The sequence below is a fragment of the Thermobia domestica genome, chromosome 7 (assembly GCF_964235325.1).
Source record: "Thermobia domestica chromosome 7, izTheDome1.hap1.1, whole genome shotgun sequence".
NCBI lineage: Eukaryota > Metazoa > Arthropoda > Insecta > Zygentoma > Lepismatidae > Thermobia > Thermobia domestica.
The window spans coordinates 197,246,462-197,318,550 of NC_137460.1; positions in this window are offsets into that span (position 1 = coordinate 197,246,462).

The window sequence follows — 72,089 nt, forward strand, 5'->3', positions numbered from 1 at the left end:
CAATTCTTAACAGAACATCCACCGTAACTGCTGGAAAACATCCTACTTCATGTGCAGCTTAATATGTGGACGTAATTGGATGGTTGTCCAGCACATGCTGCTCGTATATGAAGAGGTGAATTAAATACTTTATTTCCGCACCATTGGTTAAGAAGAGGGTTCAATACTCCTTTCCCTCCTCGCTCTACGGATCTTACGTTAATGGACTATTATTTCTGGGGTCGACTGAAGGAGCTTCTTTACACGAATAGACCAACTACACCAGAAGATATGAGCAAACGTTTAATGACCGCATTTCGGTTCATAGGAGATGCAGAGCATGAAGCTGTGGGCTATAATTATTATCGCCGTCTGGACCTTTGTCTTGCTGTACATGGACGAGAATTTCGGTAAAACATGACGTAAAACGTATTGTGTGAAGTGCACATCTGTTAAATAACGGACAGGAGCCCTGTCCAATGTAGATATGATATATCCTTTGTACGTTATGCGATGGTAAATTAATTCTTACAGCAACGTTAGACGTTTCAGTATAATATGCTTACCTGTCCACCATAACACTTCCATTTCCATACTGTGTATGCTACCAGTGTTGACTACGAGACGAGACAAGACAACACATTTCAGTAGTTTCAAGAAAGAGGACGGAACAGTCTCTGTAGTATTGTACCCGGAAAACGTATGTTACCAAGGAAATACAGCTGTTCAAAATGTTCAGGATCTTCCCTACAGCACAATCAAACCACTGCTAACTTGGAGGTGGATCCTCCCTGAATATTTCGAACTGCTTACCGTGATATGTTGTACTTTTAAGATAATGAGACACAGTAGTAAGACCCCCGTATATCTAGTAGAATCAGCAAAATTTTTGTGACATCATAGGTCAAAGGTCAATGACCTTTGCCCGGGGTCAATGACCCCGGGGTACTTAAAACCTCCTCCCCTAAATTCTGGCAGGGGTACCATGTCCCACCCTCTAAATTTTGGTTGGGGTACGTAGGAGCACCCCTTTAAATTATGGAAATTGCCAAATTTAAAAATTTGGTGTGGTAACCTAGGACGATAGTATGTACCTCTATTAGCATTGTCGGACAATGTCGTTCCCTTTCATAGTTTAATAATTGCCAAAAATTCAAATTTCCGTGGGTTTTAACCTAATTTCCCCTAATTTCACTTTGAAAAATATGGTTACATTGGTGCACCCCTTTAAAAATTTCGGATGTGTACCTTGGCCCACCCCTTAAATTTTGGAAATTGCCCAATTTAAACATTTGGTATTATAGTACTAAACCCTAATATGTATTATGACAAATTTGGGTGGTAGACTTCGTTCCTTTAAGGGCTACAAATTTGCTAAATTTTAGTGTAACCACGTGTTTTTTTTTTGGACCAAATTTTCCCCCTTTGATGATATCTTATTACCTTTATATGGTTATATGGTCATGTATATTGGTTCATTTCCCACCATAAGACATGGGTATATTGATGCACCCTTATAAATTTTTGGGAGGTGTACCTTGGCCCACCCCTTTAATTTTGGAAATTGTCTAATTTAAGTATTTGGTACCATAGTATAGAACCCTGATATGTATCATGATAAATTTGGGTGGTCCACCTCGTTCCCTTTAAGGGGTACAAATTTGCCAATTTTTAGTGTAACCTCGTGTTTGGTTTTTGGAACAAATTTTTCCCCTTTGTTGAGGTCTTATTATAAAATTTTTGATTGAAAATGTTTTGTTTCGAATTTTTTTTCGTTTTTAATGTTTTGAAGCCTTTTGTTTGATTTTTCCCAAAATTTGTTTATTAAAGTTTTTGTTTCAAATTTTTTTAAGTTTGTGCACTCATTAGTAAGGAACCGTTTCGTAACTCCTTAGAACAAACAAATCTGGCAACATTGTTTATTATGATACAATAGTACACGTCAGAACATGGTGTTGTACTTGAAATGAAAAAACACAAATCAATGAAATGGATCATTTTATTACACTGGACATACATCCATACCAGATGTAGGATCTTGATATTGTCGATACAATGTATTTTTAACTTCTTGCAGTAGTTTGTCTTTAGCATATAATTTTAATTCCAACTAAAGTCTTTTAAGGTCTATTGCAATATCAATAGGTGGAAACTCAATGTCCAATTGAGCACAAATAAACTGTTTATCAATACGCTGTTATACAGTTTACTGATGACGTTCCAATAAAATTATGGTGATGACGTTCCATTATAATTATTAAAATTATAATTCCAAAATTTAAGGAGAGGGGTGTTCCTATGTACTTTTGCCAAAATTTAGGGGGTGGGCCAAGGTACCTCTGCCAAAATTTAGAGGTGGTGGTCCTAAGAACTCCTAGGTCATTGACCCCGGGCCAAGGTCACTGACCTTTGACCTATGACGTCCCAAAAAAATTTGCTGACTGGACCAGATGTTCGGGGGGCTTACTACTGACACTTGTTTTTCAGTTTTTACATCTGGCTGCTCGTTTCAGATTTATAGGGGTTGCTATATTGTTTTCAATGCACATTTTGATGACATTTTGATCCGCCGCCATTTTACATTGGGTGATCGTAGATAATCGGGACTTGTCGTACCTTCTTTCTTTTTACACGTGCTTTCAATCGATATACCACTCGACCCTCTTTCCATTTGACAATTTTGAGTTCGACCCGGTCTGGTACCCTGGGACGAAACTTTTTACTTCTCTGTTGTCCTTTGCAACTAATGGGATACGTGATTTTCATTATGTACATATCTCGGACTGTTTTCAATTTAAAGGTCTGGTACTGACTAACTGAATCATCCGATATATATAATATGATTGATTAAGGATTAAATGATTTATTTCATAAATTTACGAAGCGGGTCTTGAAGGAGGTCGTCGCAATAGTAACGACATCTCGTATCGTTGTTACGTAACACATGCAATATAAATAAAGCTTCAAAACCAGAAGTTACAAGTCCTGCCGTCGGTAAGTCGGTAAGATATCTGCTTCTTGATTGGAGCAACTCGGGTTCAAATCTCAGCTGTTCACTTTGATTTTTCTTTATCTCAAAATACATTTCTATATGTTTGTATGTGTCACTATTAATTGTTTTATTGCTTTTTCTAGATTAATTTAAATAAGTGGAACTTAAATAAAGTCAGGAATGTTAAGATAAATATATGACTTCTTTATACGTGTGTGCAGTCCAGAGATGGAGTGAGTCAGTGAGTCAATTGGGTCAAGATTTGTAAGTGGGTCGTGGGTCAACAGGATGTGACTCACTGTGACAAACAACAAACCGTGACACACTCTAACCCAACAATCGATTTGAACCACGCTGACCCACTGATCCGCTGTGTCTCGCCATCCCATTCTTCTCAGTGCATTGTAGACAGCTTCTTGGGAGCACTGTCTTTACTTTCAAGGCCTCCCTTTTTCTTGTTTCTTCATTTGTTTCTATTGAAGATAGAACTTCAGGCACTCTTGCAGAACTTCAGGCATTTGGCCATATTTGGAATTGTAATAATAGCATTAGGACTTACTTCTTGACTTTTCAAACACATCCTGTGAATTCTTAGGAGAGATAACTACTGTAAAAAAATGGTGAATCACCTATAATGTATGAATTATTATATAAAAAGTTGAATATAACTATGTGTGTGTAGTCATCATGATCATATTGTGAAGTCAACTGAAATGGCATTTGACTTATACATAGGTCCTCAATATCATATTTTAAAACTCTTTTATTGGGGGGTGCATTTTCTATATATAGGGTTGATTTCTAAAAATAATCGAAAACGATCGATATTAGTTCAGAAAGAATTTGAAAGGCAATTATTGAGAAATAAAAACTACAGTGTTCCGCATTTTACATCTACTGCTTTTTATTATAATAATTGCTGAAACTTGTGTTTATATATTTAGCGTTCACAGCATAAGGGTATCACGTCATAAAGTTGTGAGGAAAATGGACATAAAATTTGCACTGTAAGCTTCATTACGTGGAAATTTTAAATTTGTACGGGATGTTGAATTATGTGGCCAATTTTAGACTTCTCTTTACTTTGGTCTGCTTTACCTTGATTTGAGACTTCCAAATTTCATCCTATTTTCCACTGAAAATATCTGTAAGTCAACAAGGAAATAATTATATATGATAATTAAATTTAAATTCATCGCAATATGGCCCATGACGAAAACTCTACCATTGTATATCGTAAAGATCAGATCCACCGGTATTGTAACAGAGCGGTGCTTGAGCGTTGAACCGTAGAAATTCAAACTCCGATTAGTGATAATTTCACAGCCTTGTTCTATTACAATTGCAAACTTTATTTATTTTAGGAAAGAGCCTGGATCATGGGTCTGAGTTGATGACAATGGGTTCTGGTTGGTCGGAGTTGGTCACAAAGATTCAGAGTGAGTCATGGTAGGTGGTGGGTCGCAGTGAGTCACATGCTGTTGACCTAGACCCACTTCGATATCTGGAGTAAACAAGTTCTGCCAGGGGACTTTTTTTTCAAAATATATTTTATGTGTTCATATTTATTATTATTAATTACTTTCTTGCTTTTTTCCTACATTATCTTAGGTTAGTGACCGTGGTTTAGGATAGATTATATAAAGTGAATACGGTTATGTATGTTTACACTTTCGTTTCTTTCTTTCAAAACACTCCTATCTGTTCACGTAGTACAAAATTAGGCCAACACCTCTCCATTGATTAACTATAACATACTAGTTTGAGTTTATTTGCTTCGGCTATTCTGAGCATAAGATGTAAGTAAAACATTTTTATAACAAATAATAAAGAAACTAAGTCTACCTGATTTATAAAAATAAGAAATTATGTAAAATGCAAAGAGCTTGTCAGTACAGTACTGTATACTTATTTTTGAGCCAATCTGCATACTGCAAATAATTTGTTTCTTGCATTTATTAATAACTAGCTGAAATACCCAATTTAACAATGAGTCAGATAATAAATCTATGTAAACAAATTAAACAACGAAACGAAAAGATATCGGTCATTTTCTGCTGCTTTTGCATGTTTCGGTAAACGCTCTCTTCCCTTGAGACCCATGGTTCGAATTAAAAAAAGCGATTCGTCGTGGTCTGGACCCTGGATAAAGGTATCCCTGACCAAACGTTAGTAACTTTAGGTCAACTCGTCTGATTCCAAGGCCGCACATAAACAGACACATAAACAAACTCATATTTCATACACACAACAGATAGAACAACCCAGAGCATTTTTTTTTGTATAGCACAGCGTTCTTTGGCATAGAATGTTGCTATGTTGGATCCAACCAGTTAAACCTTCTACTAAGTGCCTGAGGCATTAGCCTTTTAAACGTAAACACGTCTGTTAAATCTGCCTCTTCTATCGAAGTAATGGTTCGGAGGTACTCCTAGTATTAACTATTATGTTGATGTATTGACCTTGAAAATACAACAGATTGATTTTGATTGACTAACATGTCGCTTTTGTCCGTGAAGTTGATATTCAATAGAAATGACCTATGCATTATTAACCCGGAGTAAAATAGAAAGATTATATTGGTTTTACCTGCACACCCACAAATTTTATATAGCAAAAGGCCTCCCTACAACTGCTTCCAATCAGACATACGTTTCACCACTAACTTTTTGAATTATACACAAGAGTATCATTGATATGTTAGCGTTAATAATATTTATGGAACTAGACAGGTTTTAAACTTCCAAACAATGCCGTGTATAAAAGTCAGAAGTCTTATAGAGTGGTTTCATCTGTATGTTTGTGACAGATACCAGAGCAAAGACAGAAAGCGATCTCGAGAAGTGATTTTATGCCATTAATTCTGTATCCAAAGAATAGGTTTCGTTTCATCCGTTAACTGCATATTCAAGCCAGAAGTGGTTCAAATTAGCTATTTCTAGTGTTGCCACAAGACGAGGCAGAACCATTTGGGATGAACATTTTGAAACAAAAATTTTAATAAACAAATTTTGGGATAAAACCAAACAAAAGGCTTTCAAACTTTAAAAACGAAAAAATTCGAAACAAAATATTTTCCATCAAAAATTTTATAAAAAGACCTCATCAAAGGGGAAAAATTTGGGCCAAAAACCAAACACAAGGTTACACTAAAATTTGGCAAATTTGTACCCCTTAAAGGAAACAAGGTGGACCACCCAAATTTATCATGATGCATATAAGGGTCCTATACTATGGTACCAAATACTTAAATTAGACAATTTCCAAAATTAAAGGGGTGGGCCAAGGTAAACCCCCCAAAAATTTATAGGGGTGCATCAATATAACCATGTCTTATGGTGGGAAATGGACCAATATACATGACCATATAACCATATAAGGTAATAAGATATCATCAAAGGGGGAAAATTTGGGCCAAAAACCAAACACGTGGTTATACTAAAATTTGGCAAATTTGTATCCCTTAAAGGAACGAGGTCTACCACCCAAATTTGTCATAATACATATTAGGGTCCAGTAATATAATACCAAATGTTTAAATTGGGCAATTTCCAAAATTTAAGGGGTGGGCCAAGGAACCCATCCCAAATTTTTAAAAAGGTGCACCAATGTACCCATATCTTTTCAAAGTGAACGGACCCCTGTATGCGTGCATATAAGTATATAAGGTAATAACACCTCATCAAAGGGGATAAATTAGGTTAAATCCCTCGGAAATTTGAATTTTTGGCAATTTTTTACCCATGAAAGGGAACGATATTGACCAACAATGCTAATAGAGGTACATTCTATTGTCCTAGGTTACCACACCAAATTTTTAAATTTGGCAATTTCCAAAATTTAAGGGGGTGCTCTAATGTACCCCTGCCAAAATTTAGAGGGTGGGACATGGTACCCTTGCCAAAATTTAGAGGAGGTGATTTTAAGTACCGCTTGGTCATTACCCCAGGGCAAGGTCATTGACCTTTGACCTATGATGTCACAAAAATTTTGCTCATTCTACTAGATATACGGGCGTCTTACTACTGTGTCTCATTATTTCAAAAGTACAACATATCACGGTAAGCAGTTCGAAATATCCAGGGAGGATCCACCTCCAAATTAGCAGTGGTTTGATTGTGCTTTAGGTAAGATCCTGAACATTTTGAGCAGCTGTATTTTCTTGGTAACATACGTTTTCCGGGTACAATACTACAGAGAATGTTCCGTCCTTTTTCTTGAAACTACTGAAATGTGTTGTCTTGCCTCGTCTCGTAGTCAACACTCATAGCATACACAGTATGAAAATGGAAGTGTTATGGTGGACAGGTAAGCATATTATACTGAAACTTCTTACGTTGCTGTAAGAATTAATTTACCATCGCATAACGTACAAAACATATATCATATCTACCTTGGAGAGGGCTCCTGTCCGTTATGTAACAGATGTGCACTTCACACAACACGTTTTACATCATGTTTTACCGAAATTGTCGTCCATGTACAGCAAGACAAAGGTCCAGACGGCGATAATAATTATAGCCCACAGCTTCATGCTCTGCATCTTCTATGAACCGAAATGCGATCATTAAACGTTTGCTCATATCTTCTGGTGTAGTTGGTCTATTCGTGTAAAGAAGCTCCTTAAAGTCGACCCCAGAAATAATAGTCCATGAACGTAAGATCCGTAGAGCGAGGAGGGAAAGGAGTATTAGACCCTCTTCTTAACCAATGGTGCATAAATAAAGTATATAATTCACCTCTGCATATACGAGCAGCATGTGCTGGACAACCATCCAATTGCATCCTCATATGCTGCACATGAAGTAGGATGTTTTCCAGCAGTTGCAGTGGATATTCTGTCAAGAATTGATGGAACAGAGCCGACGATAAATTACCACAAGTAAACCAAGGGCGAATTACATGTGTTAAAATAATACCACCCCACACATGGATGCTCCAACGTCTTTGTCGGTCGATCTGTAGTGTCCAGTGCTGATTCTCAGCAGCCCAATAATGCGCATTATGTAGGTTGGCATGACCATCACTTGTACACTTGTTTGACTAATTCCGCGATTCCGGGCATTATCTCTTGAGGATGAATTAGGACGTACTCGACAATAGCCAAAACATCAATAACTTCATCGTTATCATCTACATTGGAGCACGTCTATGACTCCCATATGAAGAGGTATGTTGCCTGCTTGTTTCAGATGATTTGCTACCGTCGAAGTACATTATGGGAAATTGTCTGTCGCTGTGGGAACCTTGCGTCATAATTCGGGCTGCAGCTCGAGAGTTTTGCCTACATCCCACTAACACCATTAAGATGTCAAATGCCTCCTAGTTCGTATATGACATTGTTCCAATACGATGCTATCTTTAGCGGACACTGCACTAACACACGATATTAGTATAGTACGTGCCACTTTCTACAATGAAATGGAAGCCTTCTGACAGCACACAACCAACACACAACCCAATTCGTAGCGTGTATTACTTTTGCACAGAACAAGTTCTTCACTACAATTCGTACTGACGACCCTTCAGCAAAGTCTGCTCAACTTACTGTGGAACAAACTGTGTTCCAGCATACCACACGTTCGTGCCTTTCAATTCAAGGTTGTCTGCGACTGTCTCTCTCGAAAGGCGTATGTTTTGTACAGCGGGGGACACTTCTAAATGGTAAACCTTAGTTGTAAATCTCCATATGGCTGTACCATTTAGAAGTGTCCCCCGCTGTACAACAAATATAAACCGGGAATCAAACACAATCCAGTTGCAGTAATGGTTATCAAAGATGCGTATGCTTATTCATTTTGGTATTTCATTTGAACTTATAAAACACGAAGTTTCACGACATAAATGAAGTTTCACATCATTAATGAAGTTCCACGACATTAATGTCTCATGAGTTTCACTTTTACACGTCGCATAGGGAAGAAAAGGGCAGGTAAGGACAGGGCTGGAAGCTTGCGTCAATCCCAATATTCGTCTGTTGGTACTGAGGAATACTGAGCTTAAGATAGGTATACAGACGAACCAGGCTGTGACATTATGGAAACCTAGGTCGGGAATTGGGTGGAAATGCATTCTCGAACGGAAATAACATAATAACGCGGAGAGAGTCGCAACGTGACACTTGGGAATTGGCAAGATTTATATGTCACGGCACACGGAAAGTCCAGAATACAGATCTATTTGTACCGCCGTTTTGGGTCCTGGGCTGAATGAGGGCAAGTGGTGCAAAACAAAATGTCCCACGGGAATATTCCGTATAATTGCTGTACCCTGGATAGTTATGGTGTGCATCATAAAAACAAAACATCGCGTAGTGACACAGCAGAAATATTTCGTCCGTTGCACTAGCCAGTTGGTAAAATACAATGTTTAATATCTTTGATCCCATAGTGTCGGAGATCTGGGAGGGGAGAGGCCACCCTAAGAAGCAACATCACAACTACCGACAAAGTGCTTTCAACCACACATCCTGTGTGGACACCAAGGTCAAGATCTGGGAAGAGCCCCAGACCTCTTACAAAACAGATGAAGTAAACATTGGTAGAGCATGCTTCCCTCCTTCGACATCCCGAAGAATTCTGTGCAAGCAAGTGAAAACAGGAGTTTTATCATTTACTAGTGTCATTTACTCAAAATTTCGGCTGTGTGCACCACGCACCACTCGCTGATGTGTTTTTTTGATGAACACCGCAACTCTGTAGGACTACCGGACACTGTTCAACAATTTTACCGCCAATTCCACTGGAATATGTGTTTTTTCACATTCATTTCAATGCAACGTTTGATGACATTTTGATCCGCAGCTATGTTGCATAGAGTGATCTTAGGGAATCGGGACTTGTTGTAGCTTCTTTCTTCTTACAAACGCTTTCAAGCGATATACCACTTGTCCCCTCTTTCCCTTTGACAATTTTGAGTTGGACCCATTCTGGGACTCTGCGGGGGACCCTGTGATGAAGTTTTTACTTCGCTCTGTTGTTCTTTGCAACTATTGGGATTAGTGTTTTTCAGTTTGTACATATCTCGGACCGTTTTCGATTTAATGGCCTGGTACGGACTAACGGTTTCACCCTATATATATATATATATATATATATATATATATATATATATATATATATATACGTGTCTGTGTGTGTGTGTGTGTGTGTGTGTCTGTGCGTAGTTTCTGTGTGTGTTGGTGCACCGAAGAGATTAATACATAATAGATTAATTTATTCTTCATATTAGTCTCCAGAACAAATGCTTTTAATGAAAGCATTGAGCCTGTTTCCGTAGATGGCTAAAAGCCGTAAATAAAATTCAAGTTCATGTGTAACTAGGTAGCTCACCGACAATAGCTGATTTAAGAAGTTTGATAGCAGCGCGTGTAATGGCTGATTTATAGACGCAGTTTAAAGATCCTGTGTGGGAAGCGGGTACCGTGTATGGCATTCGTTCTAAGGATTCTGTTTTCGAGTTTCAGCCTAGACTGAGTTAGATTTTTTCAAGGAATTAAACACTATAAATAATGTTCTCGTTTGATACTGAAAGAGATTTTTCATATGAAGATTGAAAAACCAAGACAATACAATGGCAGGGGAACAGACGGATACGGTTTATCATTAAATATTAGAATTTAATTTATTCTCATGTCTTTTGCTCTTTCCTTTCCCTCTTTCCTGCTTTTCTCATTTTATTTAGCTTTCCATACTTTTTCGGTCTCTGTACAATGTGCATTATTCTTTTCGTTTTCTTTACATTAATTCCTGTCTCTTTGAACTTAACGTGAAGGGAATTTCTGCAGATTTATCTCGTGGTTGTTTCTATAAGTGATGCTCTCAGATAGTAATACTTTTCCTCGAAGTGGAGGATTATCCTTTCATGTTACGTTTTCAGGCATGTATTTGTTGTCATGTTGGTTGTGCATGTCAGCAAATACATGCCTGACATACAGTGAAACTATGTTGCTAGTGGAAAAAGCTATCATTTCTTATAAATCCAACCTCCACATTCTAATGTTCTTGGCTGTACATGGTTTGATTAATAAACAAAGTATACCAATAGTATATGGTTGTCGGTATATCACATTGAAGCGTGAGTATGTTGTTTAAGTCTCCCGTCTCCTACCGATATAGTATGGAAAACTCACCAGAAAAAGAGTGTTAGGAAAATGTGGTGAACGAGTACGGAACTATTATTTCTGTAGGCTAATCATTCTATTTCGCACGAGGAAAGCAAAGAATGCGACAAAAGTGTGTAAACGAACAAAAGACAAAACGCAAACAGGTATTTTTCCTTGTTTACTCTTACTGTATTACTGCATTACTTTTAAAAATATTTTTTAACCAGATTATTATTATTATTATTATTATTATTATTATTATTATTATTATTATTATTATTATTATTATTATTATTATTATTATTATTATTATTAGTAACAACAACAATAATATCATTGGTTTACAAGGAAAAGTCAAATACTCAATAGTACTTTTAAACGCAGATGACATAAAGCTTTCTAGAATAGTTAATAACGAGTATGATAATTATCTGCTGCAGAAATGTTTTGATAAGGTATATCATTAATGTGAAAATAATTTATTAATGATCAACTCTCCGAAAACTAAAAATATTACATTCACTAGTAAAACTCAACATTTTGTCAGCAAATTTAAAATTAATGGAGTAACAATAGACAAAGTTGAACAAATTAGAGATCTTGGTATTTCGTATGAGGAAAAATTAAAATTTGGTAATCACATAAATGACATAGTACAATCAACAAGAAAAACAATAGGTTTTATATTTTATCAATTGCCTGATTTTGTATATGGTAGTTCTTTTGTGCACCTATTTAAGACACTTGTTAGATTCAAATTTGAATTTGGTTCAGTTGTCTGTAAAAGTCTATCCAACACAGTTGTTAACAAAACCGAAGCTGTATAGAAATGTTTCACAAGGCTGCTGTGTTATAACATGAAAAATGATTATTAATCACATGAATATGGATATTGGTTAAAATTTTGGAGACTTCAAAACCTATCGGAAAGGAAGACAGTTATTGATAAATTAGTTATTCAAATCATTTTGAATAACAAATATAGTGGCGAATATTGCTTAGAAAATGTATTAATAAGAGTACCGACTTACAGTGTTAGGAATCAATCGACTTTGGTTGCATTAAATTCGAAACGTGAAATACTAAGAAGGATGACAATGTCCTATAATGTAAAATGAACATGCGTTAAAAAAAAGATATCAAAGCATCTCTTACAAAAATCAAACTGTTTTAACATTTTGACGCGGGTTCTACCTACTTATTCTAATTTTATTGTTATATTCTTTTTTGAATGTATTCTTATGTTATAATCTTTTATTCAAATAACTAGACGTTTATGCTAAAATATGACAATAAGTGAAGAAGAACTTTGCATGTTCGTTGTGCTAATTGAAGTAAGGCTTTTTATTTATTTGAAATGGTTGTTCAATGAGACAAATTTGCATAGCTGTTTTAATCATATATTATAAATTTGACTTTTTTGTAGTTTGCTTTATATAACAGCTTGAACCTTACAAAGACCTTAACCTGCTCTAAAAGCATTCTATACTACACATTTTCTGGTCTGTTTAAATTATTATATAATTGTTTCAACATAGTTCTGTATTTTTGCTTATAAGCTGTTCACAGCACTTAAATTTATTATTATTATTATTATTATTATTATTATTATTATTATTATTATTATTATTATTATTATTATTAGTGTATAATCAAGTATTTTGGTGTCCAACGGGAAAACAAGACAAATTAAACTTAGATCACTGAAAGATAGCTCGATATATGTGCAAGCTCTTTTGCCAAGGGCAAACCTCTACGACCCTTATCCTAGATCGCATCAATCATCATAACTTCCGGAACAGCGTTCGTGACTTGTAGGACAGCAAAGAAAATGCAAATGAAGAGTGATTAGTGTATGAACTACTATGAATATTGTAATCTCCACGTGTCCTAATAGAAGTAGGAGAAAGTACTATTAATTAACGCATCGTGTAAACATGAATGGAGAGAAGCTTCTAACTTCAAGTTACCTATCACTAATGTATCATGAAATAACAAAGGCTAAATTTGAGTTTCACTTTATTTACAAATTACAAAAGTAAGATACAGATCCAGAAAAAAATATTAGTTGATATTTAGAGCTGATAATGAATTTGGTTAAATATACTCTTATTAAAGTTTAATTTAAAGAACGTGCCTAACCATACATTACATCAACTATTATTTACAATAATCCTGATAATAAGAAGAAAACAGATCTTTCATATTACACATAAATCCAGCTCTTTGAAACCACACCAATATGATTCAATAAAATATCACAACATCTAGAATTTAATAAAGAATATAGCCGTTATATTCAAGCGTATCAAAAGACTGGGTAATAAATATTTAAAATAAAAAGTGTGTTTAAGTACATACCATTTCAAAAATCGAACAATTTGTTTGAAATCTACAATCACAGATTCAACAAATCAGAAAATAATATTCATTTCTTAAATTAGCGAGAAACATTTATATTTCCCTGTTCACTACTAAATATAAATAGTTGGTGTATATTTTCATATTCAAATTTGGATGTCAGTGAGGAACATTATGTTAAACAAAAAATAAATAAATAATAATAATAAAATTTATCTTCAATATGTGGAAACACGAACATAAATTATATATAACTGTGCTGTAAGCAGAGTCAATATACTATATGAATTTTTAAAATATTATAACAATGATATTATTTTGAAATTGATATATGTGTGAAGGGGAAATATATATCAATAAATCATAAACACAAAGTTTAAATTAAATTGATTTTCATAAACACAAATCACCTTCAGAGAAATCTGGTATAATATACTTCATGAGAACAGGCAATATGAAAAGAGTAAAAATGTGTATATAAAGCGAATTCAATCTCACAAGCAAAAATATATATATTAAATTGTTTGTGTATTTTCTTATGAACTTCAAGTACAATGAATTTAATGTCCTCTTTGGTGATGACCACACGTTAGTAACAATTACTTGAGAATGATAAGTTGTTCCTTTCCTCACTTGCTATCAGGAGTGTATACATTATATTTATATATATTATTTTTATTGAAGTTCTGCATTATTGTTCTTTTCTCAGTCGAAAAAAATATATTATACCTATATTTAATTCAGGAAGCATTTTTTGAGGTAAGACGTATCTTCATAATTGGTCACGAAAATCTATATCAAAGATTTATTATTACAACCACCATTCTATTTCAATTATTACAATAATTAGAATAATAGACAAAACTATACAGTTTTCACCTGTTTTCCCCCAGTATCCAATAAGACACTTGTATTACCATAATTTGATTCTTGTATTATATATGATTTGAAACAGAAGGAATAAGTAATTTTATCAAGTTTACTGAATAAATATTTTGTGAAGTTATAACAATGTGTGCCTTATAGATTTCTTATTTTCCGAATTAGAAAAATAACATAATACACAGTGTGTAATAAATTTACCTTTTCAATAGCATAAAAGTAATACTTGAGTGTTACTGGAAATCAAACTATTATGAATATATATATATATATATATATATATATATATATATATATATATATATATATATATATATATATATATATACAGTTTGCAAGAAGTGATTAATGTACCTCTGACGTTATTACACGATTTTAAGGAGAATATCAAACATTCTTGTGTCTTTAATCGGTGTAATTGACTGAAATATGTACGTATTTAGATTTAGAGCATACATTGCCTGTAGGATCATTTTGACTAGTGTCTAAATCTTATGCCTCAATTAGTGACGCTTATTCAGAGTGTACTTGAATAGTGTTTTGCTATTTAATAGGAGTACCATAAGCACTGCAGTGAAAATACTTTTTTCTAACAAACAAGTGAAACTGATTTATAAAAAATTACAACTAGAATCATTAAAGATACTTCCAATACTTATATTAAAGAATATTATAAATGCAGATGATGCCGAAGATGGCCAGTAACACAAACACTTGTGTAACTCACTAGAAATATGACCAAAGGAAAGAATGCATACACTAATAAATGTGGATGCTTCCACAGACTATAAATTCAGGCGCAAATTATTTGTCAATCACGTTCAGTATTTTACAATAAAATAATTTGCAATGTTCGAAATAGAAAAGTTAATATTTTGGATATTATTTTTTCTGTGATCAAATTAACCCCTTTGTACCTCAGGAGGTGGGTAGGAGGTGTATTTGAGAGCAAATATCTGCTCCGTTTTTTTTACTGCAGTTAGGGGTTCTAGAGTGAAAACTAACGAAAATAGTTCGATACTGTTATCTGTTAGTTACATATACTGTAGTAATCAGTGAAAACTAGGTTATCACAGATTCCTTTATTGCGAGCCTCCTGCTTGCATTCAAGAATATATCTCCGATGAGGAGTACCACTCTTTTCTCTTAAACGCGTACTCGTTCGGTATAGTTTGCCTGAAAGATGGCTCTGCATATCATGCAGCCAAATTTTCAGATATGCCGTATGTGTCAGTACAATTACGTGCAGTGTGCCTTGATAATTCGAAAGTTTTTTTATCTTCTTGTTTATTCCTTCATGATTCTATTATTCAATTAAAACAATTTTTTTCTAGTTTTCAAATATTAAAGCAGAAATTTAAGCTTTGAAACAACTGACAAATAATACTCTAAACTTAGTGATTACAAGGGTATACGTTTCGCATTTACTGCTCTGATGTTTTGGTACGATAGTTTATAAACGCGTTTACTGGAAAATATACATTTTAGCATTTATCGAATTAAAAAAAATTCTAATTGTAATTTGTTCCCAATCATTCGACAGGATGAGTCTTCTCATTGTCCTCGCCAATGATAAGCTATCTGAACTCATTTTATTTAACACCCGATATCTTGAAGTCAGAAAGATTTTAATTATATTATTTAAGAAGTATGTTTACCAGTCCCTGGTGTATTTTGCACTATTTTCTATTTTTATGTGTTTTCTCATTTAGGTGGTACATGCACTGTATAGCAAATCAGATATTTTTTACTTATTTTGTTAGTTATTTTATTTCATCTGCTTGGTTTCCAGTTCCTCTTCTTTTAAATACTTTCGCTCAGTTAAGGTTATTTCATTTTGCTAAATTTCGGACTGTCATTTAAATTCTATTGTCACTACATGCTATAGATTATTCACATGGAGAAGAGAAAATTAAAGTTATTTCGATTTATTGACAATCTGACAGAACCTTATGTCACCAGAATTCTTTCAATGGTGTTTTCGGAAATATAAAGTTTATGGGCAGTTGTAGAACATGGTGAAAACACGATGGAGAAAATCCCTCAGAATTACTGCAGGCATATATAATTTGTGTGTAACTGTTCGAACCGCGGGTGAATAAAGATATTGATGTTGGAAGCATTTAATAGGAAAACTCACTTGAACAGAAAGGTAAGGGGGTAAGGAAACGTGCTAAAATAGTCACCGTTAAATTGCAATTACTTATAGAAAAAATATATATCGAGTGTTCACAGTGGCCATGAAAGTCAAGGAAAATAGGGAAAAACAAAATGAGTTAGGAAAGTTAGGAAAACGCTTCAAAATTAGGCGAATGTCAGGAAAATCTGCTATTAGAAGATCTTCATCAGAAGTGTCGATCAGAATGTTAAGATATTTAACGTACCGTTAACCATTAAAAATGTATTACTTTTTAGACTTTTGCTGAATTTCGATTACTCTTACGTAAATTTCCTACCCCTGGAACGGCAGAAACTATAGTTTATGGTAGGTTTAAGAGAAAAGTATATTTATGATCGCCCAATACATTCATACATAAAACGCTACCGCCAAAATAATTATATCAAACATATTTAAGTAAAGTGTGCGTCTTCGTATTAAAGAGAAAAAGAAAGAAAATGGAAGTTACATACTTGTTGCTGAAAGTAGTGCTATCAATCAGGAGCCGCAGAAAATATAAAGTAAGCATTACGTACTATTTATCGCAGATTTATTCTAGTATGAACGCGGGAATTATCAAATAACAAAATTGGTAAAACTAGGTAAATTAATCTAGTATTCATTGATTTCAGTACCATTGATTGATGCACTACCAATCGAAAATAAGTATTTTGAGTTAATGTTACTTTCTCGTCCTTTTATAAGACGAATCCGCAATAAAAGCCTGATGCTTTCTTTAAATAGTGAACTTCTATGAGTCCACCAGTACCACAGTTGACAACTATTAGAAAGACCTTGGTGTATCTGAACATGTTGAAAGATGATTTCCCATATCGTTCCATAAATACTTGGTGAACTTCAAATCGGAAGAACAAGCAGGTCAGTAAATTTCACAGGAATTTTCTCCTCCAAGATCTTCGCTACTTATACTTTTCGATGTTGTTGTGCATTATCATCCACAAAAGAGAAGTTCCGTTCAACTGCACTTGTGGAAAGATGCACGTGCAGGAAGAGTAGAGTTTGACAATAACGTTGACGATCAGTGCACCGAGCTAAAAAAAATATTAAGTCGGTATCCCCATGCAATATTGTGTCTTCCAATACAAGAACACCAGACGTCCAAAATGATCATGTTTCACATTCTTGTTCCCATCGCACGTGAGACGAATGTACGTCCACAGTCATTATTAGGACCGAATGTGCTCCCATCTGAGGAGAAAATGCAATGTAATGCCTTCTCTGTCCAGTCGCAATGTAACTACGACTAATTCAAAAAGTACCGCCGATGTACGGATATCAAAGTAATAAGAGGTAATGGCCTTTGGGCAAAGATACCACCTCATTTAGTTGATGTGTCACTGTGGAGCGTGATATTGGGCGACATTACATCCTCTTAGATGTGCTTGTAATTGCTCCTTTATTTGATACCACACTGCAATTCCTCGTTTCACAAAGAAGCCTTAGTCATTTGCTGTAGTTGACAGTGGTTGACCACCTTTTCTTTCCACAAAATTGTCTGTAGTCTGAAATGCTCCTGATGCTAGTAAAACTCTACTGTGGGCAATACCAAACTCCTGAGATACACTTCTGATACTGCTTTCCGGTTCACTACAACTCATCCCTGCTTGAAATCACACAAATGTTGCTTACTGGTCTTGATGTAAATTAAACGACTATAATTCACCTTAACAGTCTCTGCCTGACAAAAGCCCCTTTAATTCAAGTTCACCTTGTCGTGTAAGCAGACCAATTTGGCGTTGTTGTTACACTTATGTGACGCTGTGCAGTGTGTTTATCACTGTGCGCCAGTGGGAGATCTCTGATAACATGTTGGGGGCCGATCACATATTACATGCCCTTATTTGTGACCAATTTTACCCCCTCCCACCCTTTTGGCGCAGTTTGTGAAGCAAGGCCGAACCCCTCCCTCCTTCGTTACGTAATACTTTTTGAGTTTTGTTTTTTTGACCAATTTTGCTTATTTTGGAATTCTTACAATAAAAATTATTTGGGATAATTTTGGAACTGGACGCCTAAAATTAGGTTAAGTCATGTTTACAGGAGAATTGAGTTAATGCTACGTAAGTGTAATTATTAAGTACTAATCTGGAATAACCTAATCTAATCTAGGCTAAACCATAAAAAAACAGAAAATATAGCAAGAAAGTATGAATTATAAGTAAAGAATTCTGCTCCATCCAAATCTAAACATCCTAACCTAACCTAACCTAACCTAAACCAACCTAAACTTACCTAACCTACCTAAACCATTAAAAAAATAGAGACATTATAGCAAGATAAAACGAAATTTAAGCAAAATATTCCGGCCCCCAGTACCAAAAATATGCCACATTATTTTAATCGTAGAACATTTTATTACAAACTACTTGTATCTTGGATATATTTGTAGTGTTTGTTGCCAATAAATCAAAATGCATACTAGAAAATGGTAGAACCGTAGTAATATTTTAAACCCATAAAGTTGCTTAATTAACCACTTTAATTCTTCGAAACTTCATACTCTTGTTTTCCCAAGGAAATCGCACCCATCCTTTTACGTCACCGATAATAAGGAAGATTACCACCGGAAGATGCAGTTGAAACAGGATCTAATGAACTTACATCGTCATCCTTTCCAGAGATACAGGATGCTTCGTGAATTTGAAGTTCGTCAGTGCCGATGATAAAAAATTCTCTATCTCTGCGACACAGATTCGAAGTCGTTGCACACGTGAAAGAACAGGGACATCTCGTTTGTGAACAAAGTTTCGAACATTTTCTTTGAACTTTGGGCTTCAGTCTACTCATTTTTAATTTCTTCTTGCTCTAATTCAGTGAGAATGCGAAGAAACTCGATTTCTTCAGAAATATTAAAATAGGAAAATAAACAAAATTAGTACGAGATGAATACCCAACGAATTAGATTTTCAATAACTTATTTTGATCCGAAAATCGTGGATCATTCGGCCGCGGAAAATATTATTTTACGAAAAAGAAATTATTTTGTTCCACGTGCGAAACTCCTTAGAAGAAAGGAATGATAATGATTCAAATCAAAGGTTATGGATTATATTATCAGAAATAGCGATAAGAGTGGGAACACGAGGGCATTTTCAGGCGCTGGATATGACCATTAACATCTAACTCCGGAAAAGCATGTCCCGTAAATCCAATGCTGCGATAGCAACAAAACGGATTTTTTTGCATTGTAATACACGCAGGGTTCGACACCAATCATGCTGGTGTCTGGTGCGTCTTCGAATCCTTTCTGGATGATTCAATTTATATAGGCTATATTTCCCAATTTTCCAAAACAATAGAAATATTTATTGATCTATAAAAATAAATATGAAAGAATCTTGTTTGTAAATCAATTACTCTTAACTACCCGACCGATCTCGATAAAATTTTCAACATAGATGAAATTTTGTCCTGGGATTTTTTTTTATCATTTCATTTCGCACGTGTAAATTCAGGGAGGGACACATATATAAAAATCATCGAAAATGTCCGGTGTTAGTGCCAAATCCGTAGTTTTATGGGTCGCTGAGATAAACAGTGAGAATTTCGATACCGTTTAAATTAAAATTAAGCCTCACAACTTGGGGGAGGGGGAGATGTATAAAGCGTATCGAAAATGACCGATATCAGTGTCGAATCTATAGTTTTCGGTGTCGCAGAGATACATAGTTTAAATCCAAATTCAGCCCGCATTAGTACAGATAAGGGTGGATGGCGACATGTAGCAATAATAGAAAATGACCGATATTAGTGACGAATTCAGTTTTTGGGGTCCCTAATTTCATTGGTGACATCTTTGGTGCCCTTTATGTCCAAACTGAAACGTTTTCTCTCCGTGCGAAGAACGGATATTCAGCTACCTTACTTATAAAAAAGAAACGAACAGAATAAAAGTATTTGTTTGAAAGATTGCACATAAATCTGAGAATAAATACACAATTACAGCAAAAAATGCGTTACGTAACGAAGCCTCAAACCCACTGCTCTCTCCTTGTCACGCTTTTTAACGCAAGACCAAATCCCCTCACCCTTTGCTCCGTTACGTAATATGTGGCCGACCCCTTGACAGATTTTCATTGCTTTGTATTGACTACACAAAGTTTTATTTTTACTCCATTAACCCGGTCTTTAAGTTTTGAACACCAATGCACACATGATTGATTAAATCAATGAAAAATTAGATAAAAGAAACCACTGTCACATATGTCATAATGAGTTCACGTATTCCTTATTTTAATTGCTTTCCTCTTATCATTTTGCACAACAAAATTATTGGTCTCAGTACTAAATAAAACAACACTTCCATCAAACTCATTACACTGGCTCCTATGAAAAGTCCCATGACACCACCAACAGACACTGAAAAGAAAATTAAACTTCTTGCTTAGATTGACTAAAACCAACTCAATACACTTTAGCACTGCATGTTCTATAAATGTAATATAATAAATTACTTACTAAATTACTTAACATATACGAAACTACATTCGTTACTAAATTTATAAATGATCTTATGCTAAAATTATATAATAGAGGACCTTGCATAATTAATTATATTTCATTCTTCAAATGAAATGAAAATAACTCTTTTGGCTTAATGTCATACAAGTGTGTCCTTTAGGCTAAGGGAGACGTTGATTAAAACAAGTGAATGCTGATGGAGGAATTGGAGAAACGAGAAAGTGGATGGACACGGGATAAAGCGAGAAAACTGACCGAAACGATGTTGTCTACCACAAACTTTCTTCGTCGGGCACCGAACCAGGAAACCCACATACCTGAGGTAAGTGCACTACCACTGAGCCACCATATCTTCCCTATTTTATTCTTAGACGATATTAACTTACTCTCATTTGTGCTATATTTACTTTACCACAAGAACATGGTACCTGAAGGAGGTAAAATATAGGTAACAATATTAAAATATCTGGTAATTCAAATGCAATTAATGCGTTTATGTTAACGAATAATTGCGCCTAATCAGACACTACTTGCATTGTTTCGGATTAATTTGATGGTCTCTGAATAAATTGAAAACTAGGGGCCGCGGTGGCTCAGTGGTAGAGCGTTCACCGCTGGTGCTAGGGGTCTCGGGTTCAAACCCTGCTCCCGCTAAGTGAACTTTGTGGTGGACAGACACCGTGTGCGTGGGTTTTCTTGGGGTTCTCTTGTTTCCTCCCACTTTCTTCATTCCACCATTTTCATTCATCTCTCATCTTCACCGTCTCCTTTAGCCTAACCGGCATAAGCGTGGGACGTAAAACTCAAAACTTTCATTTCATTTCATTTTAAATTGAAAACAATATTTTCTCTTCAATGTACTACGAAATGACAATTCTGCTTGAAATGCTCAAAGTCGTAGCTTCCACAATCCATCTCCAGACAGAAAGAAAGTTGGAGTTCATTGTCTCAAATTTTCCTGAAATTTGAAGATGTGAAAGTATGAGGGAATCTAGGAGAAACACATGTTTTTTCCCAGTTTATGAAAGAAACATTTCAGAGATATAGCAGGTCCAAGTTGAACATGCGGAAGACAATAGCGAACGTCATATATATATATATATATATATATATATATATATATATATATATATATATATATATATATATATATATATATATATATATATATATATATATTAAAAAGATGGATAAATCAATATTAATACAACAATTACAAAGCATTGTTTTAAAAAATCTCAAACCTGTATTACAAGAGTTCAAGACCTAAGAGTATTAGATTTCCTGAAAGCAAGAGCACGTCTATTTACCTCTATATTTCATATTACGTTTTGAAATGTGCACATCGAATTTGGAAATAAAGTGCTAATGCATCTCCCTTACTAAAGTAGAGTAGAGTAGAGTTTGAGTTTAACGTCCCTTTCAGCACCGACGCTATATGAGAGGAAACCTTCTGAACCCGAACCAGATGAGCTGCCTACGAGAATCGAACCCGGATCTCCCATGCCAAAACCACGTACACTAACCGCTTAACCACGAAGGATCTCTCCCGTACTAAAGGTAAAACAAAATCATTTGCCGAACATTTAGAAGATGAGTGTAATTTTCCTTAGTGAATAATCCGAGTGAATAATCTCGGATGGGGTTACTGGATTGTAATAACAGCTTTTAACTTTGTTACTTTTTAAAATTAGCAGTTGTTTCAGAATATAATTTTAGTATAACTGGACATGGAAAAGGAAGTTGTGATGGAGTTCACGATCCAATGAAACATTAAGTTGAGTTGATTTTAGTTTAGCGTCCCTTTCAGCAGCGAGGCTATATGAGACGTGGACCTACTGATTAACGTGGAATCCGAACCACATAAGCTCCCGCCGGGAATCGAACCCGGGTCTCCCACGCCAAAGGCGCGTACGCTAACCGCTTCCAATGAAACATTATGTCACACAACGCTACTTACGGAAACTTATAATACATGCCCCTCAAAGTTCTACTGACTTTGTCCAAACAGGTATACGTTACACAACTACAATTAAATGTATATTTTTATGCATCGAAGAATTAGAAAATTTTCATTAAAAAAAATGATCCTAAACTTTCGCTCACTCGTTTTCCAGCTCTGTGTAGCGCTATTACTCTTATCTTAATTTCGTAATCCTCCCATTCCCTTCTTCTATAGGGTTAAGTCTAGAAATATATCCCTCTGTATAGCAGCAGCTGATTGTACGCTCCAGTGCCAGGTTCTTTCATTTTCCTTACAACAACTGGTATTGTGGTTTCTCAAACTTTATTACAATGGTATAACCAGACTAAGAATAATGAAACATTTAAAAAAATAATTTTGTTTTCATATTTCGTTCCATAAGTATAAAAAATGTACCAAAATGATTATTTTTTAAACTTCATTTCAAATTTCAGATTCAAACTGATGTGCTTACATTTTCATAATATGTAGTACAGTTTGATATACGGACTCTCGTAGTATTTGCAGAATTTTTGAGATAAGCGTTTCCTAAGAGAAAAAGCGAGAAAAACTTTGTAACTGTTATATAAATATTGGTTTCGAACACAGGTTTACACTGTTTTATTGTTTATACTGACCAGTAATTAATATGCTCCACAACAAAATAATAATACTAAGTCATCAACGTTTTTGTTATATTTATCATGTTCTTAAGAAGATATGACTTTCGACACTGGTTTCAGCAGAGTTTGTTTTCATCTGTTGTATCTACAATAGGATTTTGTATTTAAAGTAAAGCAGAGTATGTGCTGTTCTCTGATTCTCTTAAAGTTGTACATAGTCAAGTTTCAGGAATATCACAGAGGACGATTCCCCGATTTTTATTTGTATTGACTTTCTTGAGACGGATTCAAGTAATCAGTTGAATCATAGTACTCATAATGCTTTCTAAGCTCATCCACTATCCTATTGTTGTTCTTCCTTTATTTTAGTTTTTCATTGTCTACTCTCCACATAGTATTTTAACTCATGGGAAAAAGTAAGGATTTTTTAAATGAAGTTTATGTTCACTGAAAATGTATCCGAAGGCACAACTAGTACTTGTGTTGTTTACATGGAAACAGTTAGAAAATAAACTTACATTGCAAGCAGATTTCTGTGAAATCACCAAAATATTTTTTTTAAAAAATCAAATAGTGTTTATTTATAAATTATTCGTTTTTTTAAAACAGTGCCCATAAATATAAGTTTACATTGAGTTATTATTTCCAGGTTGAGGTCCCATACTTCTTTTTTCACAATCATAAAAGGTATTGAATATATGTTAATAAACATGGCGAGTGGTTGACACAGAAATACAAGATACATTAGTGTTTCATTATTTCATAGAAGTTGCGTTCCTACACTATATACACTTTTAGAGATAATTTTAAATGTATTATCATTTAGTAAAACAGTTTTATTATGTATTATTTTCCTACCAATTTCCACAGAGCAAATCAAAAAATAAAGTACATTGAGATACGTCTTTTGTAATAGATTTTTTGTTACAAGAATATGTTACTTTCTCTACATTAACTCTCTACTCAGACCGGATGTGGTTCAATTTAGTAATTTCTGGTTTCAACACGTATAGCCATAGGACGCAAATGATAAGAGATAACCACAAGTGGTCTCCTTATATTGATCCAGGTTTTTATTAGAGGATGTAATAAAAATTCATCATATTTCAAAACCGAAAATTGTTTTAATTTACTACAACTTTCGATTTAAATACTGATTTATATAGAACAGAAACGATAAAATATATCAAGATGTCTTTTCAATCTGTTCAGCGTCCGAAGGATAGTATTCGTATCTTCCATTTAACTTTTCTTTAAACTTGAAGCCATTCAAGTGACCACTTTCGGTTTCAATATTTACTACCATAGAACCAAAATGCAACGGGTAGTGACAATCAGTTTACTGCAATCGATTCTAGGCGTCAAGGAAACGTGTCATCATACCTCCAACCCTATATCGAAAATGGAGACAATTGAGCCACTTTTCACTCCGGCTTCAATACTGATTTTCGTATAGGAAAAAGTGTAAGAGATATCTGGAAGTGATTTTCCCAATCGATTGAAGTTCACAAGAGTAGATGGTATCACCCTTCTTAAGCCTCTATTCATACCCGAAGTGAATGGCTTTGATGTATATTCAGCGCCCGAGAAACATGTTCTCCCTTGGATTTTATAAAATCTTTTGCAACCAGTACTTAAAGTGTCAGCCTAATCAGTGTACGATCAGTGGTTCATCGATAGGTCGCCGGACGTAGTTATATCGGTCAATGACAACAGGATCGTTAGTGCTTAAAGACTTAGCTTCGCCAGTTATGATTGAAGATGGATTGTGTGTGATTGCTATACATCATCTCCAAAACATTCCTGAAGGAATAATTATACAAGTGAAGAACTGAACTGTAGGTGCGTAGGTGATTAAAAAATGTTGTTGTGTCTGTGTATTAAACTTAATGATTTTAATACGTGTCTGCTACGACAACGCACACATGAGAAAAAATTCAAATAATCGTTTGTTTTCATGAATAAGGGGGTATACACAGCGATGCTATGTGCATCATTCTCCCACCATATATTCTGTCCAGATATAATTTTAACGAAGTGAATATATTTCTCATTAACATAATTTCACGACTGGACTCCTAGATTAAAAAATAGATTATCATAATCATAAGCGCATTATGGTAGATGTGGAACGGATACCATATAGTTAGTACGAGTTAGATAATTTTAAAATGATATTAAATAGCAGAATAATCTCTATGACAATGAAGATTGATTGGAAGACCGTATTATGCGCTGTATCGTATAATGAAAACAATGTTCTTAATATGATAACTTCAATACCACTAATTATATGTGGCCACAATCATATAATTGAACTCCTAAATACATCCATCACTGTATTATACTTGTGGCTGAGTTGTATTGTTTATATGATATATATAATAGTACAGTACGAGAGAAAGTGCTACGGAATGGAGTTTACACATTTAGTATACACTATGTTTTGCAATAATACATTCGTTATATTCCACAAATAGCAGAGTATTTTGAATGCAGTACATTAAAGAGTGGCAAATCATCTAAATAAAGTTGTCATAAACGTACCAATAAACGGTTAATGCTATTCAGTTTTGCAGTGGAGTGAATATAGTACCTAGTAAGCTGTTGCTTTTATGGCAGTTTACATTACCACTTGATAGTTTTGAAATTATGGTGGCAGATTAAAATCTTGGCTTTAGCAATGCGCTCTTAACTATATCATTTTCATTTCTGTTCCTTCAGTTACTCCTTAGCGTTCTTAACATTTGTTGTCTATTTTTATAACAATACTACCGGTTGCTAATGGTACCAATGTTCTAATAATTGCTAATACAGCAGATATAGTAAACGTAAAACCACATCTATGTTTCTATTTGATATCCTCAAGTCGTTTGCACTCAAGGTTATTTACATTCTAGTGTTCTTGATAACCAACGTTGCACTCTCGGAATTTGTGGTTTCTTCAATAGCCAGCACACTTATTTAAATCACGTAAACTTTCTTGCAGTTATGTAAGAATTCCGACGTCCAACTTTAATTCTGTGTTGTATTTTCTTACTTGCATAATGCTCAATAAAGAGTTGCTTAAGAGAGATATTAAGAACAGTATCTGAAAATACAGCAGCCTACTGTTTACACAGTAGAGCATATTCTGTATAATATGGTTTGAAACTTTACCATGATTCCTTGTGGGAGTGATTTCGGTAGAAATTATCGCGATTTCTGAACCCTCACGTAATGTATTCGTATTTCTCTTCTTCTTTGGCTAAATGCGGATCAAACTTTCAGCGAGCATCAAGATTGTTTAATGTCAAATTGGAATTTCTTTATTATATCGATACCAGTCATTTTTCCTAAGTACTATTGGCAGAATTTTGAAAAGTGTATGATTAATTTTATAAAAGAAAATCCAGATCATTTTGATTTTAGACTATCAAGTTAATGGAGCGACAATATCATGAGATGCTAGTACCGTCAGAAGATCAACAAGCTTCGAAAATTCATACATCTATGTGAAATCCCTTACGAACATAAAGTGTCTATAACAAGACCAATATATCTTCCAATTCCCTTTATTTCAGAACAGTTTGATCAGTTGATACATCTCTGCATGAGTGACGGTTTATAGCAATATTCTGTGTGGAGTTATGCTGAAAGAGTGTTTGTGAATTTGACTGGCTGATTTGTTATCATTGTCAGAATATACACCTGGAAAGGTCTGGTTTTGAGTAAACAAATCGCTTTACCCATGTGCATCATTACATCACTTCAATTAAATCCAGTCTACAGAGAACTACCATTGAAAACATATACGAAAACTCCACCTTCTTCGACTGTTACATTTTGTGATTCAATTTCCAACTTCTGTCGCAGGCCTTGGTGTTGAGCTGTAGTGTAGGAAACATTTTGAAGCTTATCATATACTCAAGTGATTTAATTTATATACTCAAATTAAATCGCTTGAATACTGTAAAAACCTCCAGGAAGACTTGGAAAATGTAAAACACTGGTCCTACGTGAATAAATTTAGTCTAAACATAACTAAATGTAAAGCTATTACATTTACTAGAAAAGGAAAATACATAAATTATGATTATACTATTGACGTATAAATCTTTGTAGGCCGGAAACTGTTAAAGACCTTGGTGTTACCTTCGACCCAAAACTGACTTTTGTAAATCACATTGAAACTATTGCAAACAATGCTTATAAGAGTCTTGAAAACTTCCGTGTAAATAGAGACTTCCGTGGCAACATGATAATTTTGAAACTATATTATTCGTATATCAGAACCCAACTGGAATACGCTTTTGTTATTTGGACTCCTCATAATGGAAAATATATCCAAATGATTGAAAGAGTGCAGGGCAAGTTTTTGAGATTACTAATGTATAAAAATACTGGATTGTTCCCAGCATACATATCATACCCAGAACTAACAAACAATTTTAATATACCGACTTTAGGGCAACGTAGGTGTGCTAATTATTTAGCTTTTCTACATAAAATAATAAATAATAAAATTGATTGCATAGATCTAAGTTCTAATTTATTTCTGCATGTTCCGACGTCTAGAACGAGGTTGAGCAATAGTAGTACTATGTACTGTAAGGAAGCACGTACTGACATTATGTATAAATCCCCTTTATGGAGAATGAGCTTTCACTACAATAATATTGAAGAAAAGTGTGAAATGATAGACATATTCACTATATCTGAAAAAAAAAAATGTTTAGGAATGCAATTTATAGTATGGTGAGCTGAGTTAATTAATGAAACAATAAAAAATTCTGTATGTTTTTCTTCTGTAAAAATAATGACATTTCACCATATATGTAAACAAACACTGTAAATGGGAAGACCGCCTGTTGTGTTGTTACAAAAATAAATAAATAAATAAATAATACCACATTTGCTACACGATTAATATAGTGGGTAACGGCTCGGGCTTGCTGTACAACTCTAACTGATTCTTGGCATATAGTAATCAGATATTTCTTTATTAAAATACAGACATCATAATTGTCACATACGATTCTCGCGTTCTGTATGTATGGTAGAAGGAAAAGATGAAACATTGAGTGTATATGGACAAATAATAACAATAATAATTACAATTTGTCATCTTGTAATATCTCACACTAAGGGAGTTCAAACCGTTTGCACAATGATCCATAACTGTTTTTAATAGTTGCAATAAGAACATGAAATATCTTGTATGTGTATACTTGTTTTGCTTATGTACGCAAGTTACTCTATTGATTGTGTTACATTTAGCCCTAACTTGTTTGGATGCCGTAACTGCTCTTTGGTAAAACCTCGAATGTTGGCTATTACACCACTCTTTCATACACAATGACTGGCAAACTGCATACTATGAAGGAGGGTTTTCAGAAAAAAACATAGAAAGAATTTTAATGGCGTCGCGTGGAAACGATAGGAAGTTGATAGGAGTAGTACTCCCCCCGTTATATCTCGCCGAGTCAGCAAAAATTTTTGTGACGTCATAGGTCAAAGGTCAATGACCTTGGCCCGGGGTCAATGACCTAGGGGTACATAGGACCACCCCCTCTAAATTTTGGCAGGGGTACCTTGGCCCACCCCTTAAATTTTGGCAGGGGTACATAGGACCACCCCCCTTAAATTTTGGAAATTGCCAAATCTAAAAATTGGGTGTGGTAGCCTAGGACCAGGGTATGTACCTCTATTAGTATTGGGTGTCTATGTCGTTCCCTTTCATGGGTAAAAAATTGCCAAAAATTGAAATTTCGGGGGTTTTTGACCTAATTTATCCCCTTTGATGAGGTGTTATTACCTTATATAGTTATATGGGCGTATACAGGGGTTCATTACCTTTCATAAGACATGGGTATATTAATGCACCCATTGAGAAATTTGGGAGGGGTACCTTGGCCCACCCCTTAAATTTTGGAAATTGCCCAATTTAAACATTTGGTATTATTGTACAGGACCCTAATATGTATTATGATAAATTTGGATGGTACACCTCGTTTCCTTTTAGGGGTACCAAATTGCCAAAATATAAACGTAAGCAATACGTTATACCACGTGTTTGGTTTTTGGCTCAATTTATCCCCTTTGATGAGGTGTTATTACCTTATATGGTTATATGGTCATGTATAGGGGTCCATTACCTTTCATAAGACATGGGTATATTAATGCACCCCTTTAAAAATTTGGGAAGGGTACCATGGCCCACCCCTTAAATTTTGGAAATTGACCAATTTCAACATTGGGTATTATAGTATTGGACCCTAACATGTATTATGATAAATTTGGGTGGTCCACCTCATTCCCTTTTAGGGGTACAAAATTGCCAAAATATAAACGTAAGCAATACGTTGTACCACGTGTTTGGTTTTCGACCTAATTTATCTCCTTGGATGTGGTCCTATTACCTTATATGATTATATGGTCATGTATAGGGGTCCATTCCTTTCATAAGACATAGGTACATTTGTGGACCCCTTTAAATTTTTGGATGGTCCACCCCCTAAATTTTGGCAGGGGTACATAGGACCACCCCCCTTAAATTTTGGAAATTGCCAAATCTAAAAATTTGGTATGGTAGCCTAGGACCATAGTATGTACCTCTATCAGTATTGGGTGTCTATGTCGTTCCCTTTCATGGGCAAAAAATTGCCAAAAATTCAAATTTCGGGGTTTTTTGACCTAATTTATCCCCTTGGATGAGGTGTTATTACCTTATATAGTTATATGGGCGTATACAGGGGTCCATTACCTTTCATAAGATATGGGTATATTTGTGCACTCCTTTAAAAATTTGGGAGGGGTACCTTGGCCCACCCCTTAAATTTTGGAAATTGACCAATTTAAACATTGGGTATTATAGCACAGGACCCTAATATGTATCTTGATAAATTAGGGCGGTCCACCTCATTCCCTTCTAGGGGTACAAAATTTGCAAAATATAAACGTAAGCAATACGTTATACCACGTGTTTGGTTTTGGTCGATTTTATTCCCTTTGATGATGTGTTATTATCCTATATAGTTTTATGGTCATGTATAGGGGTCCATTACCTTTCATAAGATATGGGTATATTTGTGCACTCCTTTAAAAATTTGGGAGGGGTACTTTGGCCCACCCTTAAATTTTGGAAATTGCCCAATTTAAACATTTGGTATTATAGTACCGGATCCTAACATGTAGTATGATAAATTTGGATGGTCCACCTCGTTTCCTTCTAGGGGTACAAAATTGTCAAAATATAAACGTAAGCAATACGTTGTATCACGTGTTTGGTCTTTTGGCCCAATTTATCCTCTTGGATGAGGTTCTATTACCTTATATGGTTATGTATAGGGGTCTATTCCCTATCATAAGACATAGGTACATTTGTGCACTCCTTTAAAAATTTGGGAGGGGTACTTTGGCCCACCCCTTAAATTTTAGAAATTGCTCATTTTATATATTTGGTATTATAGTACTGGACCCTAACATGTATTATGATAAATTTGGGTGGTCCACCTCGTGCCCTTTTAGGGGTACAAATTGCCAAATTTTAGTACAACCACGTGTTTGGTTTGACCTAAGTTATCCCCTTGGATGAGGTTCTATTATCTTATATGGTTATATGGTTATGTATAGGGGTCTATTCCCTATCATAAGACATAGGTACATTTGTGCACTCCTTTAAAAATTTGGGAGGGGTACTTTGGCCCACCCCTTTAATTTTGGAAATTGACCCTTTTTACATGTTTGGTATTATAGTATAGAACCCTAATATATATTACTATAAATTTGGGTGGTTCACCACGTTTCCTTTGATTTGTACGAAATTGCCAAATTTTAGTACAACCACGTGTTTGGTTTTGGCTCAATTTATCCCCTTGGATGAGGTCCTAATACCTTATATGGTTATATGATCATGTATAGGGGTCCATTCCATATCCCCTTAAATTTTGGAAATTTTCCAATTTAAGCATTGGGTATCATAGTACATGACCTCAACATGTATCATGATAAATTTGGGTGGTCCATCTTGTTCCCTTTCATAGGTAAAAATTACTAAAATATAAACATAAGCAATATGTTGTACCATGCGTTTGGTTTTTGGCCCAATTTCTTCCCTTTGATGGGGTTCTATTACCTTATATGGTTATATGGTCATGTATATGGGTTCATTTCCTATCATAAGACATGGGTACATTGACGCACCCCTTGAAAAATTTGGGAGGGGTATCTTGGCTCATCCACTCGGTTTTAGAAATTGTTTTAATATAAGCATTTGATATCATAGTACAGGACTTCAATATGTACCACTATAAATTTGGATGGTCCACATCGTTCCCTTTCATGGGTAAAGAACTACCAAAAATCAAATTTCGGAGGTTATTGACACCTATTTAGCACGTTATATGGTTTATTACCTTTATATGTTTATGTTCCCTTTTAAATTTGGGAATTATCAAATAACAAAATTCGGTAAACGTTTTCTAGGACCCATTGGTGTTCCTCTTATGGCCAAATATTCAAAATTTAAAGGTTATTGACCGGTTTTATTATTGAATAAGTAAAGGATTTATTACTTTTTTTTCATAAGACACAGGTGTATTTGTGTACCAATCTTAAAATTTGGAAGGGGTACATTTCTTATTGTCGTATCAATAATTGGTAATTGGATAGTATCTCATTCATTGGGTAAATCATTATGATCACGTGATCGGTTATTAACCTATGATGGGATTAGGAGTCCAGGACATTGGTAAATTAAAACTTTGTAGGATAATTTGAGAATTGTGTCATTGGTTTTGATTATTCCCGCCAAATATAAACGTAAGCAAGACGTTGTACCACGTGATTGACCTTGATGAGGTAGTGTACAGGGATTCATTTCCTTTGTTGTGGTACTTCTTAAGTTTGAGTACACACACACTTCTAGAAAACAGTTGGTTCTACTCAGGTAAACAATTGACGGACATTATTGACCTTATTGAACATATAATGATATGATTAACTCTAAGACTTAGGTATATCAAGAGAAGTATTCTTTAAATTTGGGAATGGTGATAAACAGAATTTTAACATAAGGTGCGAAATTTGAAACAATACATTGAACTTTAGTCACAGCTCATAGTCTAAGATCATTGGTGGTGATTGATTTGAAATCTGATAGCTAACCTTATGGAATCTTATGACTCATAGTCTTAAGGGAATACATGCTACAACACTGGCAAAGTTATTGTTGATGCAATTTGATCGGATGATTAAATCTTTGCTGTATTCAGTTTTTAAGTTTTGTTTTACATTTAAAAATCTTGTTTTCGTTCAACATCTTGCACTCAATGATAAATATGATCAAAACCGTTTATTTGTTAATCGAATAGTTAAAAACCGGATAAAGTTTGACGGTTAACCGTGAAACGTAAAAATTTTTTAGTTTGAAATTTTTTTTTGCTTGAAACATTTTGTTTGAAAATTCTTGCTTTCAAATTTTTTGTTTGAATTTTTTGTTTGAGAATTTTGTTTGAAATTTTTTTGACAACTTTTGTTTCAAAATTTTTTGTTTAAAATTTTTTTTGTTTGAAATTTTTTTCGTTTCAAAATTTTGTTTGAGATTTTTTCGTTTGAAATTTTTGTTTGAAATTTTTTTCGTTTGAAATTTTTTGTTTGCAAATTTTTGTTCGAAAATTTTGTTTAAAATTTTTTGTTTAAAATTTTTCGTTTCCAAATTTTTTGTTTGAAATTTTTGTTTCAAAATTTTGTTTGAAATTTTTTTCGCTTCAAAATTTTGTTTGAATTTTTTTGGTTTGAAATTTTTTGTTTGAATTTTTTTTTCGTTTCAAAATTTGTTTCAAAGATTTTTGTTTGAAATTTTTGTTTCAAAGTTTGAGTTGACATTTTTAAAAGTTTGTGCACTTATTAGTAAAGAACTGGAACTGTTTAGAACAAAAACCTTTGACAACATTGTGGTGCAATAGTACACGTCAGAACCTGGGGTTGTACTTGAAATGAAAAAACACAATTCATTGAAATGGATCATTTTATTACACTCCTCATACATCCATACCAGATAGTGGTTCTGGATATTGTCGATACAATGTATTTTGAACTTCTTGCACTAGTTTGTCTTTAGCGTATAATTTTAATTCCAATTGAAGTCTTTTAAGGTCTATTGCAATATCAATTGGTGGAAACTCAATGTCCATTTGATCACAAATAAACTGTTTATCAATACAGTTATGCACCCACGAACGCTGTTGACAACCATCACAATATCTAGATACATGTTGTACAATATGCATAACACATTTTTCAAAATAGTACTTTTTCAGGAATATACTAGTTTTGTTGCACACTTCCACTGCATGTTTCGCACACTGAAATACGTTGATGAATTTGTTCCATTCAGTTTGTGTTAGATACACCATGTTGCGAGGGACATGGAATGTACTCTTTTTACGTAACAGCACCATCTTCTCTTCGAGGACTGTACGCAGCACCACTTCATGATTTGAGCCTAATGATTTGACTATGGTCACATTTAGCTCATCATGAAAATAATCGTTCATTTGGTCGATTCGTGAACATAATATTTGCCATTCTTCACAGGTCAGTTGTACACCAAATTGTTCTGCTTTGCCCAATCGAATCACTGGTTCAAATGTTCTAGCACTGATACCAATCATCACATGTTTTGTTTGAAATATATTTATTGGATAATAGCTTGCGAAGATGAATTCTTTATCGTTAGAAGTACACATCTTTCCTCCTGAAAAGCACTTGCTCAAATGATTTCGTGGGATGACACTGTATTGGTTGATTTATAGAACTACGGCTGACGTCATGTGCAGACGTTTGAATTCATGATTTCATCACAGTTCCTGACGTCATGCCGACCAATCAAATTCATACAACTATGTCTGACGTGTTGATGTTTGAATTCATGATTTCATCACAATTACTGACGAATCCGGCTGTGTACTAAATTCAAACTGATGACTTCGACCCAAGAATCCTTTGTAACATAAAGATACAGTTCCAGTATTTAAGAAACGCAACAGTTCTTCTTGTTTTGATGCCTCCATGGGAAAATATCTTGCTGGTAAAATTATATTCTTATCATTTTCAAGCTTCACTACGATTCTTAATCCAAACTTTGTAGGGATCATTTGGCTAGCTAAGATTCTATAAGGTACATTCTGTTGTAAATCAGTAATCTTGGTAAATGATTTCATCACATCACGTGTGTTTAGAAACTGCAGACAAGTAGCCATGATGACGTTATCATGAATACTAACGCGAACGATGATGCAAAACTGATGACGTTTCATTATCGTGTTCTGACGTGTACTATTGCACCAGAATGTTGCCAGAGGTTTTTGTTCTAAACAGTTCCGGTTCTTTACTAATGAGTGCACAAACTTTAAAAATGTCAAACCAAACTTTGGAACAAAAAATTTCAAACAAAAATCTTTGAAACAAAATTTTTTAAACGAAAAAACATTCAAACAAAATTTTCTTTTAAGCAGTTTCGGTTCTTCACTAATGAGTGCACAAACTTAAAAAAATTTAAACAAAAAAAATTTGGAAACGAAAAATTTCAAAACAAAAAAAAATTCAAACAAAAATTTTTTCAAACAAAAAATTTGGAAACGAAAAAATTTCAAACAAAAATTTTAAACAAAATTTTGAAACGAAAAAAATTTCAAACAAAAAAATTTTAAACAAAAAATTTTGAAACAAAAGTCAAAAAAAATTTCAAACAAAATTCTCAAACAAAAAATTCAAACAAAAAATTTGAAAGCAAGAATTTTCAAACAAAATGTTTCAAGCAAAAAAAATTTCAAACTAAAAAATTTTTACGTTTCACGGTTAACCGTCAAACTTTATCCGGTTTTTAACTATTCGATTAACAAATAACCGGTTTTGATCATATTTATCATTGAGTGCAAAATGTTGAACAAAAACAAGATTTTTAAATGTAAAACAAAACTTAAAAACTGAATACAGCAAAGATTTAAAACTCATCAACCAATCAGATTGCACGAAAGATAGTGATCAACCAATCAGATTGCACGAAAGATAGTGATCAGCCAATCAAATTGCATCAACAATAACGTTGTAGCATGTATTCCCTTAAGACTATGAGTCATAAGTTTCAATAAGGTTAGCTATGTATCCCTGTACACTACCTCATCAAGGTCAATCACGTGGTACAACGTCTTGCTTACGTTTATATTTGGCTGTAATAATCAATACCAATGACGCATTCTCAAATTATCCTACAAAGTTTCAATGTACCAATGTCCTGGACTCCTAATCCCATCATAGGTCAATAACTGATCACGTGATCACAATGATTTACCCAAAGAACATTTACCAATTATTGATATGACAATAAGAAATGTACCCCTCCCAAAATTTAAGATTGGTACACAAATACACCTGTGTCTTATGAAAAAGTAATAAATCCTGTACTTATTCAATAATAAAGCCGGTCAATAACCTTTAAATTTTGAATATTTGGTCATAAGAGGAACACCAATGGGTCCTAGAAAACGTTTACCGAATTTTGTTATTTGATAATTCCCAAATTTAAAAGGGAACATAAACATATAAAGGTAATAAACCATATAACGTGCTAAATAGGTGTCAATAACCTCCGAAATTTGATTTTTGGTAGTTCTTTACCCATGAAAGGGAACGATGTGGGCCATCCAAATTTATAGTGGTACATATTGAAGTCCTGTACTATGATACCAAATGCTTATATTAAAACAATTTCTGAAACCGAGTGGATGAGCCAAGATACCCCTCCCAAATTTTTCAAGGGGTGCGTCAATGTACCCCTGTCTTATGATAGGAAATGAACCCATATACATGACCATATAACCATATAAGGTAATAGAACCCCATCAAAGGGAAGAAATTGGGCCAAAAACCAAACGCATGGTACAACATATTGCTTATGTTTATATTTTAGTAATTTTTACCCATGAAAGGGAACAAGATGGACCACCCAAATTTATCATGATACATGTTGAGGTCATGTACTATGATACCCAATGCTTAAATTGGAAAATTTCCAAAATTTAAGGGGATATGGAATGGACCCCTATACATGATCATATAACCATATAAGGTAATAGGACCTCATCCAAGGGGATAAATTGAGCCAAAACCAAACACGTGGTTGTACTAAAATTTGGCAATTTCGTACAAATCAAAGGAAACGTGGTGAACCACCCAAATTTATAGTAATATATATTAGGGTTCTATACTATAATACCAAACATGTAAAAAGGGTCAATTTCCAAAATTAAAGGGGTGGGCCAAAGTACCCCTCCCAAATTTTTAAAGGAGTGCACAAATGTACCTATGTCTTATGATAGGGAATAGACCCCTATACATAACCATATAACCATATAAGATAATAGAACCTCATCCAAGGGGATAACTTAGGTCAAACCAAACACGTGGTTGTACTAAAATTTGGCAATTTGTACCCCTAAAAGGGAACGAGGTGGACCACCCAAATTTATCATAATACATGTTAGGGTCCAGTACTATAATACCAAATATATAAAATGAGCAATTTCTAAAATTTAAGGGGTGGGCCAAAGTAAACCTCCCAAATTTTTAAAGGAGTGCACAAATGTACCTATGTCTTATGATAGGGAATAGACCCCTATACATAACCATATAAGGTAATAGAACCTCATCCAAGAGGATAAATTGGGCCAAAAGACCAAACACGTGGTACAACGTATTGCTTACGTTTATATTTTGAAAATTTTGTACCCCTAGAAGGAAACGAGGTGGACCATCCAAATTTATCATAATACATGTTAGGATCCGGTACTATAATACCAAATGTTTAAATTGGGCAATTTCCAAAATTTAAGGGTGGGCCAAAGTACCCCTCCCAAATTTTTAAAGGAGTGCACAAATATACCCATATCTTATGAAAGGTAATGGACCCCTATACATGACCATATAACTATATAGGATAATAACACATCATCAAAGGGTATAAATTCGATCAAAACCAAACACGTGGTATAACGTATTGCTTATGTTTATATTTTGGCAATTTTGTACCCCTAGAAGGGAATGAGGTGGACCGCCCAAATTTATCAAGATACATATTAGGGTCCTGTGCTATAATACCCAAAGTTTAAATTGGTCAATTTCCAAAATTTAAGGGGTGGGCCAAGGTACCCCTCCCAAATTTTTAAAGGAGTGCACAAATATACCCATATCTTATGAAAGGTAATGGACCCCTGTATACGCCCATATAACTATATAAGGTAATAACACCTCATCCAAGGGGATAAATTAGGTCAAAAAACCCCGAAATTTGAATTTTTGGCAATTTTTTGCCCATGAAAGGGAACGACATAGACACCCAATACTGATAGAGGTACATACTATGGTCCTAGGCTACCATACCAAATTTTTAGATTTGGCAATTTCCAAAATTTAAGGGGGGTGGTCCTATGTACCCCTGCCAAAATTTAGGGGGTGGACCATCCAAAAATTTAAAGGGGTCCACAAATGTACCTATGTCTTATGAAAGGAATGGACCCCTATACATGACCATATAATCATATAAGGTAATAGGACCACATCCAAGGAGATAAATTAGGTCGAAAACCAAACACGTGGTACAACGTATTGCTTACGTTTATATTTTGGCAATTTTGTACCCCTAAAAGGGAATGAGGTGGACCACCCAAATTTATCATAATACATGTTAGGGTCCAATACTATAATACCCAATGTTGAAATTGGTCAATTTCCAAAATTTAAGGGGTGGGCCATGGTACCCTTCCCAAATTTTTAAAGGGGTGCATTAATATACCCATGTCTTATGAAAGGTAATGGACCCCTATACATGACCATATAACCATATAAGGTAATAACACCTCATCAAAGGGGATAAATTGAGCCAAAAACCAAACACGTGGTATAACGTATTGCTTACGTTTATATTTTGGCAATTTGGTACCCCTAAAAGGAAACGAGGTGTACCATCCAAATTTATCATAATACATATTAGGGTCCTGTACTATAATACCAAATGTTTAAATTGGGCAATTTCCAAAATTTAAGGGGTGGGCCAAGGTACCCCTGCCAAAATTTAGAGGGGGTGGTCCTATGTACCCCTAGGTCATTGACCCCGGGCCAAGGTCATTGACCTTTGACCTATGACGTCACAAAAATTTTTGCTGACTCGGCGAGATATAACGGGGGGAGTACTACTATAGGCTACTTCCCATCCCCTACTTGTGAGTTTCTATTTTGAGTAATTGGAAGAATGGATTTCTTTCTGTGTGCTATGGGCAGGTGTCACCCGAAGTTTGCTCTAATGTGAAGATTACAACCCGTCACAATAATAGCACCACTTTGAGAAAGCTTATAATTTCAATATTAGCACTATTCTTCTTTTTCAAATAGTACGTTTTTGCTTGCGTTGCTCCTGTAGTACATATATGACCATTGAAAGAAAATCCTAAGCTTATATACAATAAGTGACCTTACTATACAAAAATTCAATGCAATGCGTATCAGGATTGTTCTCAGTGGTGCAATGTTTTGTGCTTGACTGTATATTAATGCTAGAATACAACTCACAAATATCCTAGTGACTTCAACAAGCTGTTGTGTAGTTATAGATTTCTTTGTGTGGGCTTTGGTAAAGTTGTTCACTTCAATTAATCATGGCCTGCCATACAGTGTTAAACCAGCAGATTGAATTCACCACTGTGGAACCTATGTATCAATTACTGGGTACAGCTGCGGCCCAATGTCTCATCTCAATGTACAAGGATTAATTTGTGTCGAAGGGATGTGGTTGTGTAATTGTTGGGCTTGTACAGGTATTCAATGGCTGACCGTTGGCAGGTGTAATTGTTTACTTCCTATACCATTATTGGTGTATATGTAAATAGAAGAAGAAAATTTGCCACAGAATTTCAGCACTAAGGACTAAGGAACATGCACATAAATAATGGTCCTAGTGCTAGTCCTTAAAAGTTATTGCGTGTTGTACAAAACTATTGAATGTCATTGTATAATAATATATATGTTTGATGACATTCGTATGCAGCTTATATGTTGTATTTGTGTATGATGATATTTATACACTAACTGTATGTTATATAATACTACGGTATTTGTTTGTCGTTTGTATATGACCTTTGTTTTTTAACTAGCTAGTCCTACTTTAGTCAGAGATTTTTCTTGTCGGGGCCAAATGATTGTGTCCTGTGTCAAATTCCATGCGCCAAGTCCTCAGCACAATCATTTCTAAGGCGAATTCCATCCTTGGACAATAATTATGATTTCGTGGCTCTCGTGCGCAATAAGTGAGTCGTATAATCAGAAAAAAATGAAATGAAATCTTTGAGTTTTACGTCCCACGGTTATGCCGGTTAGGCTAAAGGAGACGGTGATGATGAGTAATGAATGCAATGGTGGAATGAAGAAAGTGGGAGGAAACGGGTGAACCCCTAGAAAACCCACGCACACCGTGTCGTATAATCAGATGATTCACTAAACTTCACTGGTGTAAATTGGATACATAACATTCACATTCTACTTTTGATTTGAATATCCCCGTTAGCCACTCACTAAACTATTAATTTACGTCTTGAGACTTGCGGGAGGAGAGATAACCTCACGTATATTTTCAGGATATTTTACGAGACCAAACAAGGAGTTTGTAGGATTCATCACTCAATTGGATTAAAACTTTGCATCGTCATTGATTTGAGTCTACATTTTCTACATTACTGCATATGTAAACCTGGTCCAAATTAGGTCAAGTATCCCGAATTCAAATAAGGTTAATGATATGGTTTGACTGAGGTCAAATAATTCTCCAGGTTGAGGACTTTTTATAATTCATGCTATTTCTCAACTTTCTGTACATATTTGTTATCTCGGTATACATATGGACTTACTACATTGAAGGTATGTAGATTTGCTGAATAGGTCATTTTATAACTACGTTCGTCTCATATTTCTAGCAGTCCTTACTTTCCCATATGCCATCCAAATCAGTATCGGTAGAAAGCACACTATGTTGTAAAAACAGTAGTAGATTTAGGAACAGGATAATTCAGTTTATGGAATATTGTCATATAAGGCATACTTAACATCAATAATAATGACTATTGGTTCATTAGTTTATGGGGTAATACAAAGCTCGGAAAAATATTTTATCGTTGCGAAAATCCTTGTGTAAATGTTACATTTTCTTAATTGAAGGACTTAAATATAATATACAAAATTTTCACACCAAAATTTAATACTATACGGTATAAATTTATTACATTAAAATATTTAATATATCTCAAATATACCTGTAACGTCTAGCATATCACGAATAACCCTTAATCTTGTTCTTGATTTTGACAAAATGAACGTGAGTGTACAGTTGACGTAGCCGCCTTTCTTTACTTCTCCTCCATCGTAATTCCTAAACGAAAGAAAATAAACTGAAGCGTGTTTATGTAAATTGAAGCAAACATTTACTATTTATATAACTCTATTACATATAGAATTTTATTCAACATTTTATAAACCTTATATAATGGTATCAAAATTATAACTTTCTATTTTAGAGCGATGATAACTAATAATTTAGTTTATTGTGTGCTTAAATGCGTATAATCCTAAAATAGCCAAATCTTAGACTCACAGAAAACCAACGCTACTGGTTAATTGGAAGCTCGAAAGAAATCCAAGATCCTTTACTGAGAAAGTTTCTTTTTATTTTCAATGACGTTGCAAAGACAATATGTAAGATTAAAACTAATTTACAATGTACTTCCACATAAATGTGATTTATAAAAGAGCAAAAAAGTGCTATATGACTGAATACATACAACAAATTAGAGCTCTTGTTTCAAAGTAAGGTTGCACATGATCGTGACCTATGGATGAATATACAATAATTTGTTAACTTCGTTAGACATAAGGAAAGTTGAATAATATGCACACTTGTTAGTGATAGTAACACATCTGACACAAATCGGTTTCTAGCATCCATGCATCAAGTGCTGATATTACGACCTACTAAATCAAGGAAAATATACATATTTATGTTTACTTTGAGTTATCACTATAAGAGATGAATATGCTCTCATGAAGGAAACTAGAAGTGTAAACAGATACATACACTCCAAAGTCGGCTATTATTAATATGGGGGCAAAAATGAACCCTGTATGCTGTTCAAGGAATTTCCTTGATCATTTATTTTGATTATAATTAACAAAGATATATGGAAACAAATTACAGTATGCTTAGAGTCAGTTTGTGAAAAGTCAGAAAATATCAGTTTCGTTTTTCCTTTGAATGATAAGTTAAAGCTTGAGATATTGCGGGAAAAATCAAAATAACCCAAATGTTTTTTGTTAAATTACATTCTGAGATTTATTGAAATGCTAGTTAAAACGGAAATAAGAGTTGTTTTATCTATATTAATTTATTCTACCATTAAGCGCATTTGAGGTATAAAAAGAAACCAATTTTATTAGTCTGTGTTTTCAATTTACTATCATAACGAACTAGTGTTCTCTTGTTCTAACTTTTAGAAATTATTAAACATGTAAAATCAAAAATGAAAACGAAGTCTGAACTCTTAGATGTGAAAGGTGGCGCTAAATATTTAGGGAGTTCTTCCTTGAGGTGTCCATCTCTTGGAGATACATGTGAAAAATATGATTGTCGAGGAACGTTAATACCATGACTAAAATTTATTGCATATTTATATGCATCAGTATGTGTATTTCATGTATTACACAGTCCAATGTTCCGTAATGATGGTTCTATGTTGACACCGAAACGGATAAAATATCAAACAACTAATAAGCGACCGTAAAGAAATAACACCTAATTCGTGTATATTAGTGACTCTAGAATCCACATTGAACTTTTATATGTAACACTGACATGATCTTCTTGATCTTAGGCGATGCATTTTTTTCACAGATCATAGTCCGATACTCAAAGCTCTGCCTGTTAGAGTTTATAATGATACAACTCTACTCAACAGGTTACAGCTCTTGGTGAGCAGGCAATTAATTTAGTCCATTATTCCGACTATATTAACTAACAAGTTGTACGGACTTTCAAAACAACAATGATATTGTTATACTTAACACCTATACAATGCACAAAGACGTTTTCTACGTTCACCTTTACCACAGTTCCTAAGAACCTCTTCGGTACGTTATATACTTGGTTGCTGCACATCTCTTTTCTTTTTCTTTCGAAGCTTTTTCTTTCGAAGTAGTTAATTTCAATTTTCAACTTGATGTATTATACAAAACGAAGAAACGAATCACGGAAAAAGATTCAATTGTATTGAACTATCTGTCTTAACATCGTTGAAGCGAAGGAATTATATTAAGAATTATATACTGTTATATGCACCACTGTGATTATTTCTTTGTAAATATTTGTTGGAGGTGAATGAAGGTATATGAGTACAAGTGGATGTCATAATATTAACAAAGTCGACATATATAATTAAATAAACTTGGAGAACAAAAACAACTAATTACAATTATTGTTTCCAACATTTACAAACGACTTTGACCTCAACACTTTCCGTAAATCTTAAGAAAGTAAATCCATATCAAGTGGTCCAATGCATGTTGCTCGACAATTTTTAAAAATTATATTTTTGTGTTCTGTTACCTTAACACGTCGTTAGTTCAAAAGTAGCAATATTTTAATTTTATTGGCTTTTGGTTTTGAGTAGCAGCCATATTTGTTTTCGAAGATATGCCATTTTATGGTGTTGTAAGAGGTGACAGAATCTAAAATATCTCAGCCCCTAATTACCCTATCGATTTGAAACCGAAACCAAAATGTTTAGTAGTTCCTACACTTTAAGAGTGTATATTAGTTATTGTCATTCATAAATTATGAATAGGTAAAATTAAAATTTGAAAAAGTAAGTGATTGACGTTAAAAGTCACAAATTTGGCACCTATTTTTAAAGAAGGGAAGGGGTCAAGGGGTCACGAAGTTGAGCTTTACTGAATAAGGAGATCTGATATGGTTCTTATCACTCACCAAGTTTCATCCCTTAGACGTTTCCCCCTTTTTTTCTAGAAATTATCAAAAATTCAGAAAAGTGGAAAAAGTGCTTATTTCACAGGTATATATCTGTTGTGAGGGACCTGATAAAAATATTCAGTCCCTCCCCATAACAGGTCTACATGGTATTATTCTATACCAAAAATTAGGAGTTTCAGATTAGACTGTAAGTGCCTTTATTATGAACACAAAATTATACCTATAAATAAGCATAGGCAGAAGTACGGATAAACGAGAGTTTACTATATATCCATCATAAATAGGTTGGCAATTGATGAATAATACATAGAGTGGTTAAGCACAACATACAAGAACAAGTGTTATCCTGTTAATAAGCAAATAGAGCAAATGCACTGAAAACACAATTCAGCAGACTGCTTGTTCAAACATCCAAATCGTGTTCAGACATGCATCAGATAGGTATTCACTACTGGTGCTTCACTCAGATGCTTACAGCGCAAGAAGACGGTTGTGTTTCTGCAGATCTGTGTATCAATACTGCATTAAGTTAGAGAAGAAAATGGAATGTGATGTAGGCAAATGTATTGGTGAAGAATGTCTTAAATGTGTGTATGCGCTGGTAGTAAGATGCGTTACGCCTCTTAGTGACTTCAGTGAAAAGAAGAGGAAACTTCTGCTAATGGGAACAAGCAGTGGCATTGCAAACATATTCAACTACCATGAAGTGAAGGTTTCTCGAAAGTACCATCATCTTTTTGGTAATTCGTGTTGAGGCCCTCTAAAAATACATAAAAGAAAAACTATAACCAAAGGACTTTCAAAAATTTGGAGTGCACATTTACTAAAGGACAAGAATTATGGAGTAGATCTGATTCCTGGAAAAGCATTATGTGCTACATGCTACACAAAAATCTTTGTTGTACAAGAAAAAAACAAATGGAAAACAATTAATTTTGAATCAGGAAATGAACCAGGTTTTGTCTTTCCATCAGACAATATTGGAAGTTTTGAATGCAACGTGTTCAAAATTAGGCGTGTCGCCTGTTTAGAAAATAAGGAAGTTAAGTGTTGAACAGAGACCAAAAGCAATGCGCAAAATGTTAGAATAATTGAGTACAGGATTGAAAAAAATCTTGAAGTTTCTTTTGACAGTTCAGTTGCTAGTGAATCACTGACAGAAATATGCATTTAGTGTCGCTGGCCGAAGAATATGAAGTGCTCATCTAGAAAAAGAAACAGAAATGCACAGTTGCTGAAAAAGAAAAACAAATGAAAAGAATAAGCTTACTACCCGAATCTTGGTCAAGAAAAATGGTGTGTGCTGAATTTAATGTTTCAGAATGTTTAGTTAAGCTGGCTAGGGAACTTAGGAAAACTCAACGAATACTGCCTGATGTATGTAAAAGAAGTAGTAGTAAAACTATTGATAAAAGTACTGTGAAGAAAGTTGTTGATTTTTATACAAGTGATGAAAACAGTAGGTTCCTTCCTGGCAAAAAGGACTATGTATCTGTCCGAATTAATGGCGTTAAATTTCACAAGCAGGAGCAATTACTACTTGGTACCTTGAACGAGTTGTACCTACATTTTAAGGAGACCAACCCAGATTGTAGAATTAAACCATCAAAATTCTGTGAACTGAGACTCAAGTGACGTGTATTTGCTGGTACATCAGAAACACATTCTGTATGTGTAGGCGTACATCATCAGAATGTGAAGTTAATGATCGACGGTGCTGAATTAAATGTGGACTATAAAGATGTGCTTGAAATGTTGACCTGCGATCTCAACAATGAACAAGTATAATGGATAACTACATCCAGTGCCCAGATCCTGAAAATCTACTTCAACAACTATTTCAAAACGAGTTAGCATACGACCTTCCTGATAATATTATTTACAAGCACTGGATAACAACAGATCGTGCTGAGAAGATTACCTTAGTTAAACCAAGAGAAGAATTTCTTGAGGACCTTGCAGCAAAACTCAGAAATCTCAAGTCACACCACTATGTGTCCAAAGTACCATCTAGTTTTCTTGGAGAAGAAAAAAGATGTCTTTCACACTTTGAATGCATTGTTTTAGCTCATTTTCAGAGGACTTCTCATTCGTTATTCAAGACGAGATTCAAAGTTTTAATTGGGCGAACAAGCAACGCTTCACCCATTTGTTTACTATTACAAACCAAGTGATTTAGGTGATTTAAAATCTACAAGTCTTTGTATTATCAGTGATTATTTAAAACATATCACCACAGCAGTCCACACCTTCCAAAGTCATCTTATTGCAGATGTTAAGTCAAATGTTCCGTCCGTGACACATATCATATACTTCACGGATGGGACCGCAAGTCACTATAAGAACAGCAAAAATTTCAGCAATTTGTATAATCACAAAGATTTTGGTCTTGATTTTGGTCAATATTTTGGTCTTGAAGCGGAGTGGCAATTCTTTGCTTCCTATCATGGAGCTTACAGATGATACGGAATGATCAAATTTTATCTTCAAAGGACATGTATGCTTATTGTGCAAAAAACATTTCCGGTATAGAATACATTTATGTCAGGAATGAGGAAGTAGTCAACCGTAAAGCTGAACTGCTAGGGAGATTTGCTACTTGTTTGTCTATTCCTAAAACACATTCATACCATAAATTTGTACCTCTCAGTGAGGCCAAAGTTAGATGCTTTCGCACTTCAGTTTCTACTGACTTTCTGGATGTAAATGTGAGAAAAGCGTCCTTGCACTACCTCCAAACAGGTGACATAGTTGCATGTATTTATGAAGAAAAGTAGTACATTGGAATTGTTGAAGTTGTGAGTATTGAACATGATGACGTGAAAGTGCATTTTTACGAACCCCCAGAACCATGAACTTCATTCAAAATTTCAAGAGACGACAAGACATGAGTACTTTTCAAGAACATTTTACGAAAACTTACTCCCATTGAGGTTACAACAGCAACGGGTCGGTGTGATATTATCACTACGCAGTTGTATGATCAAATATCCAATTTTTGTAAGTACCACAAACTGTTTAAGTGGTACGTAAGAGCCAGTACTGTTCTTGTATGTTAAGCTTAAACACTCTATGCATCATTCATCTATTGTCAACTGACTTATGATGGATGTACAGTAAACTCTTCTTTATCTTATGCTTATTTATATGTATAATTTTAAGTTCATAATAAAGATACATATATTCTAATCTGAAACTCCTAATTTTCGGTATAGAATAATATCATGTAGACCTGTTATGGGGAGGAATTGTATAATTTTATCAGGTCCCCCACCACAGATATATACCTGTGAAACATTCACTTTTTCCACTTTTCTGAATTTTTGATAATTTCTAGAAAAAAGGGGACACGTCCAAGGGTTGAAACTTGGTGAGTGATAAGAACCATATCAGACCTCTCTATTCAGAAAAGCTCAACTTCCTGACCCCTTGACCCCTTCCCTTCTTAAAAAAATAGGTGCCAAAGTTGTGATTTTTAACGTTAATCACCAACTTTTTTTCAAATTTTAATTTTACCTATTCATGAATTATGAATGACAAAAACTAATATACATTCTTCAAGTAGAGTACTTACTGAACATTTTGGTTTTGGTTTCATATTGATAGGGTAATTAGAGGCTGAGATATTTTAGATTCTGTCACCTCTTACAACACCACAAAATGGCATATCTTCGAAAACAAATATGGCTGCCACCAAAAGCAAAAGCCAATAAAATTAAAATATTGCTAATTTTGAACTAACGACATGATAAGTTATCTGTACATAAACAATCAGATTTAAAAAAAAATGTCGAGCAACGAGATATTCCAATTCTGGACCACTTCCCATGGATTTGGCCAAGAGAAACAATACTATTGACTGAACCTGGTTTCAAAGAATTTCGTGATTCTTGTATAATTGAAATAAAATAGGTTTAAATAGAACAGATATCTTACATTGTATTGTAAATGATGTTTCCGATGCTTCTATTACAGAGCAAAAGGCAGTCACAATAGAGTCCTGGTTTCTTCCCTTCAGGTGAAGCTACAACCCTCAGTTTTTCTGAAATATAATACAGAAAGTACACAGTATATATACCCGCATGTTGCATACATTAGTGAAACATAAAATAGGCATAGACAGTAGACCTATAGTATCATACAATAAACAATATAAAAACAACAAAAGAATAAAACTGGTACTATCATATGTTTGTGAAGAAGAGGAAAAGTTTCATAGTACTTTTGAGCGATGATTGTAACTAATTTGAAAATTGAGATATTGTTTTCTACTGTACAATATGGTTCCTTTTACGAGACCCTCGGATCATCAAAATAAACATATTATATAATGTTTCGCATTTATTTTGGGTCCTCACGTCTGCCCGGAAGAGTGTACATTATTTTGAATCGAAAAAAAACTTTTTCGCAGTGTTAACGCGGGGAGTGAGGAAGTGTGGCCCTCTGTGACCATTTGTCAATTTTAGTTGTTCAGAGAGGTAGACCTTGCTTACACACAACCGCAGCACTCGGCAGGCTATCGTTAACTATTGTCAGTGGATTTCGATTTCTTATAACATACTTAAGCATGGATCAGCAGTGTCTTTCTTAGACATGTTCAGCTGTTTAGAGCAATGTTTGTTTGCGCACTCCAGAGAGAAATAAGACCGGATCACTAATGCAGTCGTGCGAGTTAACGACGGCATACCCAGTGCTGTGACTTCATGTAAGCACGATCCATCCTTCTGACCAACTGCAGCTTATTGCAAATTATAAAATAAAAATGAAGGCACATGTGTCTTTTGGGTCAAAAAAGAAACAATCGAACACTGACGATGGATGAAATTTCTGGCATATGATTCACTAGTCTCGCTTTCTGTTACACCACTTCATAGATCTGAGTGATAGGGTCAAGCAACACAGCACATTCTTCTCCCATCGTGAAAATCCCGTGCTGGTTTTAATAACCGACCAAAACTTAGACATAATAAATTTTGATTTGCGACGAATGAAGAAAGCAGGAGGATTGAAAAAGGACCAAAAAACTTCGAACTTTTGTTTTACGCACCACCAGTTTTATGCAGAACAATAGTATAACATGAATTATTGGGCTTCATTCTCTCTTCACGAACCTCCGTTTACCAATAATATTATGATAAAGTGGGTACTATATTAAAAACAAACAAAAAATATAGGAAATTTAAGACTTTCATTGCCACGCCCAAGGAGTAGAAAAACTTGTGAAAATCATCACAGAGATTGCTTTTCTCAGTTTTCGGCGTCAACGCTTGTATTGGCTATGTTCAATCGAAGTTGGAACCTAGATGTCATATGCCAACATTCCGAACAAAAGTGACTATATAAGGGAAGGCGGGACAGAACGGGGAAGGAGGGTGGAATGGGTACCTCTCCTATTCCGCAGCTATGGTACTGCAGCCTTGAGGAAGCAGCAGGAAACTAAATGTTGTTTCCTTACCAGTGTATGAAGTAAGCAGCGTTAATGTTTGAGAAAGCGTGTGAGATGTGCAAATTGTTTTATTCCTTGCTCTGTAGTTTTCGACGACTGTGGCAACATCAATAGAAACAAAGCTCTAGGAACCTCCAATAAGAATTCACAGAATGTTGAAGAGGTAACTGACGTTTCAGAGTATCATAGTTGTATGTTTTAGAAACGGTAGTATATAATCTTTCTCATGCAGTTATCGCTGGCCCATATGAAACACCAACATGTGTATCAGGGCGAAACAGTGTAGGGTTGGAATGGGCTACTGATATCATATTGCAACCAACAAAATAAACCTATAACAGCGTGAAATATCTACGAACTATTCCATGAAGTTGTTCCTGCAGCACCGAAACCAAGACATTCGACGTCAACACACACACATATCCCGGTTGGGGGTCGTTTCGTCCAAAGATGTTTCGTCCATAGGACATTTCGTACAGAAATATTTAGCCCAAACACATTTGGTTCAGGGACATTTGGTCCAAAGGACATTTCGTCCAAACGATAATTGATTCAAAGGATATTTCGTCCAAAAGACATTTGGTCCAAATGACATTTCACCCAAAGGACAATTGTCCAAGAAACATTTCGTCCAGGGATGTTTAGTTCAAAGCACAATTTCGTCCAAATGACGTTTGGTCTGATAACGCTTGGGAGTACGGTGTTTGTTTCTATTGGAAGAATAAAAGTAATGCCTATAACATTATGACCCAGTAGATCCTTATTTCTAAAGGAAATTGGAAATAGAGATTTATTCCGCAATTTTCAATTCAATAGAAAAAATATATGCTGAGATATTCAGAAAAACGTGACCTCCTGAAAACAGAATGGCGACCTTTCTTTAGTTTCATTAAAAAATTTACAAGATCACAGTTTTAGCTTCGCGGAAATACAGTTGTGGCTCCGTTTGTTAAGGAATTCACCTCCTCCCGAAATGATAAACAACCCTTTGAAGAGCAAACTACCTCTTTATTTGAGGACAACATTGCCTCCGCATGGTAATATGAATCTTCTATTTGGATTGAGTCTTTCCAATGGATATCTTAAATGTACTGTACTGAACTGAGACAATTAATATGAAAGCCAAAATGTATACTGTATTTGCATGTGGAGTAAAATTGAAATAAAAATACAAGAAAAGTGAACAATTCTGGTTTGTCGTACAACTCGCTAATTATGTAAAAACGTTTGTCGAAACTACACACTATCAATAGTCTACGAATGAAAAAATACCTATATTCTAAACGAAATGTTCCAACCTTCATCTTATATTTGTCAATCACTTATCACAATGTTGCAGCCAAAAATGGGACTGTTTAAGAGTATTATTAACGGTAAAAATAATATATTTCACACATGTTTATTTTTCTATTCTTAGTATTCCTTTAAAGAAACTTGACACACAATATTTTTCACTTTTCTAACACAATGATTTGAATACCTAATATTTAACTTACAAAAATTTAAACTCCATTAATTTTAATTACAGGTTCTTATTTTAAAACTATTTCATTCAAAACATTAAACTTTGTCAAGTTAAACTTTTAGGTGTCATGTTAGTAGTTATTGCAGCAACATACTTGAATACCCATGAACAATGTTACCAATCTAATATAAATTCAAATTTTCTACTACTACTACTTTACGTTATTACAGAAATAAAGTTATTCGGAGATAACGCTTACTATACCATACTTAAACTTCAATGCTAGAAACCTTGTGAGATATTGCTCCTAACAAGTAACAAATTAAAACGCATTTTGGACAATCTAGAAAAAATTAAATGAATATATGTATAAGGATGAGATATAATAACTATGATTTTATTTAATTTCTCAAATAATGAACATTTTAGACTTTATTGGAGAATGATTATCAAGTTCCATTCATAATACGAGGTACTGTGTGAAACCTATCGACTATTCCTTGAAAATGTTGTCGGTGTTGTTTTGAAACATTTCTAAGGTAAACCAATTTATTTCCCTCAAAAAAATATGAACGATTCTCTGCAGATCCTTTCCATACGTGAAACATTGTAACATTACAAGTTTCCAATTAACAATTTAACGACACCCACTATAATCTGAAATAATTTACATTTTATCCTTTACGTTGAAAAGGGAAGAATCTATGCACACATTCAGAAGTTTCTTTCTTTGCTTTATGATTTTTCGAGAAAAAGAGTTGGATTATTAATTAAGGTAAGTAATAATGGTTAGTGGAATATAAGTGATAGAATGTACGAGACATACACGAGATAGCAAGTGGTTATGGACGAAAAACAAGCAAAAATAACTTTCTATGTAAGATTAGAAAACTATTAGTTAAAATTGGACATCTATAGTTATGATATATCGGTATCAAATTGTTTGAAAATATCGACTGTCAAATTAAAATTTGAAAAGCCAGTATTTCTTATTCTATGAGTACTAATTTCCAACTGATCAGATATCAGTGCTATTCCGCTTAGCGGTAGAGTATTAAGTTCAAACTCTAGAGATCCGAGATAAATTCAGGTATCGTAGTTGAGAATTCTTTTTTACTGATCTAATCTTTACGTCTGGATGTTTCCATTTCCCCTCATCACGTAATTCAGAATTAGGATGCTATGATGTTCAAATATTTGTACTAAAATATGAAAATAGATTAACTATTATATTGATGTTTTAAATTCTATTTGTCCTTTACTAGAACGCTCTTTGAGGTCGGATCTTTAAATTCTTGTTCCTTTCCCTTTCTCTAGTAAACTGAGTATTTTAAGTTTAATTCTTTCAATGAGTCAAAAAGATCACTGAAGATCACTGAGTTTTTTTTGTTCATTTTTTATTTTTCCTAAATCATTTCTGGAGATGACTATTTTAACAAATAACTACAGAGGCGACTTTTGCATAACATAATACCCTGTCAATGATATAATTTAGTGCTTACCTTACAACTTCAGGGAGTAAATCGGGAAACCGAGAATACAAATGTTTGAAAACACAATATTCTATTGGTGATATAAATACTAGTTTTAATTACATAGACTTCTTTTCTACTTTTGTAGTGAAAATAAAACTGTATAAATATTTCTATGAGAAAAACATGTTCTATATGTAAGTTGTCGTTACATTATCTACATTCACCGACGTTAATATATATTTGAACTCTATGCTATATATATTAACAGATAACTGAATGCGCATTCAACACACCTTTCTTAAATACCCAATATCCCGCATAAAATTTACGAAATGATTTGCGTCCTATAGTGCTTTCCACGCACTTGGTTAACACTTCTGACTCTTCTTTGGAACCTTTGAATGTGATATATTTCTACACAATTAAAATGTTATGCTTGTGAGACGCAGGTTTACTGACAAACTAATAGGAAATCTATAACTATATAAATATGTTTGTACTTTACCTTCATGCTGCTTTAAACACTTATGTCCCTTCTTATCACAAATATTGTATTGTCCTGAAAAATTATTTATTGTTAAGAATTAAAATAGTTTACTAGTTTTCTTTAGAGATCTAAATATTTTTAAATTACTAAATATTCAGAATGAACACTGTTTCACTATAAAACAACACTCAATATTTCTCTATCTCATGGGCTTCTAACAAACTTTTCTGCAGAAGGGAGAAGAACCAAGTAGAGATTGGATCAATGAAAATGTTATTAATACCGGTCCTTATATTATACCGGGATCAAACGAGAACTAATTTAAATTCTTCCAAAGAAACATACAAAATAAACATTCTTACATTGAACAAATTTCCAGAAACTCACATAAGTTTCGCTGTACAAAAATCATTTTCTGGAATGAAACTGTACATTGACAACCATCCTAGTAAGAATAATACATTGTATCCTTGTTAAGATAGCATAACTTCTACATATGAATTAGATAAACTGGAATAATATAACATTGCTATCCATTCAGATAGATCAAATTCAAATAATGTATGACGAACTATTTGTAATTCAACAAAGAAAAATCAAATGAATTCTGTAAGTTTTACGTCCGACATTATACCTGTTAGGTTAAAGGAGACTGTGAAGGTGAGAAATGAATGAAATGGTAGAATGACGAAAGTGGGAGAACTCCGAGAAAACCCACGAACAGGATTTTCGTCCACCACAAAGTCAACACGGTGCGAACTGGGATCGAACAAGGACCCCAAGCACTGGAAGTTAACGCTCTACCACTGAGTCACCGCGCCCCCGTGTTTCAGAAAAAGGTGCTAAAGGTCTCTTATAAATGTGAACTCTTAAAATATTGAAGGACGAGATTTACACTATCTCGGCCTACATAGAGGTGGATCTATGACGTATGAAATTAATGTCACAAATAACAGTGAACAGTAAAGTAACTTTTCGCTCTCTCTCTCTCTATCTATCTATCTACCTATCTATCTATATACCTATCTATATCTTTCTCTCTCTACCTCTGAAGCCCTGTCAGCTTTCATAACGTACTTGTAGTAATGTTGTGAATTTTACAAAGTAGTTTAAGGAGAAAAATAAATGTTGTTTGCAGATGAAGAGTCGACGGGAAAAGGGGGAATGTCCAGTTTTGGATAAAATTTAGATTTTCATGTAACCTTGTACAGAACGCTGAGTAAATTAAATCAATGTTGTGCAACTATTGCAGTGCTCAAAATAAAAATTATACTTTATTCAGATGCCTTCATTACATTGCACTTGAAAGGCAGCGGTTCACTTCCATTCAAGCAGCATTCCCAGTTCGTGGTCATTCCTACCTTGAACGTAATAAGAACATGTTACTGTTGAACACAAAATCAACAGCTGAAATACCAGAGGATTGGAATAATATGATCAAATCCAGCACAGTGAAACGTACTGCATTTCAAGTGAGTGAAATTGATTGTTCCATGATTCAAGATTGGATATCATTCTTACAACTATTGTACTTGAGAAAATAACTATTTCACTCTAGGCCAATCACGGAGCTTCGAATAGAAAAGAAGTCACCCAAAATTTGTCACTCGTAGGGACATTTATAATGGGCTTTGTTTTTTTCTGTGATACGCCCACCATTAAGAATGACCCACCAAGACCAGATTTATTGCAGGGAGAATCCTTACGTCCAGAAACGGCATATGAAGGTATGACATTAATCTTTCAAAACTCCCAATAATAACCAGATTTTCAGATTTTCTATATTGGGTCACACTTGGTTTACGAAGGGATGTCAGGTTTTGTCTTTTTCTATATTTAAAAGAAATTTTCTAGTAGTTATAATTGCAAATAGGAAGATACATAATATTGTGAACTTTTAAGTCTAAAAAGTTAAACTCCAACCTAACGAAGGAAAGTTAAACAACCAAATCGGCAGAAAATGATTAAGGTACATCTTCTGTGTGTTCTTATTTACAAACACGTGAGATATATGGCATTAAACTGCAAATATTTTACCTGTAATGTTGTCTAAAGATATTTAGTAGATTACAAGGATGATACAGCACTTTAATTATGTACCTCTTTTCACAACTTAATAAATGCATCTTCTTTCGACTCCATTAATGCTATTCTTGAATAAAGACTTCAGAGTCGTAAAGGTACATGATCGTTCCCACAATCAATATTATTTAGGTGTAACATTGACGGGGTCAATCCCTCTAAAGGTTATAATCATATTTATAATCTGTCCTAGGTTTGAATGCTATTAATTCCTATTTAGAAATTTGGAGTCATCAAACGATATGTTAGTGTGAATTGTAGCTCAGGATGACTAGTGCCATTTTTACTCATTTTACATATTTATATTAGGTTAGAAAGCATCATTTCTTAAAAGATTTACGGATTCATGTTAAATCCAGTCATGAGTTACTTCACTCTCATTTGCGTTTGGTACATTTTGTTTCTATAGTTACTAAGTTAATTTTATTACCATCAAGGTTTTTAGCGCTTTTAACAGTAACTGCTTCTGCTGAGCGTACCTAAATTTTACAACCTCAGGTGAGTCTAAAAATTTAACCTGTTTTGGTGGTATGATGCACAATATGCATTAATAGAACTTACTTTATACAAACTACTATTTACATCTTGGATATCACTGGAACCGCTTGTACTTCACACTTTAAATGCCTTTTATGTATTCTTTCACCTAATCTTTCTTTTAATGTTTGCGCAATATCAGAATATTCGTAATATACTGATTCCCTGATTCTAATATCTGTCAAAACAAATTCCCTTACATAATCAGATTGCTTTTTAATTTCTTGATAGCTTTCAGATGTACATATTTCAAGAATTTTTAAAACAAATTTGACTTCAAGTTTGGTTTACACTTTATATTTTCTTCAAAAAAAAACAAAAAAAACAAATTGGACAACGATGCGTAAAGCGGTGAAACGAAACGTTGAATTTCAAACTTCAATTCTAATTTAATTTATACCTAGGTTACTAGTGATTAAAAATCATGTAAAAAGATATGCTGTTATAATAATAGTGGACCAGAGTTTTTATAAGTGAAAAACCTCTCATTCCCTCCAGCCCCTATTTATCACTTCAGTTTTTCACTTCTTCCGAAATAGTGAAATTTGCTCCTATATTGGTGATTTATTCATTTTACTTTACACCTCGTAAGATAATAAATGATACTTCTGTATTTTGGACCGCTAATGCCTCCTAGCGTATGCAAAGGAAAACAGAAATTGTGAATTTTTGTTGTGTGTGTTTATAACGTTTGGTAGGCTGAACAGTATGTTATAGTTACGCCACTATCTTCCGTGTATGTAATGAATGTTTAATTCATATTACTACTTATTTTAAAGCACCATAAGACCAATATTTTCTAGGTTAAGCATTTCATCAATATATTGTTATTTTACTACTACATTTAACGTGGTAATGGTACAAGGTGATTACTTCTAGTTATTAGTCTCTACATGCAAAAAATGTAGTCTTGCAGTCAGTTGGTGTTTGTTGTTTTTTGGTTTTCTCCAGCGAAACGTACTTTTCTAGAATGCAAAATCTTAATTATAACCATAAACCGTTATCAATAGGTCGCCCATCAAGAGGATCGAACCCCGTGACTTATATAGAATATTCACTTCTTAAACATTTAAAAGATTAATCTATTCAATTTAACAAAACAAATACTGACTAAAGCTTCAACACACATTGTATTTTAAACTATAATATGTAACGGTTTAGGATATCTAACATATCCTTCCTCAAACACTATAGAATATAAATGAAAATACAGGCATATATATATATATATATATATATATATATATATATATATATATATATATATATATATATATATACAGAAAAAACAATTAATGTGGAGTGTAATTAGAAGAAACAAGGAGGAAGAACGAAAGAGTAGACAGACTAGAGAGAGAATAAGAAGTGAAATAGAAGACGGACTGACAGTGTTTGTGATAGAAGTGGTTATGAAGAGTTTATGAAAATGGGAGAGAAGTTTTGAACGAAAAGTGAAAGCGAGACTGATGAAGAAAGCGAGAACTTTAGGATGGTGTAGAGAATAGGGCAGGGAGAAAGTGAGAGTAGTGGTCTTGTGGATGTAAGAATAACGCAAGAGGAAGAAGAACGTCTTAGTTTAGGTCGCAGATTCAAGGTAAGAGAAGGGAAGGTGGACATAAGAGAGCTGATTTACTGAAAAGGGACGGATGCAAACTGTGACAGCTAGATAGTTATGAAAATTAGTACCCTGACTAATAGTGGGTCGCTAATCATTGTGGTGATTAGTCACTAGGTGCGGAAATGCGTTGTTTACCGAGCAGAAACCGGGTGAGACTATGGCGAGTTTTACTCGAAAAACACTGGAGACAGGCAGAAAATGAAAAATGTGTGCAGGTAATCTGATAGCTACGGAAGGGAGTCCCGTGACCGAGAACTCGGCAGCACTGTCACACAAGTAGTGTTGCCACCTAAACACGAACATATAGTTATTCAAATAGAACGTATATCATTTTATGACATTAAAACAATTTTCATAAAACGAGTAATAAAATAAGCAAAAGATGAGTTATCAGTGTTGTCAAAAGAGAGAGGTGTGAGGTTGTAAAGTTGAGAAATTATGTAGTCTGTACAATGAAACGAACAAATGTACAACTACAATACTGCAGAAGGAACAAATGTATAGTAGGGTGTAAACTAGAGCATGCACTGTGTTCATTGACTAACGGGTGTGGTACAAGATTCAACCAAAAAGGGCACATATTAAAGTAGCCGCAGAAAGAAGAAGACCCATGTGACATAATGCTCAAATGTAAAGAGCAAGTATTCCTGTAGCGCAGTAGTTCTAATGGCGTTTTTGTGGAATCGATATCTTGAACCGTTCCCCAGAGCTCCATAACGAAGTGTCTTCGGGTTACAACACTGCATAAAATCCTGCATGCATTTCAAATCACCGAAGCGTGGACGTAGCACCTGAAAAAGTACAGAAAAGTTATGGCACGAAAGGTAACCAACATGTGGCACGAAAGTACTACAGACTCGATTCGCAAAAATTAATGACCTGTGATAAGTATCAGTCTAAAGTATAGGAAACGTTATCGTGAAGGAACGATGAAGATAAAACACACTACATTCAAGTTACCGGTAATATGCTGGCGCAAAATATTTTAGCATAATACACCAGTACATACAACAGAAAATGTATAGATAGTATGGCAAAGTACGTTTCTTTTTCACGATAGGCCTACACTATGGCATAACAAACCCGTTAGTGACTGACTGCTGTGGATGTTGTGGTTTACTTCTTCTTTACATTTGTTTCTTCTGCAATCTTGTTGTTTTTGAACATGTGTTCTTTTAGTGCATGGACTCAATAGTTTCTCAACTTTACAGCCTCATATCTTCCTCTTTTGGCAACACTGATAACTCATCTTGTTACTTTCTTTAATGCCATAAAAAGATATATGTACTATTCTAAAAACTGTAAGTTTGTGTTAGGATGACAAAACTGCTTGCATGACAGTGCTGCCATGTTCTTGGTCACGTGTTCCCCTCCCGTAGGTGTAAGGTTACCTGCACACATTGTTCATTTTTCATTTTTTCATTCTTTCCAGCTTTTTAAGAATATAACTCGTCATAGCCTCACCCGGTCACTGCTTGGTATAGGTATTATAGGTAGCGAGTAAAGAAAATATTTCTGCACCTGTTGACTATCACCATGATGATTAGCTTTCGACAATGAGTCAGGGTACCAATCTTCAGAAATATGTAGCTGACCTGGTTCGCTTTCATCCCTTGTCAGTAGAAGATGCTTTAACGGACGTTAAAGAAGAACAGAGAGAGAAGATAAGAAGGAGAGCAGCAGGGGTAGTGAAGGAGAGTATGAAGAAAAAGAGTAAAGAAAATTTGAAGAAGGAAGAAGAAAGGGGCCTTATGACGTTGATAATTAGGAATTACATAGAACAGGCAGACAATGATGAAGCAATGGTAGGAATGGAGAATGAATGGTACAAGAAGCAGGAGGATTTAGGTGTCGACACATATGACGTTATAGGGGATAAGAACATGAAAGAAGAGAATCTATTGAAGAAAATAATGAAAGAAAGAAGGGGTTTCAACAAATGTATAAAAGTATAAGGAAAGAGACTAAGAAGGAAAGGTTTCCCAAAATTACACAGGAAAGAGGTGAAGCTTAGACCCCTACTAGACTGTAAAGAGAACTACTGGGAGCTACTAGAGAAGAAGCTGAAGGAAATTTGTGAAAGCATAAAAGAAAGACAAGAATCGAGCTGCGTGAAGTACATGGAAGAGGCGAAGGAAGTGTTAAGGAGAATGGATCTTATTGGAGGCAGAACACTTATGTCCAGTCTTGATATTAAGGCTACGTTCCCGAGACTTAGTAGAGAATCGATAATAAGTGTCATAGAGGAGGATATGGGAAGCACTAATATAAAAGGATGGACAAAAGAGAAGGTAGTTAAGGCTTTGAAGTAACTATGGGAAAACAGTTATTGTATAATAGGGGAGAAAGTGGTAAAAATAAGAATATACTGAGTATAGGTTCGAGGCTGAGCCCAGTATTGGCAGAAATATTTATGAACAAATGTCAGAAAAAGTTAGAGAAGAAGGGGATAAGAGCTTAATCATGTTTTGTAGGTATGTAGATGACTACCTAGCCTTCTGGAAAGGGACTAGAAGGCAATTATAGAACTTCAAGAATAATGTGGACGATAAAGAAAAAGGCATAAGCTTGGACATAGGGTTTGAAGAAAATTGAAGAATAAACTTTTTAGGCATGATCATAATAAAACAAGGAGAGGGGCTGGTTACAAAGTGGTACAAGAAAGAGTGTTCAGCGTTGGTGTTAGAGGAGCGACGTGTATAGAAATACGAAGAGGAATTTCATAATCTATATGATAAGAAAAATAGAAATGCTGAAGAACGAAGAGGGAGGAAGGAGCGAGAGCATAGGGAAATTCTGCAGACAGTTAGAGAAGAACGGTTACAGCAGGAAGGAGTTAGAGAGGGAAGAAAAACGAAGGAGGAGAAACAGAGGGAGAAAGAAGAATGAAGAGGATGACAGTGGAGAATGACATAGTATAGAAGGTATGGAAGAATAAGCGGAGAAACTGAAGAAGTTATTGAAGAAAGAAGGGGTCATAATTTATACAAAGAGTGGAGAAAATTTATTGAGATCAACAAAGTAGAAGAATAAAAAAGGCACCAAAAAGATTAATGAAGAGAAAGAAGGAGTCATCTACAGGGTATGGTGTGAAGACTGCGATATGTCATATGTAGTAGAGACAGGAAAAAGATTGAAAGATTGGATAAAACAACATAAGATGGAGTGAGGAAGAAGAAATATACCAATGCGATATACGAACATATTAAAGAAACTTCACGAATTGATTGGGATAAGACGAACGTATTGGAAATGGAGAAGAGAATAATAATAAAGGAGTGGAAAGAAACAGATTTTACAAAGAAGGTAGGAAGAGATAAACTGATAAACTGGACAGGAGGCTTACCTATTAGTGAATTGTGGCAAAGAAGTTTGGATAGCGTAGACAAGAGGAAATTAAAAAAGGCCCTTATAAGTACCAAACATGGCGGAACATGAAGGGTTGGAAAGTGAACACGGGGACCTATGAGATTGTCTGTTTTGTTCAGCCAATAGAATTTAAACTTCTTCGTAACAATGACTATATATGTGACTGTTAAAAGAATATAAATTTTTCATAACAATGACTACATGTGTCTGTTAAAAGAATTTATTTTTTTCATAACAATGACTGTATATATATATATATATATATATATATATATATATATATATATATATATATATATATATATATATGTGTGTGTGTGTGTGTGTGTGTGTGTGTATTTTCATTTATGTTCTATAGTGTCTGAGGAAGGATATGTTAAATATCCGAAACCGTTAAATATTATAGTTTAAAATACAGTGTGTGCTGAATCTTTGGTCAATGTTTCTTTTGTTAAAATATTCAATCGCAAGTAATGGATAGTCTTGCTGTTCAATTTAGAACAATCACTTGTTTCCATGATGTTTTGATAATCTGCTGAAATAATGAAGTATTTGGAAACTACATTCCTATTTCAGCAACATGGATATTATTTCCTAAAAAATGAAAGACTCAGTGTCTTGCAGTTGTCGCATTCGGCAAGAAAACACAACTCTAACTAACTAGGGATTAGTCCGAATGGGGCACTAGAGTTCCCGAACGACATGTATCAGAAATGAAACAGATTGTTAAACTATGTACATATGCAGATTTATAGCGGCAGAAAGTAACATGGAAAAGCAAAAGAATCGGAAGAAATATGGACAACCGTTGAGCCCAGCAACACAGAAAGTTAAGGAATCATTCGTCCTACGCGTGAATGGCCACAGAATTAAGATCAAATGTTTAGTAGTAGATGCATGATAACATCTTCTATATGTAATGAACATCATGGACGCCATATTTGGTGGCCATTTTGAATTCGTGCTCATGATGTAAAAGATAAACTGGGTCGTGTGGCATATGAAATAACACTCAAAGGTTGCCATTGGTATTAACCACTTTATCGTAACTTTATTGTGAGTTGAGAAGTAACATGCATGAAAGTCGTGATGGAATATTTGAACAAACTGCGGAATAACCTGTGGCACCTGTGAATAATAATGTTGGCACATGATGCTCATCCTGAAAAAAATTACAAAGAGCATTTGCACATGCAAAGAATGGTATTTTTGCAGTGTTAAGGATGGATAGTTGTTGTCACGTTAAAACACCCGACACATGGCAGAACTGGGGATTACAGGTACAATTACAACATGGTTATTCTTAAAGAAAGTAACATATATAGTCACATAGGCAAGTATACTGATAAAGATACATACAAATCTATGAAGAATAGTTGACATGAAGAATATCTATAAGGGTGTGATGAAAACAGAAGAGTTGTTCTCACCTGACACGCTATCATCTATCTCTAATGTTTGATATATTCGACCTTTGTATCAATATTCACTAAAAACTATAGTTCTGATCTACATATGGATTATTGTCGCTCGTCCCAAACTCAAGAACTAATAATGATTCATGTACCTGGCGATTCATATTCATGTCCACAAGAACAAATATTTTTTCCATGTGATGAATTAGAATATAACTTCCGGAACTAGTTCAACATTGTCTCACCGATCAAGTGCACATTAACCTTCATAGGAACCACTCTATCTTACTTGACTGCTTCACTGATAACACAGGTATTAGTTAATGAGCTTTATCGTGCATTTTCTGTGAGCGAGACACTTTTTCATAGGTAGACTACTGAAACTATTATATTTATTATCATATTATACACGGATTATTTTGTTCTGCTCCGGGGGGAGGGGCAGTGCCCTAAAAAACTGTCTAAATGAAACACTGCTCGCAACTCTTCTTCAAGTAAATACACTTTTCCTTTGGTCTGTATACAAACTAGATTTACCCAAGCTCTAGCTTTTGCGTCATACTAGTGAGACTATCACAGAATTTATATGCGTAATTCTTGCATGTTACTTCTCAACTCACAATATTTACTACAGAATGGGTAACACCAACGCATTCCTGGAAAAATTTCAGTGCTCTTTCATATGCCACATGATCCACTTCTCTTTAATACTGTGAATCCAAACTCAGGATGGTCACTCAATATGGCGGCCATGATGTTCAATACATATAGCAGATCTTATGCATCTACTACTAAAGATTTAGCTTCATTTCTGTGGCCATTCACGCCCGGAACGAGTGATTTCTTAGCTTTCTGTGTTGCTGGACCCTACTGTCTGCCATATTTCTTCCGGCTCTCATGCCTCTCCATGTTGCCCTAATCCGGTATAAATTTGCATATGTATATAGTTCCACATCCTCTTTCATATCTGATAAATGTCATTCGGCAACTCGAGTGCCCCTTTCGGACCCTTACTTGGTAAGGGTGAAGTGAGCCAGTTTGACTAATGGTAACAAATGGACATTCGCAATGCAGGTAAACAATTACTAATTATATCACTGGATATAACTCTACCTTTAAATGCATTGCGAAATTTAGCTCACTAAAGCAGCTTATGAGGATACTAAAATTGATCTCCCCCAAATGACCACCAAACCACAAACTTGGGCTAATTGCAAAAGCATCAAATTGCAACCTCGTCCCCCCAAAATTCTTGTGTTCCACTTAGCTTATGAAAATAACGAGAGCCACTGAATATGAAAACACAAAAACTCCTTAACATGGATAAATCCAAAGGCACTCCCTTTCTCGTTGCAAGACAGTATGTCATTCAATACGATGCAAAAATTAGCATAAATAAGACGAGAGCGAGTGAAACAGGTAATGTGGTAAGAACCCTTTCCTATCCGATACATCCTTCACCGGAAGAAACGAAAAAGTCATTGTGATGAGTATCGACCTAGACCACTGAGACTACAAAAGAGCGTCGTTAGTTCTCTAACATTGCTACTTCTCTCTTTTTCTCTCTTTCCTTTTATAATAATATCTGAGTTTAATTTAGTGAATTCAATTTTACAAATAAACGAAACCATAAAATCTACGTTAAATTTAAAGTATAAATGCTTGCTATAAAGTTCATGCGTATGTGCACTAGTTCTGAGATCAGATGAACTTCATTAAGCCACTGAGATTACCGAGATAATGTTACAACGTATCAAAGATTGAAAACTTAAAATTGTTCGACAAAAGAAGGAAATCGGTTTCTTTTGTTTCAGTATTCTTGTTCACAAACTTAGAAAACAAGATCTGCCTTTTCTATGATAACAACGCACGATATTTGCAATTATAAACTACCAGAAATATATATATATATATATATATATATATATATATATATATATATATATATATATATATATATATATATTACATTTTAGCCATTGATTTGTCTCAAGGACAACGTTCCCATATTTTAGTAAGTGGAACTGTTTTTCTCACTGTTGGAACAAATATCTTGTCCCGTTGGTAACAGCAACAACATTAAACAGGATTAAACATGCAAGTTTTTATCATCCTTTTTTGTTACGGTGTACACACCCAAAGCATTCCTTTATTTTATTCACTAATGCCCCAAAGGATGTTTTGAGTGAAATTGTAAAACAATGTGCTAACTCTCTTTACCAGGGAAACAACCCTTCTTGTGGTTTATTCACTAGAGTACTAGCTTGGTAAAGAAACTATACCACTCTTACGGACTACCAATTAATAGGCTTGTTTACGTAAATGATCCTTTGGATATCTCCTCTATTATGCAATTTTTATTGAACACAACATTAGGTTATTTGAATCAAGCAAAAAATTAGCGAAATTTACAATGTTTATAGTGCTGAGATCAAACGAGATTATAAGAAACGTTGAAATGTTCGTGAAAAGAGTTACTTTAACGTTCGTGAAAAGACGTTGCATCTAGCCCAATCTCCAGTATTGCAATTATACCAAGAGTAATTGGTGATTAAAAAAAAAGAACACTGAAGTTCTACCACATATATTTTCTGCTTAAGAAAATGAGAATTCTTTTATTGTATAGAAACATTTAAATATAGGTGACTAATAAAGAAACTATTTATCCAAAGTTCTTTTATGGATAAAACAGAAAAAAGACAAAATTCCTAAAATAGACTGATAGCCATGCAATTTCTGATTCGAGATTCAATTTTGCTGAAAAATAAACAAATGTCAAAAGGCACGGAATCGTTATTGGTTCTTTTTATTTCTTTATTTGTGGAAGTGGAGCATTTAATTGAAAGGTCCTGTGTTCATTACAAATAGTTTTCAGAAAAAAATGAAAACTAAAACTGTACATGCCGTTGCATCACTCATATATTGTTAGACTGCTAATGGCGTTCGTTAGACTACGGTTGTCGTTAATAAGAAGTAAAAATCAACAATGAAATATTTTTTTATGATAATTAGGACTTCTATGTTTATACTGCTTCAACTTATGGACTTTCTACATTCAACAGGTTATCAGGTTTAAAATATATTTATTTGGTACTTATTTCTGTATTTAATTGTGAATCAAAATGCACAATAGGAGTAAGTAACGTAAGTAAGAGCGACGAAACTATGGGGCACGGTTTACTTTTTTATGTTTTCTGTATGGAAGCGCTGGAAGATACATGTTACTTAAAAACATTAAACTACTGATGAAATATGACATATTATTGTAACAATTCAACATACCCAGTATTGATATACCCTTACGTACTTGCAATAAACATGCACGATTTTCAAAGGCAGTACCGTTATAATATTTCTCTCGTTCTTTTCTTTCGAGTAAAAGAACTTGGAAAATATTATTAGCCTCACTGTTCTTTGTTCAATTGGCCATTGAAGAACGCCATTGCAGAATTCTACAAAATATTGTACTTTACTTTTTTCCCATTGTACAAGTTTCATTTAGTAAACTTAAATCCGATTTAAATTAATTGCTGAGCAAAACAAGGCGTTTATTAGAAAAGTTATTAACGTGTAACAGTATCGCGAATTATCCTTTTTATTTATCTTTTTGATAACTTAGTGCCCGAGGAAGCCAAGTTGATACTTGTCGAATCTGTTACGCGTTAATAAGTTTAAAATGAACGTGTTATTTTGCTCGACGAGTAGTTTGAATCAAATATTCTCCATGCATAATGATGGAAGCAGATGTGTTAATGGTTACTTGCATTTATTGGCATTTTATCATCAGGATAAGCTCATTCATTCCGAAAATGCTCATTTTTCACTTAACACTCTAAAAACCCTCCAGACGAAAAGTGTGAAGGTAAAATCCATTTATCATTGTGAATTCTTAAACTGTTTCAAATAAACTGCCAAAGACGACGAAATGATTTATATTTAAAACTTTGATAGGAACTCGAGTACCTCGTGATACTGAAACAGTATTTAATGATGTAGTTGCCTTCTTCAATTGTGTCCCCAGTTGTTGTAGTTCAAGATAACAGCAGTTTGAACAAGTGCAGACTGAACTTATTCGTTTTGCATACTTTATTTAAGTGCAAATTCAATCAGACCTTTGTCATTTCCATGTGATATACCCAAAGTATCTGTTCTGCTCGAGATACACGATAAAACGCCAGATGCAAAAGGAATTTTTCTTCCATTAGTTTCGTTTCTTTATGATCAAGTTATGATATTGTAAAATGTGATACTTCTAATCAATTGTGTGTGATAAATCTAGTGATTACACTAGTGGATTGTTCAGAGAGTTATGTCATAATAGGAGCAAACATTTGTGTCGTTAACAGTAAAGGCTCCTATGCATAAGAGATTATGGGTAACTTGTAATGAAGGTTAAAATTTATTTGGTGTAACAAGGAAATAGTTCAACGAATAGAACTGTTTCCACTTATAAATTTTAATAACAATATGTCGAAAATTCAACTTCCCAACATTACAATTTTGACTTATATACTGAGTTGAAGGGTAGCTTATTACACCAAGCTACTTTATTACTACGTGTTATTACAAAGAAAATGTCATTAGGTTACACATATTGGATGATATTCGAGAAAAAGCGCAAAATAAACTGTAAAACCACTAAAAATTAATGAAAAAAGACACTTTCATCTATAAACAAGGAAGTTGTTAATTATAAAAGCAACAATGAAACAAGGAAGTCCTAGCGCATTTTAGATAAAAATGTAGTTTCTGGAATTGATCGCCGGATAGGCAACCGAGTTAGTATTTTGTGAAGTGTAGAACGGCAAGAAAACATTTTAAACTAGACTAAATTGTATGTCTCATGAAGTAGTTTGAGAAATAAGATCAGAAAGGAAAATAAAAGACAATTTTCAGCACTAATTATAGGTTAATACTTGCAATGAAGTAAAGGAAAAACACTAAAGTAATAAAGAAATTATTTCTGCAGAAATTTGATTTCGAAAACACAGTGAAATTAGATACTCACATCCAATATCTCAATATCAGACAGGTTGTAGTTGCATATAACTTTGAAAATGAGCAAACATAACAAAAAGTTGTGATAAAGAGAAGGTGAACTTTACAGGTAATACGTTGGTCAACTACATAATTATTGTTTTCTGAGGAAATATAGTTGATATTAGAAAAATTGATAAGACAGAATCAGTTCCTCAAGTGGGCTCTAACGATGCGACTCCCAGGTTACTTATACGAACGTTTTTAAATTACGTTATATTTGTATAGTGGTGTACAAAATTTCCTGAAATATTAAGCAACTATCGAATTTCGAGAATGTTATAATTTTTGCGATGTTACTGTAACGAAGACACATGAAGATTTAAATTCAAAGAAATAACTCCACAGTAGAAATATTCGGAACTTTCTAATGCTTATCTAAAAGGGACAGACGTACTGGACAGGAAAATGAGAATGAGAAAAGAACGAGTTAATAACAAAGAAATATAATCAAATGTAAAATAATCTTTCCTCGTAAAGATACACGGAAATAAGAGATTTGTAAGTTACGAGTACTTCGACTCAACTTTTGTTGTTTCTTTCATTTATCTGCCACATAAATCAGTAAATGAAAGTTGTCTAAATAACATTTGATAATATTGATTGAAAAAAATGTGAAAACGAAGGACGTTTTCTATTGAAAATGAAACTTTATAGAGTCATCTGTTTCTAACAACAGAACTCGTAGCTTATAATTGAAGGGTAAGGGGAAAAAACAAGGAATGTCCATGCATGTGCTTTACCGGGTGCTTTGTCCTATCTGTTGGTGACTCTTGGTACTATTTGATTGTATATGCCATGCACGCGTAGATGTAGAAATATCCATGTAAAAAGGGACGAAAGATTTAATAACCCTATTCTTTGTACGTGATTTTCAATATTAAAATGCCGTATTCTCAAAAATGTAATTTTGTGACATTCCTTCTTTTTTCCCCTTACCCTCCATTTGCAATTCATTTCAATGAACTTTTATTTCCAATAACTTTTTGCACACATTAGTTCAAATTGACAATAAACACTTACATATTCGATGTTCCTATTAATCTTTTGGTTTCACTAAATTTCTCTCTTACCATGAATAATATATCTGGAGAAAATGGATTCTCGTTACGTATCTTTGTAAATAACTTTTCTTGAAAAATATGGCAATATTTTTGTAAATAACATATATTGGGAAGAAAGTAATAAATGGCTTTTCTTTCGACCAACTGTATCATTCAGTTGAACTACTATATTAACAAGAGAAGAAGATATTATACAGATTATTCTCTAATTCTGCTCACTGCAAATATGACACGAGTTTTGTCTGACATTTTTCTGGTACTGAGGATATCGATTTAGTACTTTTAAAACATTTTAACCATTTCTTATGAACAGGAGTTGACATAATATTTGTATTGCTCTACATATCAGAATTAACATAGTAGTCTCGAATAATGGAAGCGTTATATGTATTTTATATTTTGTAAAAATTTAGACGATTATTATGTGGGCTACAAAGTTATCTGCCCCAAGTATTTGATACAAATATATTTCTAATGCCTAATGGCTAATTCAGAAAAGGACGATTGTAAATGATAGGCGGTGAATGTCTTGCTTTCAATTAATTCGCAAGCAAATGTGATTAACTTTCTTCAATCTGTCCGGGTCCTCATGCAGGTGTCCGTGTCCTCGTGCACGTGTCCAGCACACTTCGTCAAATGTGGCATGTTAAAAATTTGTTAGATGCCTTCCGTCATATTTGTGTTATTCTCTCCTCATCATGTATCTTCGTTTACCTGATCTACTTTCCGGCATAAATCGCACTTAGGCATAATCGTAAGAAGAAAAAGTTAAAAAAAAACTGCCTGCTATAAGGTTGAAAACAGCTTCCCGTAAACAACAATGTCTTCTATCACCATGTAATGACTTTGGTAGAGTCAATAATGGACCAAGATTTATCCCTTTACAATTTTTTTTTATAAAATTAAGTCTTTTGTGATTACAAAAGTTCTAACAATAACGTGTCTGTTTAATGACCTAGGTATACAGGTTATAGTGTTCTGTACGGGTAGCCCCTTAGCTTCATAGCAGCCTCCGGGATTTTCAAGGATTTGGTTCTAGGTCACATGCTCATAGCAGCATGGTCACGAGGTATGGTACAGAAGGTCGATCCACGTTTATGTGTCCAATTTTGAAATAGCACTAACCTTATCAAAATCCATGGGACCACCATCAGTTGGCCTCAATGTGATGGCTACGTGTTCTGGCAATAGCCCTGCACCGTAACTTCCACTGTAGAAGACTACGACGAAGTACAGGAAGTGGGATCTTCTCCCATTTCTCCCGGCAGGCTTTCCACAAGCACCCGAGAGTATTGACACGACAGGAAGAAAGTGCCCTTTTCAATAGACCAAACCCACAGATATCCATGGGACTGGCATCTTCACTGGTATATCATGAAATGGAGTCGAGCTGGTGATTTCACTGGTATATCATGAAATGGAATAGCACGAATACCGGTGTCTGTCTCCATCTGCTTCAGAAAGTTCTAGGTAGAACGAGATGTATGTGAGGAGGCCTTATCCATATGCACAGACACTTGCTTTATGACATGCCCATACAAACGAATCAGATCTTCTGTATAAATTATGGTTAGTATATGTTGCTGAAAGAATCCAGAGTTGATTTTACAGTTTTTAGGGACCTGACGAATTGTTAACTTCCCCTGATAAGAAAAACCGGTGACAACCATAAATTCTTTCGAGAAAGTTGATTTTCAATGACGAATGAACGCAGGACGGCTTTTTGCATCCCGCGAAGTGTAAGTTATCGAGCGAATTTTGCCACAATTTGATAGATACACCCATGCTTCATCTAGTGTGACCACAAACTTTCACTTTTCCCCAAATAGATGGCGTTCATAGAGGCGCCTGCTGTTGGTCTTTCTCTCACGGCGATGGGCCGCACTTAGGTAATGTCCATGACTTTTAAAGACCCTCCGGAGATTTAATTTCCCACTCAGGTCGCGGTTAACAGTTGACTGGTATGTGGAGTCGAGCTGCCATCACACGTTGCGGAGTGGGATTTTTCTTGTAAGGCCATGCGCCGCAACTTCTGAGCTACTTCTGGAATGACTGTGGTACACGCTCGCTTCGTCGACCCCTTAGTGGGTGAATGCTTACCTGGTATGTCTTCTTTTTTATACTGCTTGATTATGTTCTTGATAGTCGTCGAACCCAATCCACAACCATTTTCTTTGCACACCTTTTGAATTTTAGAAACCGAATATTTGGTGTGGAAAAGTCCAGTTACATAGGCCTTCCCAAAACGGTTCACCTTTGGAGCCATGATGCACACGATACACAATTTCGCTTGGCAGACGATAGAATGGACCTCCAGGTATAGCACACGCGTTTAGCCACTTGGTTCGATCGCTTCTGTGGTCAGGAGTACGGGTGTATAATTGGACACATATATGCGGATCGACCTTCTGTATTTAAGGTAATTCCCATTGCTTCATAGCAGCCTCCAGGGATTAGTTGTGGGTGGGATGACCCCTTAGCTTCATAGCAGCCTCCAAGGTTTAGTATAGGTTACGATCAGTTGGTCGACTGATGCTAGGTCCCTCAGTGGTCGGTCTTTTATCTGTCCTCGTCGGGTCCTTTCGTGAGATCCGTCTCCTTTCGGCGTTGCTCTGTGTCTTTCGTGTCTGCTTCTCTTCTGCTGCACTGTTTACAATCAAAAGCACATGTTGTGTTTTATGTGCTTTTGTCGTGATGTGGGGATCCTTACACCCCACACTTGACAAAAATAATCTTGAATATTATTTTGGAGAAACTCACAGAAGTGTTATTAGTGAAAGTTAGCTGCGCCACAACACTGACGCAGTTGGAGACACTGTATAGACACTAGAAAACACTATAATACACTTGAGAAAAAATGGTTTATGTTTTCAATTTTGCTTATTCGAAAAATAAAACATCAGATTTCAAGGAATTCTATATAAATAATTCTTACTGTTACTTTCACAACTCTCGGTATTTACTGCTAAAATCAATACAAAAACAATTAACTAGTATGACATTTACCAAAACCTTTCAGCGTATAAATCTCATACATACCCAATATGTGTATATGTTTCAGTTGAGTTCAAAACTGCACCCAATTTTTCCTATATTTTTTATTGGTTGGGTTTAAAATCACCTTAAAAAGGGAAGAGATCATACCTTGTTACTCTGTCCGCATTTATAACAGTAATAACAAAACTTTTCCATGGTAACTCGAAAACTTACTAATATTTTCCCAAAATTGCTAGTACACTATATTCTTCCGGAATGAGCATAATTTTGTTTTCAGTTATCAGTGTACAGAATATTCCCTATTCATTTATTAATTTATTCAATATACTCCATGTGCGCAAGATATTTTATGGTTTCTTTTATGCTTTCCAACAATTTTTACTATTCGTAATACTAACATGTCAATTCTCTTAGAGTGGATATAACTTCCAAGTATGTAATTTCCAAAGTAAGTTTCGTTTAAGAAATCTGATTTTTTCCGAATTCGGAATGAGCTCTAGTATTGGAAATCGAAATTTATAATTATATAGCAATGAACATTTACAATTTAAATAGCTTTCAGTTTCTTCAATGCTACAATGTTCAGTAATTAGGATAGCTATAAATGGAAAGAAATACGTAAAATAAATCTAGAAGAGTATGATCACTAAAATTTGAGCTTTACGAAATCAACTTATAGTAAATGTATTTTTCATGATAAACGTAAAATATAGCTAAAATACGTTTTAAGAAGTTTCTACGAAGTATAATGTACGAAGTTACGAAGTATAGTTTTTACGAAGAAGTGGAAGGGATATTTGACCAACTCCCGCGATACCATATGAAAATTCTATTAGGGGATTTCAATGCGAAGGTAGGACGAGAGGATATTTTCAAGCCGATTATAGGGAACGAAAGTCTGCATAAGGAAAGTAATGACAACGGTGTTAGACTCGTAAATTTTGCAACATCCAAAAACCTAATCGTGAAGAGTACAAAATTCCCACACCGCGACATTCATAAATACACTTGGACATCACCAGACGGGAAAACACATAACCAAATCGATCACGTTTAAGTAGATAGAAGAAGGCAATCTAGCATAATTGATGTCCGGTCGTTTAGAGCGGCTGATTGTGACACGGACCACTACAAGGTAGCAGCGACAATACGAGAGACGTTATCGTTGAATAAAGGTAATATTCATTGTCCGAAAACGGAGAGATTCAATTTAAAGAAATTAGAAGAGAGCCAGGTAAGAGAGAAATACCAGATTGAAGTTTCGAATAGATTCTCGGCTTTAGAAGATTCGGAGGGCACTAGTGTTGAGGATACCTGGATTGAAATTAGATATAGCATTAAAATTTCAGCAAAAGAAAAATTGGGACACGCGGAAATACGTAGGAACAAACCATGGTTCGACCAGGAATGCATAAAACTAGCAGAGAAGAGAAAACAGGCACAATTGCGCTGGCTACAAAATCCGAATGAAATAACTACACAAAATTT